General features: G+C 39.6%; 1 protein-coding gene across 1 annotated transcript; it reads right to left on the bottom strand.

Moving 5' to 3' along the window:
- Positions 1-12,562: 12,562 nt before the first annotated feature.
- Positions 12,563-50,103, bottom strand: BEST3 (bestrophin 3). Its single transcript, XM_037845718.1, has 9 exons — positions 49,952-50,103; positions 46,638-46,732; positions 45,948-46,181; positions 34,171-34,325; positions 32,896-32,973; positions 32,634-32,786; positions 29,424-29,504; positions 27,966-28,117; positions 12,563-13,496 (listed from the first exon to the last, which is right to left on the bottom strand). The coding sequence occupies exons 1-9, from the start codon at positions 50,101-50,103 to the stop codon at positions 12,563-12,565; spliced, it is 2,034 nt and encodes a 677-aa protein (XP_037701646.1).
- Positions 50,104-53,052: the final 2,949 nt, after the last annotated feature.

Genomic DNA, 53,052 nt, shown 5'->3' with positions numbered 1-53,052 from the left:
GGCACTTCCAAGCACATCCAAGCACCTCTAGTAGCAGGCAGGGATGAACACTGCACTGACTGTTGGATTTTAGAGGGATTTAACCGGAGGATCTGATCTGGGCCTTTTCGAACCTCGATCTGCTAACATGCTGCCACCTGGAGGCAGGCTCGGGTAGCAGCTCTTGAGAAATTGTTCCCGTCTAGTCCTCAGCTTTGATCTTGCCTTTGCCAACTGACGTTTGCCAAATGCTGTTTTATCAAATCAGTGCAAGGCAGGATATTTAAGAAATTATGTACCTAGATCTTTGACTCAGCAAAATAGTCATTTTTATGCCTTCAGGAAAGAAACATAAGAATTCTCAAATCTTTTGCTCTAAAATCAGGCCCATTTCGTAAGCTAATAATAATAGCTAACAATCGTTAGTCCATAAATTTGCATCAAACCCATTTTTAATTCCTTTATATGCATGATTTCCATTTAATTTTTAAAACAACAAGATGAGGCAGGTTCTGGCACTATCCTCATTTTAGAGTTAATGAAATTGAGGCTAAGGAACACTAAGTAACTTGCCTTAAATCACAAGCTAGGAAGTGTCTGAGCCTGAATAGAACCCAGTACCCAGGTTCTTAATCACCATATGATTTGGCGATGTGATGATACAAGAATAGTAGCATGCGTTTATTAAATGCTTACTTAATGGCAGGCAGTGTACTATGAGTTTTGTATGTATTAATTCATTTAATCCTCACAACCACCCCAGAGAAAGGTATTATATCCATTTTATCTATGAGGAAACCAAGTCATATAAAGGTAAATAATTTGCTGAAGTCATAAACAAGTGGTAGATGCAGGATTTGAACCTTTGCAATCTGAGTTCAAAGCTCACATTCTTAACCATTTAAGCTCAAAGACATCTCTTCCTGATATAGGTTGATTAGGCCATGCTTGAATTTTGGTTTTATGCATGAAATGTAAAGTGCAAACAAGAGCTTTCTCTGCCTTCTGTGTCCCCTATATATTGTGAACTGCCAAAGACTGTTGAGTTTGCCCCAGTAATCTTCACCATTGACATCAGGAGAATACCCTGTCTGCTGAAATATACACCGTGAGGTGCACAGCTGGTACCCGGCCAGCAGTGCATTCATGGGTGCGGGATGGCAGTGATGCCCCAGTGTGCCCCACATCTGCTCCTTTTGATTCTAGGAAGCCCTGAGGGCTGGGATTGTGTGTATCAGCCGCTTTCTAGCTCTAGATGTTGCCACCAACCTGGCCTGCTCTGGCTGTTTGGAGACAGGCGTATGTCTGAATTTTACTGTGGTTTTGATCGGGGCCACAGCAGAGTGGGATTTGCAAAAGCCGTGCATGGGAGCGGCACCTCTCCGTTGACCTTGTGGTTGCTGAGTGCATCAGCTGCAGAGTACTGCCCTGGCGGCTGGGGGCCGCATCCCGCAAATGTTGACGAGTGGCTAAAGGAGAGGATCGTTTCTAATCTGATGTTGGACTTTCTCCTCCTCACTCTCAAACTCCTTAAGGCTCCTCCCACAGACTCTCTGAGTGTCGCTAGAAGTATATTCTGAGGAGAGTAACCCTTGACTCTTGTGCTGGCTAAACAGAAAGCCAGTATCCACCCCTGGAGACAACTCAGGAACTCAAGCTTGAATGAGTATTTCTTTTTTTTTTTTACCCCTCTATTTTTTTTAATTTGTAGTCATTCACACAAGAATTTATTTATATTTGTAGTGTTAATCATTGACATACATGACTTTAAACAACCACTTTCAAATCACCAACAATACAGCACTATTACTTATAAATCCAATAATGAGCTACCATCACGGAATGAGTATTTCTTGTCTCTTGTATTTGATGTTCCTACTGACATCCAGTCCTTTTTTTTTTTTTTTTTAAATCAATTTCTGGTCACTTAGGGCTTTTAGAAGTTTTATTTCCCAGACAGTGAGCAGGTTTGATCTTCTTCCCAGCCATCTTTTCCACACCCCAACAAACTTTACCAATTCTGACTTAGCCATTTCTTCTTCCTCCATTTACTCACTTGCCCGTTTCTTTAGGAGAATGAAGTTGGCTTTTAAAAAGTACATATCCTTTCACCTAGCCCTCTTGTGTTGTTCTGTTATTCAGTGCTCCCAAGCCAGTTGCTCTGGAGCTGATTTCAGAGCAACTGGTGGGTCCTAAGGCTGATGGATGGAAATAGCAGGAGGGCTCCTTGTGGTAAGAGTCAGCCAGCCCGCCGGGTACCAGTTTGGGTACCGTGAACAGCAGCTGCAACTATGCAAATGACCCGAGTGGAGAGGCTTAAGTTTCTCTGGCGGGATGACATAGCAAGACATGCTGTTCCAGGGTTGTCTGGGATCTGACATCTCTGCAAGGCCCGCTGCCAGTGGGGCCTGGTCAAGCTGGGCAGCGCCGGGAGTCCTTGAGTCTTTGGAGATTTGCACTAGACAGATTTAATTTGGTTTTATTTATTTATTTATTCCTTCTTTTTCTTTCAAGCACTGATAAAGCCAGGGAGAATATTAAGACTGCATACTTTACCCATAGAGACAAGTCAGAAAGAGAAAAGCATACGAGTTTAACATGTCTGAGTGGTAGCGTGGGATTGCTGGGGATTTATAGTAATAAGTAGATGATCTGAGACCTTTTAGCTTCTGTAATTTCTAATTCTTTCCCTCTTTGAGGACTTTATGGAACCCATAATGGTTGAGGTTTCCATAGAGCTAGCTCTGCTTTGGTAAAAAGTTGCAAACTTAAGATACTCACCAGGGTGAGGCAGGTAACAAACAAGTGAAGCAGGCCTAGTGTAGGACAACAGGGAGTGGTGGAGACTGTGGTAAATTGGAAAGGGCTGGCCAAGCAAAATTATCTGAGAATCGGATTTAGACTACCAGCTACTCACTTGTGATCTCTGTTTTACCCTGTGAAATATCAACCCCCATTCCACACCACTTGAGGCCAAAATTGTAGATCCAATTTTGCCTCAGAATACTAGGTAAAAGAACTCATTAGTAAATGTTTTCGTACTTCATATAAAAAAGTACAAAAAACCAGATTCAGTAAAATCATTTAAGTGCTTCTCCTGTTGTACTTTCTTTTCATGAAAATTGGTACTTCTGAGATGCCACAGTATGAATCCTTGAGTGGTGAACACATCACAGGGACTGTACACAGGGGTCAGGCCCTAAAGTCAGCACATAATGAGAAAATTGATAGAATTAAAACTGCTGTTGAAAATCTCTTAGGAAGTGCCATGTAGTGGACCAATACAGAATTTTTCTCAGGAATTTCACATGTCTGGATGCTAGAGAAAGGTGGGAGTTTTCCAGTTGAGTGGCAGATGAAGTTGTTGGCTTGTTTTTAGGAGCCACGTTGTTGAGAAATTCTGGTTTTGTATCTTTAAAACACCAGAATCCCCCTCAGCACTTCTGAATTGAGGCTGACAGTGAGATTTACATCTCCCACTCACTCAGTGTCCCAAGGTTGCTCCCAGACCTTGAAGGCTAGGCCAGGGGCTGTGATTGAATGATTATGGTGATTGATTACTAATCCATTGTGTTTTGCAGACAGAAATTTCTATCCTATTTTGGTTAATTTTGGGGGATGCAGCGTGGAATGGGAGAATCAGTAATGAGCCTAGAAACTTGGGTACAAATCCTAGGTTGAAATTTTAATTGTCATGCAACCTTCAGCAATTTATTTAACTTCTCTATGTCTTCCTATAAAATGGGTAATGACCCTTCTTTCATCAGTTAGTTGTGAGGGTTGATTGAAATGATATTTGTAACCCCCCTGGCACATCCTGAGTACCCAATAGGTGTTAATTCACCACCCCTTTTTGTTTCTTTCTGCCATTTGGGTCCATTTTTTCAATATTCTTCATAACTGTCTCTTTCTTCCTCCCCCATTTATAGAATCTCCAGAAATGTTATTGGCACAGCATTTGAGAGAGATTTTAACGATCACTTGGTCTAACCATTCATTTTAGAGATGAACAAAATGAAGTCCAGGGTTTTCACGTAACTTGCTTCAGACCACACAGTTCAGTTTGTGGTCATATTTGATTGAGATTTCCAGGTCTTCTAGCTTTAGATCTAGAACTAATTTGGTTCCCTTCTCTCTCTCTTTCTCTCTCTCTCACAAAACTTGATTCATCCACTACTTTATGAGACATGTCAGGCACTGTTATAAATGCCCACAGTGCACTGGTTAAACACCACAGTGAATGGAGCTTACATCCCAGTGAGAAGGGTGTGGCTGCCTCCTAGGACAGGTGAGGCTGTGCCTCATTTCCACTATATCCGCAGAATGACCTTATGCTACTTGGCCTCTCTCCAGGTAAAACTTGACCTTATTCCTTGGCAGAGTAGCAGAGGGGACATAGCTTCTGAACTGGGGCTAGGAGGAGCAAGCTTCTGCTGACTGGAGTGAATGCATCATCTAGTCTGTCATCGGACATTCAATAGTGATGAAAGTATCAAACCCCATTTTTATTGGGAAAAAGATAACTGATCCTTTGTTTGAAAATGACTTCTGACCTTGAAGTCCTTTTCCCTTTGGAGTTTGTAGGCCCAGTGACCATATGGGTTAATAATCGGCTACCGCCCATGTCAGAAACCGTTCCTTGAGGAATGAAGAGAAGAGGAGATTAGGTTTCTTTTGAAACAATCTGTAACCATCCCAAGCACAGCAGCTGATTTCTAAGGACAGGGCTGAGGGTGGCTGTAAACACTTAACATTTGTCCATCTTTGGGCACAGCCTGTCCGTGGGGACTGAAGGCCAAAACTGTGGGAAAGCCCTGAAGGCCCAGGCAGAGCTCAGCCAGCGCACGGCCCTCCTTGTATAAAGTCTCTGTCTTTGCTGATCCCAGAGTCTAAATATAGTTTGATGATGGGCTCCACCTCTCTGGATTTGATCCTGTCTTCTTTTGAGTGGTGAAGGTTTCTGAACTATCCCTGTAATTCCATTTCTGTTTCTCTTTTAGCAAGAGTTCTTATAGATCAGGGTTTTATTAGCAGTTTAGTCCCAGCCTGAAAAAAGAGATGGTCTATTTTTAATGGGCTTTTGGGTGGAGGAGTGTTAAAAGCAGCTACATTCTCCAGGCACTGAAGGGGAAAAAAATCACTAGTCAAAAGACTGCAGGAGAGAATGGGTTTTGGCGGAAGTTTGTATTTAGTAGAGAGGAGCTAGAGTTTTGTGACCTTTGAGGATCATCTTTCTTTTTTCTGTTCTTTCCACTCTGCTTTTCTCCTCTCTCAGATGCTATATTTGTTTCAAGCCAGTATTATGATTAGCAAGAAATATACAGAATTTATAAGTGGTCGTTTAATAGGCGGTATTGGGAAGAATTTGCTTACTCTATGGAGAAAAATAAGAAACTATCCCTACCTAATACTGTAGAGGTAACAGAAAAAAAATGTAGGAGAATATCCTGATGTAGGGGTAGGGAAGACTTTCTTATCCAAAATTTCAAAAGTATGAAACAAAAATTGATAAACATATCAAAATTAAGTGTTTCTATTCAACAAATCACACCATGGACACATCTAACAGACACACAAAGAATTGGGAAGAGATAATTGCAATGTTTAAAACCAGCAAGCGTCTAATGTTCAAAAATATTAAAGGAACACCTGAAAATCATCAAGAAAAATATAGAAACCCCATTGGATAAATGGGAAAGAATTTGAAAAGGCAATTTTCAGAGGAGGAATCCCAAGGAATTAAATGTTATTTAAACTATTAAGTGTCACTTTACACTTATTGGCCTGGAAAAATTAGAAGTTAGGTGATGCTAAGCACTGGGATGGTAGTGGGGTGGTGGTGGTACAGATACAAGGACATTTCTGAGCTGTTAGGGGAGGGCTGGTGGGAACTGTTACTATGGACAGTCATCTGGAAATACATAGTCAGATTAGATCTATGCAGACCCTGTACACCCCAAAGAAACTCTCCTACAGGTCCATAAAGGAACATGTTTGAGAATGCTTACTGTGGGGAAGGTGGTGGAGGGCAATTGGGAGAGTAGATAAGATAAAATAATAGAGGTACATTTTGGAGTCTGCAGCAGTTAGAAGCACTGGGTTAGATGAACATAAGGGGACTTGAGAGGATCTTAAAAACATAGTACTGAGTGAAAAAAGGAAAAACAGATGAGACCTATAATATAAAAACATTTACATAAATTAAAAACACTTGCGCACAAAACAGCAATACACATTTTGTAAGAATGTATACACACAAAGGGCTTCACATTAAACAAATAGTTGGGAGAGAGGATAGGAGTGGGGATGAAAGGGAACAAACAAACTGGCTGCCCACCCAGCTCTAGCTGAGTGCCAGACCCCCAGTATTTGCTTAATGTTACGTGAATAAATATGAATTAAAACCCAACTAGACTGGGACACCATCCAGGACTTTACTAATTCCCTAAAAGGTTTCTCCTGGAAATGCTGGGGAACTGATGGGGTGGGGGAAATCCATGAATTTGCTTGGCTCATGGGAAGGTGATTGACTGATCCTACCCATTGTAACTATTCTGTACTAAAAAATCCTTTGTACAAAAAATAAAATGCCAAATTGTCTGTCTAGAAGATACAGTTTGTTTGTTTGGTCCTAAATAAGACATCTATGAAAACTGAAGCTGGATCAGTTGTCTGGCATAATCTAGTGGTTTATTAACACAAGTTCTTAAATAATAATTGGGTATAATTTATTATTGTTATCCTGTATACAATCCCTACTCTCAGAAAATTACGATCAAGCTAGCAATGGCACTCAATGACTCTTACTGATAAAAGTCATCCAAGAAATTCTCCAAGGGTGAACCTCAGGGTTCAAATCCAGCTTTCTTCTTTTGCTTTTGAGATGCCAAATCCTTTAGCATCAAAATAGAAAGGATTATTTCACAGTGTGTACACAGACTAGGAATTTAGCCAGTTGTTTTAGTCATATGTTGTCTTCTAGTTCTATTTCTTTCTTTAGCTCATCTGTCTTCATTAATCTCCTTGATGGTTGCCTCATTTTTGCTGTCTTATTGGCCTAAACAAGGGTTTCTCAACCTTGGTATTTTGGGCCAGATTGTTCTTTGTGTGTGGTCCTGTCCTGTGCATTGTAGGATGTTTAGCAGCATCTTGGCCTGTACCCTCTAGATCCAGTACCAACCCCTAGTGTGACAACCAAAATGGCCCCAGATATTGCCAAGTGTGTCTTGGGCACAAAAATCCCCTCTGGCTGAGGACCTCTGATATAGACAAAAACCCAGGATGCACCAGCGTTTCTGTACAAAACCTACTTTTAGAAATGTTCTTCTTTGCTTGCAGGAGACAAGATACAACATTCCATCTGCTGCCTCTTTGGGCAAGAGTCTAAAACTAGCAGCTCAGAGAAGATGGTCCCAGGTAACTCAGACTGGCCAAATCTACCTGTGGCAAAAGGAAGATGTGGGCCCATTTTCTGAATTCATTCATAAACACAACACAACACAAAAACTTAATCTCTGGTCAAAGTTAATTGAGTAATTGGGACAAATGTGGCTTTCTTGCCCCCATTTTCCAGGGTAGTTGCTTCCGTTTTCTATGCGTTGCCACAGCAGTGGGCTGGCTGCGCACACAGAGGCCAGGCAGCGTTTGGAGGGCAGGTGAATGCTCACTTGAGAAGCCTGGCCGGTGGGTGGGGATCCTTCTGGGTTTTGTAAGATTTGAAATAAAAGAACAATCCTGGTATTTATAAATTGGTTCTTTTGTCTCAGTGGCCATTTCTGTAGAAAAGACTGCCCTATAAATCAGGGTTCATGGAACTGAGAAAAACAGAAAGAGTGCAAAAGGATTTAGAATCTGCCTGAGACAGTTCAGTATAAGACGAAATGTGGGAACTCATTGGTTATTACTATTAATATCACAGCACATCAGAAAGTGGTTGTTGTTGATCATGCAGAAGATGACTGTGATGAGGATGGGGCAGGTGGAATTAGACTCTAATTTGCCTCTTGCATAGGACTTTCTACAATTGAAGTTATTTCTAATTAACTGATTTAGAATCAGGTTTGGGGAGTTTAGATGCCCTAACAGGATCTTCTAAATTCAAGCCAGGCTTCTAGATCCTCTAGATTTACAATGGAAAGAACAAAAACATTATCCTCTAATTCCACATTTGGTTGAGGGAATTGATACACATGATGGGTCAGGGGAGGAATCCATCACCATGGTGATGAGGCCTGGGATACTGTGGGAAGTAAAAGGAATGATGACAAAATGCCAAGAGGAGGAAAATATGGAGAACTTGGGTAGTATATGACCGAAAAAATTGAAGCCCAAATAAGGTGGAAGCTTAATGCCATGAGGGTTAGAAGAAAAGCTTTGTGAATGAAAGAGAGTAGGGTCCTGGGGAATGAGAGAATTCTGACAAGCAAATGGCAAGAGGTGGAAAGGAAGAAGTCCCTTTACAGAAGATCTTGCTGAATCCAAGGGAGCATCAAGTCCCGAGCATGCCTATCATCCATATGGTGCTGTCTGGGCTCCCAGCCTTTTCACATAAGCTCTTTCAAGACTCCTCACATTGGCCCAGTGAAACAATCCAGAGAGGGGCCTATTTTAAGGCCAAGAGATTCAGAAGGACAGGAAATTGTTCAAGTTCCTAAAGCTAGTAAGAGGGACCACACAAGCTGGTTTTGTAGTACAAATTCCACTATACTATGTGGCCACCTGGTCTCAGCTGGCTCTCAAGAGAGTAGATTTTATGATAAGGTCTCAGAAAAATGATTGAGGATTGAATCAACTTCTTTGGAGAAGGAGGAAACTAGAGAGAAAAAACACTGAAAAGGAAGTGGTGTGTGTTTAAATTAAAATGAGTCTTTTCTTTAAATTAATGGCAAATTTTATATTTCTACATTCCATTTACAAAATATTTTCCAGAGATTAGGCTGAAAGTGGATGCTGAGAGCCTGGAGTGGTGGAGGTGATGAGCTAAGAAGTAGATGGGACAATAAAGGAGGAGGAGAGAGCAGCCTGCTTTATTTTTCACGGGCCAGTTATCCCTAAATTCTTGGACACCAGAGCTAAAGTTAGTGGGCCTTTACCCAGATGAGCTCTGGGCCCCAGCATCAGGGCAGAGTTATCCCAAAGAGGAGAGCAGAGAATGCAACAAAAGGGACTTGGCCTCTCTGGCTTATGGATTACCTTTAATGCAGAGCTGAGCAGGGCCTGTTTTTGGAATTGTCAAGCTAAAAAGACCAAGCCACCAGGCCATGTGACTACTGATCCTGAGCACAGGAGAAAATGGGCTGGACAGGCAATGAAATCAGGGAAATGAGAAGACATCATTTAATTTTTGCACTTTCCATGTATGTTGGGTAAAAACTCATTTTAGAATGAATAGAGAACTTTTTCATCTGCTCTGGGCAATTGCTAGCTCAAATTCATAGCTGAATTCAGTCACATGGACTCAGTGAGAGTCATTATTCAGCTTTCAGAGCAAGGAGAAAATGGGGGTCAGATTTCAGGTTTTGAAGAAATATTGAGGAAATTATGTCATTCTCTGGACAAAGCAGAAAAAGGGAGGGATGGATGCAGAGATAAATGAACACTTGCCTAGCCTTCCACAAAATGTGTGGTTTTATTTGTGTATAATTTATCACCTTGGACTTAGGAACAGAAATTAATTATCTTTCAAAAGTAGCTAAGTGCCTCCTCCCAAATGTCTCTTTGTTGCTCAGATGTAGCCCCCTCTCTCTAGCTAAGCCAACTTGACAGGTGAAATCACTGCCCTCCCCGCTATGTGGGATCAGACACCCAGGAGAATGAATCTCCCTGGCAACGTGGAATATGACTCCCGGGGAGGAATGTAGACCCAGCATCATGGGATGGAGAACATCTTCTTGACCAAAAGGGGGATGTGAAAGGAAATGAAATAAGCTTCAGTGGCAGAGAGATTCCAAAAGGAGCCGAGAGGTCACTCTGGTGGGCACTCTTACACACAAAATAGACAACCCTTTTTAGGTTCTAATGAATTGGAATAGCTAGCAGTAAATACCTGAAACTATCAAACTACAACCCAGAACCCATGAATCTTGAAGGCGACTGTATAAAAATGTAACTTATGAGGGGTGACAATGTGATTGGGAAAGCCATATGGAACACACTCCCCTTTGTCCAGTGTATGGATGAGTAAGTAGAAAAATGGGGGCAAAAAAAAAAAAAAAGGCACCCACTGTTCTTTTTCATTTTAATTGTTCCTTTTCACTTTAATTTTTATTCTTATTATTTTTGTGTTGTGGTAATGAAAATGTTCCAAAATTAATTTTGGAGATGAAAGCACAACTATATAATGGTACTGTGAACAATTGAATGTACACTTTGTATGACTGCATGGTATGTGAATACATCTCAATAAAAATGAATTTAAAAAAAAAAAAAAAAAAAAAAGTAGCTAAGTAGAAACTTGAATTTGAGCAGTATATAGAGCCAAAGAAAAGAGAATAGAGGGACTTAAGTGGAAACACCCAAGGAATTAGTACTAAGAGGCTAGTGACTGGGAGGTTAGGATTGTCATCTTTTAGAAATGTTACGTTAGAGCTTGATCCCATAGTCTGTATGTGTTGCTTTGGGAATGTCAGTGCCTTCCCAGGGGCCAAGACCATGGACCAACATAGAGAACTATCAATACATAGCACTTTAATAGTATTTCCTTTCAGTCCTTGAAAAAAACCAGTAAAAGTAAATGCCATTGCCATCGTGCAGTGGGGGTGGTCCAGTTGGGTGTCAAGTCTTGGGAAAATGTGCTAATTATAACATTGCATATCAGGAGGAATTGGGAGAGAAAGGGAACATCCCTCCAACTTTCTTCTGTCATGAAAAGTGAAGGGGCCAAAGTTGGAGCAAAGCCCTCTTCTAAGAATGCATAAAAGACACAGGTAGGTTTAAGCAGGGAGGACCCAGAGAGGCCGCCAAGGTTGGAGAGATTTAGCAGGAACCTGTGATTTGGGCATGCCTCCCCTGGGAGAACCTTTGGAGTTCTGGGTAAAATGCTGGCAGGTTCAGGGTTTTACCGAAAGCCGAGCCGGCTGAAGGAGCACAGTGGTTAGGAGTGTGGGCTTTTGAGTCTGATAACCCTGGGTTTGAACCCTAGGTCTAGCACATTTCCTGCCTATGTGATTTCAGGCCAGTCACTTTACTTTTCCAAAGCCTCTGTTTTCCTCATTTTAAAAATGGAGATAGGGTGGATTTCTGTGAGGATTAGTGAGATTATCTGTGAACTCTACTCGCTGCTGCCTGGAACATGGTGAGCACTCAATAAACAGTAGCGATTATTAATATTTTATTTGTTAAGCCATATGTATTCAGGCTTCATCATATGACAGAGATATTGAGAGCAGCATTCATAAGACATGACCTTCCAGACATTGGAAGCCTCAAACTAACTAGCTGCCCCAAAGCTCCTTGGAGGGAGGTAGACAATGTCCGATCTCCATCATGCAGTCCTGGACCCCCTTAACAATGTCCTACCTTGTCCCAAACAACCTGGTAGACATAGTAACTGGTCCCACATGGTAACATGATTGGGATTTTTGATTAAGAGTCCGAGTTAAACAGATTCAAGCCATGTTATCCTTTGGTTCCATAGCATTTGGTTAGGTAGGTACCGTGTCCTCTTGACTTGTTTTCTCCAATGTTTAAGACCAAAGCATGGAAACAGAAAGAAACGGCAATGGCTGCTGAGGGGATGGTGGGATTTCATCAACTCCCATGCCCCTTCCATGCAAAGCTGGAAGTGTGTCAAGTTGGATTTGTTGACATCTTTGATTTACTCTGTAGAAGGCTTTGCCAATGCTTCATATTTTGAAAACAATGGCAAGTAGTAAGCAACAGAGTTGGTAAGAGAAAATATTATAACCGGAACCTAACCTGAAGGAGGATAGACTAATCCCTAGAGAAGAACCAGGACTAGGGAAAGGGGAAAGGAAAAAGGATGAGAGAATAAAGGGGGAAGAAAGAAAAATGAGGACCTAAATGTAGAGAAGGAAACTGAAGAAAAATGGAGCTTTCTGATGCTGATGAAGCTTAAGAATTAGGAAATGGTAAATAGTAATAGTTATTGAAAGTGGGAGTGAGATAGTTAAAAAGCCTCAAAGGATCTTATTAGAGAGGAGCCTTTTATGCATTATCTAATCCATCTCTCTGTCTTATAGTTCAAGAAAAGAAGAAGTAAAAAGAAGTAGAGAATCCTTTGTGTGTGGGCCTCAAATTCCTTAATGGCAAAATGAGGGGATTGGACCATGATCTATAAAGTCCTTTCCAAAGCTAACAGTCTATGAATTTATGTTATATACATGTTTTAAAGATTCCTTATTTGCTTAAAGATATGGCATTGTGGTCTGTGTATCTTCCATGAAAGCCACTTTGTGATGGATGACGAAAACGTGTTTGATTTTCTCAGTTCTCATAAAGTCAGGATCATAATGCCCTTCAAAGTTCTAAGTAGCTTATACATTTTTAAATGCCATCTTCCTGAGCAGACCTCCAGGTATGTTCTGGGACTAAGGCTGAACTTTGGGGAAAGTAAGAAGCTAGTCTAGAACCAGGTCCTAGAACTTTCCGGCATTCCTTTAGGTGATTTCTCAGTTTGCTTGTTGTTAAACTCTATGATATCTGTTTCCTTGGTGTCCAAATTTTCCATTAAATACAGCATATCAGGAGAGACTTGAGAGCCAGCCACAATGTTGATTCCACTCGTCTCTGAGGATGTTTCTGTATCAAGTAAAAGAACAGGCTCAGAGATGATGGGATCTGGGTTTAGGCTTGTCAGGTTAGCGTGGCTGGACTCCAGGAACCCCGGGAGGCTCCACTTTTTTGAGGTGCTGCCATTATCATCACGGTCTTCCTCAAAAGCAAGCATGAGCGTGCTTCCCCCAGCTTTGGCTGAAAGACTCTGGGGACTGGGGCCCCTAGGAGGTGTTCCCTTTTCCAAGCCCGTGGTGTCCTCCTGCTGCTCAGTCCTGCTTGGCTGAACCCCGGTAAACTCATAGTTCAAGAGGGAGTCAAGAGAGTCGCGGTGGTGGTCAACCGAATTGGACCTTGGCACTTCAGCCGCCGTAACCAATACCTCGGGAACCTGTGGCATTTTGGTGGGAGAGGCCTTCACACTGGACTGTGGGGTCAGGCTCTGTAAAGTGCTTGTCCGGCTGGTTTCCCGGATTGTGGACAGGTCCCCCATGCTGGACTGCAGCTTGGGGCTCCCCTCCAGAGAGTAGGACTGTTTCCAGGTGGGTGAGGCACGGTGGGGGTTTCTTGGCACATCCAGCAGATCCCTAGCTGGGCTGAGGTCGCCTGGGGGGAAGAACGCGGAGCTGTCACTGGCCTGCCTCCCGTAGGTTCCCCTCCTGGGGCTGGATGGGTGTTCGTGGGCGCTCAAGAACCGCTTCATTCTTCTTATTACGGAATGTCGATGGCCTTGCTTCTCAAAATTCCACAGCCACTCCTCTCCAGGAAGGTTGGACCCAGATAGCCTGAAACACACAGTGACAAAATATAGGCAAAGCAGCTCTAGGAGACTGCCACTGAGGGCAGAATATCAAAGCTAAGAGACTAGTTTGGTATTTTCTCATTTAAGATTTTGAAATGGAGGGGCAACTTTAACTTGAGACCAAATATTTTTGGTTGTGGGACGCTTTTGCCCTCTTAAAAATTATTGAGGACCTCAAAGAGATTTGTTTATGTGGGTTATATCTATTGTTATTTACTGTAGTAGAAATTATAACTGAGACGTTTCAAAGACACAAGAATGTACAAGCACATTTTCCATTAGCTGTTAAGGGATAACATCATCGCACATCACGTAGCTTCTGGAATGCTCCACTGTAAACTCATGAAAGAATGAGCATGAAAAAGGCAAATAACGTCTTAGCATTGTTATGAAAATAGTTTGACCTTATGGATCCCGTGAAAGGGTCACTGGCATCTCTGGGAGTTCCCAGACCTTACTTTAAGAATCACTTATCTAGAGACTCTGACATTTAAATAAAAAAAGATATTGGATGTTTTTCTCCATTGTTATTGGTGAACTAAAGTCCTATTTCCCCAGGATCCACAAACTTCCCAAAGCAATGGATCATAGCTAGATTCAAAACAGTGTACAAGTAATGGCTAATATTTGTTGACTATGTAACATGGGCCACCTAATCACCTTACATGCATGAACTCATTTAATTATCACAACAATTCTCTGAGTTGGTATTATTATTATTCACACCTTATGGATGGGAAACTGAACCCCAGAGAGAGTCATTAAGCCCACACAGCTAGGGAGGGCCAAACCAGGAGGTCTGACTCAAAAGCCCTTGTTGGTAATCACTTTGATATAATATCCATCTACTACATAGATGCCAAATGATAAACCAGACCCCAGGGACAGAATAGTGAAGAAAAATATAATTCTTGCCCAGGGGAAATTTGGAAATACTGACAAGTAAACAGTTCTGGCCAATGCTTTGCATTCTTGTTTGCTCAATTACAAATAATGAAGAAGAAATGTGCACCTTGTGGAACGAACATATTCACTGAGGCAGTGTGGACCCGCATTGTGATTGGGATCTCCTTGTGATTAAGTTTGATGGATTTGCTGTTGTTAAGAATTTTCCTGTTGAATTTTTAACATTTAAAGACCAAAGAATTTAATCCTGCCATTTTTAATCTCCTCATTAAGACTGAAATAACATGGATGATTGAGGCGATGATAAGACTATTTGGTAGTAAGCTCTACTCCTACCTCAGGTTACCGGTTGTCTCACATATCTGTGGACTTACAGTCTTAATGAGGTTTGAAGAACTACTTAAGCCTTGTGTTTAAACTATAAGTCCTTCTCAAGCTGTTCTGGATGCACAGCGATCAGGTGGTCACAGCCCAATGTTGATATTGGCATCTGTGGTGAGAAGATGCTCTAACTATGCCAAGTTCATTTTATGTGAAATACAGAAAAAGTTGGGACAGTATAATGTTGGTGTAACCTAAAAGGGCAAAATGAGTAGCTCAATAAAATGTTCTTCCATGTTTATGAATAAAAGATGGATGATGGAAAGGATTAACTGGCTATATGTCATGGGGACAGAGTTCGATTACAGCCGCGTGCTCGTATTCTAAAGCCCAGCAGTGCCCTTGGCCACCAGATAACCTTCGGGCCTGCCCTCCGCTGCACAGGGCTCAGATTCTGTTACACTGACCTGAGAAAAGCAGACTCATGCTTCAGCAGTCTCAGTGACCGTGCTCATTGGATTTCATTAGGTCAGATCTCCAGCCACACTTCTCAGGAATCCATTTAGCTACGGAGGACTCCAGAGGAGGGACAAGCCCAGTTGTTTACTAAGATTGCCAGGCTGGCTGTGCTCTGGGAATCTGAGGTTGAGCTGGCAATCTCTCTTTACAGGACAGGCATCTGTCCTCCATCTGGGACCTTGAATATTTATTTGGCATTTGTTTACCTTTACTACTTCTTCTAAATCATACAACTTTGTAAGAAAGACAAACTACTCAAAGTCTTCTAGGAAAAAAAATGTATTATTATTATTATCATGCCAAAACTTTGTGAATCCTAAGGAAAAACTTTTGAACTATGCACCAGTTTGGTGGATATATACATTCAATTGGGGCAAAAGGAAAAGGCCCTGGATTACAGGTTGGAGAAAAACCTGCCTAAGTTGGAAAAAGCAGACTGCAGAAAGGCTAGTGTTCTGCTAATTCATTCCCTGAAATTTGGCAGGTCTGCTAACAAGACCCTGTTGCATCTTCCTGCCTTGTGAGTCTGTGGTGTGGACACATGAGATTTATCCATTTATTCGCCCAACTAAATTTATTGAATATCTTCTGTGAACATTAAGTACTGTAAAACTCCTAAAGGAATTTATCATTCATAAGAAAAGATAAGGCATGTACATAAATTTCTACATATGGGGAAAATAAAGTTCTGGAGCTGGGCTCCAGTGCTGAGTAGGAGTCAAATAAGCAGAGAAAGGACTGAGAATTCCAAGTGGAAGAAGTTACTTGAGCAAATGAGGCAGTGGGAAAGTTTAGGGAGTTCATTATGAAAGGCAAATACATGAATTTGTGTAGCACACACAGACAATAGTGTCAGGCATAGGCTGGAAAGGTAGCTCTAAATTGTGTTATGGACCAGGTGAGGTGTTTGGACTTTATCGTAGAAGCAGTGGGCAGCTATAGATTGTCTTTGAGAAGGGTGGGCACAACTACAGTTGTATCTTTCTGGTAGTCGTGTCCAAGCTGAAGTGGAGGTGGGGGCTTCTACGAGACCTACCACCCACACATAGGAGCCTACATCAACGCAGACCCATCAGAAATGAGGGCTGGCATCCAGATGCTCTCTTGGTGGGCAAGGCAGCTTGATGAAAGCTGGCACTCTGCCAAATTTGGGGAAGGTGATGTTCATCATAATCATCAGTGGAGGGAGAGAGATCAGACAAGACCTGACTCCACTACTTAGTAGCTGCAGGTTCTTGAGCAGGTCACTTACCCATTCTATAAAATCAATCCCTTCATCTGCAAATTGGGGATACCATCTGTCTTTAAGGGTGGTTTACAGGATTGAATGAGAGAAGACACAGAGATGGAATCTTTCTGGTTGTTACCAGGCATGGAAGGAACATGTGGTATCATTCATGAATTCCCTTTTCCTTGATCCTTGGGCAGTTGAAAGATGCTAGAAAAGAAAATGCTCACTCTTTTTCAATAAATAACTGTGAATAAATAGGAAAAGTGGTGTTTGCTTTGCCTGTTTGGGAACCTCAAGCTACATGAAAAGCAACATTGATGAATTTTGTCACTCAGAGATGGTTTGGATAAGAAATGTGACTTGGGAACGTTCCACATTTTTCATCAGAAACTGAGTCTTTGGAAGAACACTGTGAGGGCTGTGACCTGGGGCAGTTTTATGTATCTCATGCTGAAGTGACAGACTTTGCCTTCTAGGTCTTTGTAGCTATGAGAGAGCAGTAGTAAAACTTCCCAGCATGATGGAAGTAATGACCTTTCTTCTAAATGTTTTGGTGATGGATGGTTTCATTGCCAATACACAATGCCCACTCCTCCTTTCTCTGGTTGTCATGGTTCCCAATATATCAGCAGAAACTGTGCTTTAAGAACAAAATGGCTTAAAGCTTAGACGACAGAGAATAGAATACCTAAAAAGATTATTTCCCAAATGGGAGGCTTGGATGTCCCTTATTTCTCTTCTTTACTTGATTTTTAAAATGTACTCTTAGTAAAGGGGTAGCAAAATCCTGAGGCCCAAATATAATGTCAAATAAAATGTCCAGACCCAATTGCATCAGGAACATGGTATGTTAGGACTTAAGTGCCCTCCTTATATTGTCATCTATTAGGGAAGGTCAGCTTAAAAAGCTAGGCCTTATGTTCTGGAACTCATTTGGACTGAGATAAGCAGATAATTAGAGATAGGAGGACATTAGGAGGACATTCATGGAAAGTGCCATACAGCTAGCAATTTCTAGAATATGTAATTTGAGAATTGCCTCTGTGGTGATGAAAATGGTTTATTTTGAGAACCTGTAGAGCCAGGAGAGCTGCTCCCCAGACTGACACGAACTAGCTGTGTGACCTTGGGAGACTCACTTAACCTCTCTGTGATTTAGCATCATACTTTGCGAACTGGTGATCACAATACTTACTACTTCTTTACAGGCTGTTTGGCAGTTCAAGTGGGGTAATATATGTGGTAAAGCTTTGAAGAGCAGAAAACACCAAAAGGATGCTGTCACTGACTGGCAAATTTTCAGAGGCAGTTTTCCAAATCTTTGAGATTCAGGAGTGTCCTTTAAAAAAATGTTAATACATCTCCAAGTCACCACTTGACAATTAACATCTTGGAAGGGATGACAGCCATTTAAAGGTAAGTCTGGGGCACTGGGTTGAATAGAGTGGAAATAGGATGGGAAGAAGCTGGGCTGTTAGAGGGAAGGAAGATATGGCTGATCAGTCTCAGGAGTTTCCAAGACAGGACCGCATTGACCTTGTGGCTCAATATTGTTTTTGGTGCCATTTGCCAGAGATTACCAAACCCTGCAATGTACGTTTACTGCAGAGCATAAATCATCAGTACAGAAACACAGAAAGAATGAAAGTGAGAAAGGTTGTGCCACATATTGAACTATTTTGGAAAGGGAGGAGAAGGATAGGTTGGAGAAAGTAAAAAGGGTATGTCAGGCTAATCCGGCTAGTTGGTTCTCACTGAGTCTAGAAGGAGCCAGAGTAGGTATTCTTTCTACATATCAGACTGATGTCTGGATTGTGATGAGTTCTTTTAATCTCAAGTGTTAAGAAAACAACACCCAAGTTTTCAAATAGCTACTGAGCACCTATAAAACCCCCAACCTCACAGTGTCCCTTCCCGATAATAAATACCTGAGGACATGAGCAGCAGTGATTTTACTAAGGGCTCTTTAAAAGATGTTGGGCTGGTGGGGGTGCAGAGGAGCACCCGTCACCTCCTGTTGCCATAACAAAGAAGAGGCAGGAGAGGAAGATGTCAGCAGGCTTGCAGATTTCCTCGGAGCCTGTCTCAAAGGGAAAGGTCAAAAGAGCCCTGAGAACATGAAAGATTTAATGCATTGTTTTACAAAGTGAACTCTTGGCAAAGCAACCCCCCTTCTTGCCAATGTGATTAGGAAAATACAGAACTTTGGAAGACGGAGGGATAAAATTGGACGATGCTTGCCTTTCTCTTTTCCACTTAAAGTCGTCTTTGACAATTTAAATACAAATCATAAAAGGTCATTTTCACTGACCGAAATGAAGAATTTAGGAAAACTATACTTAATAGGTTGATTTCTACTTTTCATGTCAGATTTATTGTTTTCAAATTGCTGGTGTACTCAAAGTCAGCAACTACCCCAGAGGGAGCCAATGATTTGCCTGAGAATCTATTGGGCCGAGGTGCATGTGGAAAGGTAGATTATTCATGGGCAAAACAAAATGTACTCTTCAAACTGGTCAGAGTTGAAGGCTGTTATTTGTAACCTTTTGCACTGCAGAATCACCTTCAAAGCTGTAGCCAAGGATTAGTAAAACAGGCAACGCAATCCTTACGCTGAGATGCAGGGCTAAGGGTTAAGAGGAAAAATGTATCCACATCCCCCCCAACCCCCTTTCTGGTGCACAGTTTCAAGCTAGCAGAACATCATGGGAGGAACCCTTAGCTCAGAAAGCTGCACCCAGACCTGATCACCCTCCCACCACCTCTGTTGCCTGCTCTGATGGCACGGACCAAGGATTCTGGCTTAAGAATTGTCCTGGTGCACCTTTTATGAGGCAAACTCAGCCTCCTGCTACCACCCTAGTTATGCCCACCCAGGCCCTGCTGGTTGACACAATAAGAAATTGTGGCCAAAAGTGGGGGTTCACTTAATGTCCCCCTCATTCATTTTAAAAATAATGTATTTTATCAGAGTTTTGCTAGAAAAGGAGATTGAACCATGTGTATCTCTGATACAGTTTAAAAGGTGAAAATGGAATGCAAATGGTGACCCCACACTGACATTTAAAAGAATCCCTGAGTAAGTTCTAAAATTATGAACTTAATGCACATTCTTCTCCTTGGAAATTTCCGTCCCTCCTTCCTTTCTGGCATGGTAAATGAAAATCAGTGTTCCAAGAATACACTTTTGTTGAAGTTAGTGATTCAGAATTTAAAATATTTTTGGTTGCTTTTAACACAAGCATGCAATGGTATACATCATGACATATATTTTCTTATAAAGCTAAAATGCTTGAATATAGTTGGCTAAGAAAGTATTACCGAATAAAACAACAATCTAGGAGTATATTTACTCACACTTTAATAAAGTCTTTCTTAAATACGTACTTGGCTATATTTGAACAAATAGCACTAAGAATATGTCTGACCTACTGTACAGTCCTAAATGCTCTGTGCACACTAAATACATGTATGCATAGTTGCAAAAAAGCAATTGTGTTATTGCTATATGTTCTTAGAACTTTTGGAATAAAGATAGGTAAGTAAAAGTCATTGTTTCTGGCTATGTGGTTATAGTTTCACAGTACCAAATAAATCTTAAAATAAATTCAACTCCTAACCAAAAAGAACTCTTATAAAATGTGACTATTTCTCCTCTTTACTAAATGGATTCTTAATTGACTTCATAGCCACAATCCTTAATCCCAAGTATTTAACAAATAATAAGAATTTGGGGATGACTTGTGATGGGATAATGTGAAGACAAGCATTCTACCTCAAGCCAGTGGTGGCAGGCTAGGCCTGCACCTTGGCTTTTCATTCATTTGTTTGCTTTTAGATCATTTTTATTTTCAGCAACATTGACTTGAATTTAAGCATTCTAGATTTGTTTTGATAAAGTTATGTTTATCAAGCATACGTTTTTACTATTGCCCCAAGAAGACCCATTTTCATTTTAGGGCTTAGGTATATTTTCTTGCCATGCCTCTTATGGACAACTCTTCTTGGGCTGCTTGTAGGCGTTTCCCTAATCTTGGTTAATAGTTATCTCCATGGTTAAATGAACGAAAAGTTGCCTTAATTAAAACAGCAGATCAGAAAGCATTCCATATTATGACAAAAGAACAAACTGAACAGATTCACCTGAAGGATCTCAGGCCTGATAATGGGAAAAGAGTTCAAATGGGAAAGAATGTTTTCATTGCTCAGTTAATTCATAGGATGGCTTTTTAAGTGGCAAGTATTTGGCTGTACAATAGTATCACTATTAAATGCTCAAGACTGATGTTTTTATGGAAGCACTGGTTTTTTGGATGCTTGGTTCAGATTTTTAACTGGTCTTTTTTCATTCCAAGTGTGGATTTAAAGTTGATTTTTAACATGCACCATACAAAGATTGGGAGATAGAACTTCAGCACTGGCTTGGTGTTAGAACTTATAGCATGTAGTTTTAAAATAGGAGATTTTTTTTTTTTTAATCTGTTTGGACAGAGAAAGACAAGCCTTGTCAAAGCTTCCTTTGAATTAAGACATGATTATGATGGGACGTGGTGAGGACACTGCCTCCCGCTTTACGAGCTCTCTCCCCATGCTACAGGTTTGTTGCATTCACCCCCATCTTTAACTCTTCCATCTAGCTCAGGCACTGAGACCTTCCACCTAGTGACAGCCCCAGTCCCTTGCCCCGCCAATCCCCCTCCCTCGCCCTCGTGCCTTCCCTTCTCCTTCTCCAGTAGGCTCCTTTCTCTTAGCCTGCCTTTCCCCCCCTTTCTTTTGCAGAGCAAGATGAGTTATCAGTTTCTTTATTACATGGTGCCTCATCCTATAAAGGATTTGAGGTGACTTACAAAAATATGTACAATGCAATGATACAGTATAAAATTAGGCTAATATAGTAGGGCTAAAATAAGGAACAACTATAAGATGAGATCGGAAGACACAATACCTAGAAATACATGCCCAAATCCCAGGGAATTTGTAATTTTGGTTTTCGGTTTCACAGCAGGCAAAATTATAAAATTCACAGTCCGTAAGATAAACAGTGTAAGAGTTGCCTAGAAGAGGCAACACTTTCTTCTCCCTCCCCCACTGATGTCGAGATAAATTTTTCCCGTGGGGCCTCTGATAATAAAAGGACACTAAGTCATACAGGGGACAGTACAGCAGTAAATACCACAGGGAGTCGTAATGGATCTGTCCATACTGGGGCATAACAACAAAGTGAAAGTCAGTATAAATGGTTAAAATAATTCTAAGGAATGGTGGCAGGGTGGAGGAGGGAAGATTCCCCTTTGCCTTCAAACATGCTCAAGGTCCTCCCATCCTTTTAAAACAAATATCCCAACATTGTAAAAGAAAGCAAATAAAAAAAAAATATGCCATCACTCTCACCCAAAACAAAAAACAAAAGCCTTCCCTTGTCTCCCTGTCCCTTATTGGGTACTGTCTGGCCTGCCTCCTTCCCCCAAATCTGGACTTCTCAAAGAAGTAGTCCACGGAGAGGAGATTAAGTCCGCCAGTGTAAACTTTTTGTTTTTAAATGCTTTTAATTATGGAAAAGTTCAAACACACAAAAATAGAGAGAAAACTACTATAAACTTCCATATATCCATCACCCATGGATAGTTGATGACTTAAGGAATTTTTGCATTCTCTTGGTTTTGTTTTTGCTTTCTAGGCATAAATAGTATTGTGGTTATATATGCTTCACGATTGTCCAGTGGGGGGGAGGTTAAAACAGGGTGGGGTATGGATGAAATGAGAATGGCCATGACTTGATAATGGAAGATGGGTGATGGGTGTATGCAGGTTTTCTGTAATTTTCTCTCTATTTCTGCATGTGTTTGAATTTTTCCATAATAAAAAGTATTTCTAAAAAAGTTTACACTGGCAGTCTTGTTCATCTCTTCTTACCTCCCACTTTTCAACTTACTGCAATTTAGCTTCTGCCTCTACCTCTCTCACTTAATTCTCCAATGACCTTCAAAATGCAAATTCTTATGGATAATTTTCGGACTCTACCTTGAAACTGTATACCCCTTTGCCCCTAAGACAGAGGATTCTTCGGATTTTCTTCTGCAACTGTATTCACCATTTCTATTCTATTTCATGGCCTCCTTTTCCTCTGACTGCCCTTTAAGTGTATTCTACTCTTCTGTGTTCTGCTCTACTCACTTGATACTGTTCCTGAGGGCTCTCACCTACTATTAAGGTTCTAACTACACTTCTATACTGATAACAGTCGAGTGCATTCTCTTGCCTAGACTTTGTCTTGTGTACTCACTACCTGCTGGCCAACTCCATGGGAACTGCCCACAGATGTCTCAAATTCAAGCTGACAAAACGGAGCTCATTTTCTTTCTCCTATAGCAGCTCACATGCTTATGCTCTCTATCATCCTTGGTTCATTTTCATTCACCCAGTCATTCTTAACTCCTTCTCCTTCCTGGACACTGACCTTCTGTCCCCTCCACTGTCTACACCCCTAGTACCGCCATCCAAGTTCAAGCCCTTAGCCTCACCCCTGTCTAAACCACACCAATAGACTGCTAACTGGCCTCTATGGCTCTAGTCTTATCCCCAGAAATCCATTTTCAGTTGGCTGTCAGGGTAATCTATCTAAAACACAAATGTTACCATGTTATTCAATAGCTTTGGATAAAGACTGAAGGCCTTTACCCAGCCTATGAAACCTTCCGTAATCTGCCCTTGCCTCTCCCTCCAGACTCTTGCTTGGCACTTCTGCTTTGCATACCACATTGTTCCCTTGAATACCCTATTTGTCAATCTTTGCTCAAGTTGGTCTAGAATGTACCCTTGCTGAATACCCCCACCCCTAGCCATGGGTACGCTCCTAACTCATTATTATTTTTTTAAAATTATTTTAAATAAAATGGAATTTTATTTTTTTCCTATTTATGTCTTTTGATATCCTAGGGTCCTCTTCTTTTTCTTTTTTTTTTTTAATTAGAGCAGATGTAGGTTTACAGAAAAATCATGCTGAAAGTAGAGTTCTCATATATGCCTCCCACTCACACATAGTTTTACCTATTATTAACATTTTGCATTAGCTAACTCATTCTTAAAAACGCATACTAGACTCCAACTCCAAGAAGCCAGGTGGGGCTGAATGTGTCTTGTCTTCACTGTGTTCCCAGAAGACTCTGAGCAGTTCTCTATCACTGTCCTTACCACATTATATTACTACTTGCCTTCCTCATCACGTCTCTGAGCTGCAGAGGCTTTTTGTTTTGTTTTGCTTGTCTTTCGCAACTGGCATAGAACCTACCACACAGTAGGCCTTGAAGAAAATTTTAGCTAAATAAATGATTGAGTATATTCCATATGAAAAGGTACAAGAGAAAACATGATATTTTAAATTTGGACTTAAGATCAACAAGGGGGAAAATTTTACTTTCTTTCAGTAATAAGTATTTGGTAAATGAGCTGAAAATGGGCCAATGTATTGAATATGTTCCTAAATATAGAGAACAAAGGCATTGTCTGTAAGGAATTTCCTTTTTACGTAGAAATGAACAGTGTGCTGAATGTGAAAGGGAATATGAGGCAGAGCAATTTCTTGGGTTGCCCTTGGATAATACTTTTGCTAAGTTATTGAAGGGAATTGCCTTGACTTTAGAATTTCTGGGTCATACGAATTGTGATTATGAAACTGAAACGTTGATATGAAAAGATAAGGGAAATTTGATTTCTGAATTAAATATGCTGGGAACATACACCTTAAGTAGAATATGATAGAAAAACTTACTCATCCAGGAAAGGATTTTATATGCGAATCAAGCAGGAAGCACTTTTCAGAAATGCTTACTTCCATAGTACCTTGACATCTAGTTTTCACCCAATACAAAGAGCTCACTCCTTGGATCAGTCATCACCAACAAAACCGCCTGTGATAAAGCAATCCTTACTTTCCCCTTGCAGAGAGCCTCAGTCAGATGGCTCACTTCACACTGACCTTGTATTTGGATAGTGAACAATTCAATGCTTGGGGAATCATCTTTTATCTTTTTAGATTTTAGATTTCTTGTTTTTTGCCAGCCCAACAAAACCAGTCACCCTTCTCTTGTAATAGCACCTGGTAATAGATGTTTCTTAAGAAATCCACCCTGGTTGGTTGGGGCTGACCACACTTCTTGGTCCAAAGATGGAAATGGGAACCAGTCTTGACCAAGGGAAGTATTGCATCTTCCCATTGATAGTGACTGGTTCAGGAGTGTGCATGTTAGCCAAGCCCGGCCAATCATAGCAAATTAAACTCAAATCCAGTACTTTTGTTTTAAGGTTTGGAAGAGAGAGGTGTTTTTTTCCGCAAGAGTTGCTGAGAAGGTGCGTTGTAAGCCTGGAGCTTCTGGCCGCCATCCTGCCATTTTGCCTTTGGGAGGGAAGTGCCTGCCTGAAAACTGAGCCAGTGCAGAGACAAGCACAACTGTGAGACGGAGAGAGCAATGGTGAGTCTTGCTGATGTTCTTGGAGCCCCTAGATCCAGCTATGCCCCAGTTAGGCTAGTCTCTGACTGTGACCTGATAAACCCCTTTTTGCTTAAGTTAGTTTGAGTTTGGTTTTCTGTCACAGGCAGACAGAAACATCTGGTCTAATATCATAATCTTGAAAAGAATTGATACTAATGGACCTAAGATGAATTCCTGTGAATGCTTCGCTAACACATGCCTATATTCCTGTAGTGATTTTTCTTGGATTGTGCAGTTCCCTTTTAGTGCTCTGCATTCACACAGAAAATCAAGATCAAGTGAGCTTTTATCTACTTGTTTCTCTGATTGATTTGTTCTAGCAGAGTCCGGTTAATATCTTACAAAAATCTCCCAAAATGGACTCTTGCCTTGGCCTGTGTCTTTCCCATTAAGATAGTAAATAGGCCATTTTAATTAGAGGAGATCTCTCTGACAACTGATAATTTTTTCTTTTTTCTTTTTTTTTTTGCTGCATTGTTAAATACTACATAGCTTGGTTTTCTCTCAGGTGTTTTACTTTCTGTCCCAAATTTCTGCTGTTAGTTTAATGCAAAAAACAGCTTAGATTTATTTAATCTTTCTGTACCTTTGACACCCAAAATAAGAGACCTGTACTAATTAATAATAATGCTTTATACTTATATAATACATTATAATCTCCAGAGTGTTTTTGTGTTTACAAACTCATTTAATCTTCCCAATAATCTTTTTGGGGTAGGTATTCTTTCCATCACTAATTCTATATTTTTATATTTAGAAATAGGAGAAATACATTTTAATATTTTCTAAAGAATATGAACAATTATTTAGAATGCACAATTATGATAATAGGATGAAAAAATATAGATCACAATAAAACTCTTGAGGCAAAAAAAAGTCATTTTCACCGTCATGGAAAAACAACTAAATGGACATTAGAAATGGAACATACATAGCATTTGCAGGCTACACAGAGTTATCACAATGACTCCCTGACCCTATATGGTGCTCATGTCTTTTCTTTTACAAGTTGGATCTTCAAATACTTTGCCTTAATTGGTGGTGTGAATGGGGGAAGGATAAAGCATATTTAATTATCTAAAAATAAATTCTCAGACCATTTATTACTTTTCAAAATTGAGAAGGTTGCCAGATGTATGTGAAGCCCTGCCTCTGCAGAATGCATTACAAAAACTGAGACACGCAAGCAAAAGGAAATTACAATTCATGGAGTCATAGGCAGGGGTAGGGATGAACACTTTGGCCTGGAAGAGGTCCTGGACAGGAGTGTCTGGTCTTAGAAGGATACCTAGAAGAAGTGTAGCCTGCAGTAGGCAACCTCCTCTAAACTATGATTTGAGGGCTACAAGGAAAATCTCTTGGCTCCTACATCTTGCTCATCATTAGCCACAACTCCTGAAAATCCACTTTCCGTCATTCTTTCCTTTGGGTCTTGAAGGACTTTCAGCCTCCAGGGTGCCTTTGTTTAAGAGTGCCACATGCCATTATTTATGGGGATTTGGAGACATCTGGCTACGAGTAAAGCCTTGTAGGAATGGGTTTCACGCTAGGTGTCCTGAGAACAGGGAAAGAGGGCAGAACACTTTAGGAGGAAAGAAAGGTCACACCGGGAGGCAACTGTAAGACACCAATCCACTTCACACATTCGTGTAGAGACGGCCTGGGGAGCAAGGAGGCCTGGTTTTATCAAAAGTTATAAGAAAAATCCCACAAAAGTTTTCACTTTTTCTACAAATAATTTTTTTGGTTCTTCTCATTTTTCTAAATTTGTCCACACTCTCCTCTTTAAGTTACTTGGAAACTGTGGCTTCTGCCTTCGGATAATGTACTTGAGCTTCCCCCTCATTCACACATTTCTCCAAAATAAAAAAAAGTATCATATTGAATAGAATTATTCAAAAACTTGTGCATGATTTACTTCAGGTCTCAGCCCATTTATTTAAGGCTCATAGTACACAGGGACAGACTGTTATGGTAAAACTACCCAACAGAGACTGATATATACTAAGTGTAGTGTTCTAGTTTGCTAATGCTGTGGAATGCAAAACACCAGAGATGGATTGGCTTTTATAAAAAGGGGGTTTATTTGGCTATACAGTTACAGTCTTAAGGCTATAAAGTGTCCAAAGTAATGCATTGATGACCGGGTACCTTCACTGGAGGATGGCCAATGGCATCTGGAAAACCTCTGTTAGCTGGGAAGGCACATGGCTGGCATCTGCTCCAAAGTTCTGGTTTCAAAATGGCTTCTCCCAGGACATTCCTCTCTAGCAAGCTTGCTCCTCTTCAAATAACATCACTCACAGCTGCACTGCCTTTTCTCCCCCTAAGTTAGCTCATTTATATAGCTCCACCGATCAAGGCCCACCCCAAATGGGCGGGGCCACGCCTCCATGGGAACATCTCATCAGAATCATCTCCCACAGCTGGGTGGGGCACATTCCAAGCAAATCTAACCAGCACCAAAAACGTCTGCCCCACACAAGACCACAAAGGTAATGGCATTTGGGGGACACAATACACTCAAACCGGCACATGTAGTTAGATTGAATTATCATCTTAGAGGAAACTTTTGATAAATCTTAGCTTAGTCCTCAAGATTAGCTTGCCTCCAAATACTGACACAATGCCTGCACATGGTGTGTGCTCAGTAATACATTTAATTATGGTCATTAATTAACCCATGCTTCAAACTGGTGGAAAAAAGGATCATTTCACAACTCTTCGAAAAGTTTGCCATATGTATGAAAGCAAGGTGAAATGCAAATTATACTCAAAACACAAAAACAAAAGAAGCATACCTTGCCTAAACTAGAAACTACAGTCTCTCGGCCTATTAATTACACCTGAAAGTTTGAAAAGCCTACCATTTTAAGATGATAATGGAGAGCTATCATGACAGTACCTTCAAGAGTAGGGCATAAAAAGATCAGAACAGTGATCAACTTATTTTCTAAACACTGAAGATTTAAAAAGATGTACTTACCCCATTTGAACTGTTGACCCCAGAAATGAGGGTATGCAATAGTCAGCAGCTGCCAGTGTGTAGGGTGGTCGAGCAGCAGAATCGTCCCAGTAAATATCCTTCTTCATCTTGGGTAAGCTCATGTGCATTTCATCCACAGCTAAAAGAGAGACCTAAAATCATTGTTATATTGTTAGAATAATTCAGATGTCAATTGCATAAAGAGGAAGAATACGTACCAGTGGGTGGATGGGACTTGGAATGGGATAGGACCCAGTCTAAATGAGTGAATACACAAATGTCTGTAGTTCATATCTGCTGCAACCACAGCTACTGCAGGGAGTTGTACAAGTTGTTTACTGCAGAAAGGCTCTTGGCCATGTGGGTAAGTGGCTGTAAAACTGCCCACACTGGGTTCATCAAGCCACGTGCCCCCAAGCAGAGCTGTGTCTTATCTGGAGGGAAGAGGCACCTTTTCTTTCTTTGCTCAAAGTTTTCTTACTGAGCAGTGGCCCCCCTGGCAGCAACCACACAACCCCAGATGTTACAGGAAGGTATAGATTCTCAATATTCCCTTCTGTTAACCCCAGGAACACATTTATACTTCATATCGTTTCTTACATACCCTGATACTTTGTTTGTTTGTTTTGTTTGGAAAATCACAACAAGCATATACCACGTAGAGCTACACCTGTCTCTCCTCTTGGCCTGACAAACTGATGAGGGAATTCTCTGGGAATCCAACTTTTACAAAAAGTGAGTGGCCTAGGCATTCCTCTTGCTCTGTAAAGGAACTGACAGTGTGGTCTATGGTGAAATGTTTGAACCACTTTAGGAGCTGAGTAAGGGCTTGAAACAAATGAAAAGGTGAAGGCGTGGTGGTTCTCAGAGAGGAGAATGATCCGAAGGGAGTCTTGCTCAAAAGGGAAGTGCCCTCGCACTGGTTCTTCATGAAACGCCTCTCTGGCATAGTGCTTCAGGGTAAGGGTCTGGGGTCCATTTGGTACGATTCAGGCAGATTTGAGACATAGGCGGGCTTGGCCCAGGTTCCCAGTGTCCAGTTGCTGGACTTCTGACTGCAGGGATTGATATGACATGAGTTGAGAACTCACATCAGATTGTGTCTGGTTGCCATTTTATGTCATTAACCTCTCTGTGTGGCAAGAGAGAACAGATTAGAGAATGAATTAAAATATTGCTCTGTACTGAGATGGAAGACTCTGGATTAAGGCAGCAAAGAAACTTATGAAGAAAATTGGCTCGACATTCTACTTAGAAGAGACTAAAATTTAATGAAATTGGGATCTAAGACCTGAAGTGCCACAAAAAGATCCGAAACAACATACTGAACAGTCCGATCTCTTTCAATTATTGCTAAAGCTCTGAAGTTCAGGGGCCTCAATTCAGAGTCTGTTTAGAATTGAAATATCACAAGTGATTTTTTTTAATGCTTGCAAAGGAAAGAAAAGGTCCTCTAACCTGCAAATTTCTATCAATGCACCAGTTAGTTTCAAAATCATCATCATCTTCTCCAAAAGGGTTGATAAGCTGCTCAGCTACCTGCAGTTGAGAACATAGAATAAAGATGCCATGAAACTTATGAAGACTAAAAGGGAGATTGAAAATGAGTCCTGTTTCACTCTCTGTTTCCTTGTGTCACTTTCAGAACATGAAGCCTAGAAGAGAGTCCATTTTTCTACAGAAACAGATATTTATCAACAACTGGGAATCAACTCTCAAACCACAACACACCCTCTGTGGGCATGCTCTCTGTATTTTTAACATGTGAAAATGTAGACCATATCCAGGAGAAACCATGCACTGTTTAGGAGCCAAATTGTTGATTTTCCAGTATAAATCAAGCCAATGATTATCGAAGGAACACAAATTACATGCAGGAACTTTGAGAGGGTACCTAGTATCTACTATCAGAGAATTTACAAGGATTCAGATGATGAGACAAAATGTAAACATGGGGAAGGTTAAGCAGCAAACAGAGACTTAAATCATTATTAAAGAAGATTATAGAAAGAGTTTTCAGAATTATTGGACATACCTGCTAAATGAACGAGTCAGAGAGCTGGTAAGTCTTAAAGCTGGAATTTGACTCTTGCTTAGTCTTACCCTAAAGCCTTTACTGTTTATGAGTAAGTTAGTTCTTCTGCTGGGAAAAGTTGAAGTAGCTCCTTACCACATATCTTCTAATATTTGGTCAATATAAAATGTTCTTACCATGTTCCTAAATTGAATAGCCTTCTTGATAAAAGCTTTACATGCCAAATATGACTCACCTGTCATTCTCATTTTAGAATAATTCTCTTTGATTTTTATTATCTAGACCTGTGTGTGAGTGTGTGTGTGTGTATTTATATTGGGCCAGATGCAAAAACTTTAAAGTATATGAAATAAAGACACTATTTAATTAGTTGAGTTTCTAGAGAGTCTTAGATCACTCAGTAGAAGACCACCCTTTAAAACAGAGCTTATTTGGGGATTTAAGTCAAACCACTTAGAGCAATGGTCCTTGATCAAGATTTCACATTAAAATCACATTGGTGGGAAAGCCATAAGGACCATACTCCACTTTGTCTAGTTTATGGATGGATGAGTAGAAAAATAGGGGAAGGAAACAAACAGACAAAGGTACCCAGTGTTCTTTTTTACTTCAACTGCTCTTTTTCACTCTAATTATTATTCTTGTTATTTTTGTGTGTGTGCTAATGAAGGTGTCAGGGATTGATTTAGGTGATGAATGTACAACTATGTAATGGTACTGTAAACAATCGAAAGTACGATTTGTTTTGTATGACTGCATGGTATGTGAATATATCTCAATAAAATGAAGATAAAAAAAAAATCATAAGAAAAATGGCTAGGCCCCACCTCCTGAGAGATTCTGATTTTATTGTTGTGGGGTTGAACCCAGGCATCAGTTTAAGGCTCTCAGGAGATTTTAATGAGCAGCCAGAGTTGAGAACCTAAGAAGTGTATTTCCCTTATTCCAAGGCAGGGCCTTGTGCCCCAAGTCAGCTAGCCTCACAGTGATACCGGATATCTGGATATCCGTGTCAAAGTCCATTATGTGAGTTTCAAGGGGCTAGCTACCTTTTCTTGTCTGGGAATTGCTAAAATTTTGGGACCACTGGCTGGGTCCTGAAAATATTTTTTTTATATCCAGATTTTTACTTTTATGGGATCAGTCCCATAAGGTTAAGATGTTTTTTCTTTTTTTCACTTCAACAGGTTTATAAATATCAGAATGGACAAAATCAAACTACTGTTTAGAAATTAGACATAACGTGTTGGTGTTGGAAAACTCATATTAGGGTTGCCTATCTCTTAGTGGAGCTAAATGGTTTCTTCTCATATTTTTTCTTTTAAAAATGATTTATAAACATAAAGAATATTGATATTTTAAAAAGCATTTCATAAGGAAGGTGCCACTAACTGTTCCTTATAGGCTGACCAAGCACCTTACATAGAGCAAAGAATAAAAGCTCAGTACAACTCAGGGGAAAGGACAATAAAAGACCAGAATGTCTGAGCATTTGAGCCAATTTTGGAGACTTTATGTTTATAAAGGCAGTGTCTTCTTTTTCTTCTAATGGGAAATGAGAGCTATTAGTCTCTCTTGTTTTTTCTCTCAAATGGGTAAAATAATTAAGAATCATTGTCATCTGCTTAAAAATGTTTTGCAATTTGTAAAGGACATGCCTTTATTCTTTGGAGTATAATTTGAAATGCCAACATATTTATTTTTCCTGGCGAAGATTCAAACCAATGAAAGTAAAGGCATCGGCAAGGAAAATGCTGACCCAACCTGGCCAGTTAGAAGGTTTTATCAAACTGTCATTAAATTTCAACTAATTTGAAATTTAATCAAGCCATTGCCTGATTTGTTTTTCCTTCACATAGTTCTCTTTTAGAAGTTCACAGACGAGAAATAACACAATGGAAGAATCAGGCCTCTGATATTTATACACGACAAATTGGTGTGTGTATGTGGTTGAAATAGGAAGGCAGGAAGGTGGCAGTGGTGCTGGGAACAAATAAAATTCTACACTGATAATTGGACAGGCCATTCTCACTGCTCTGACCTATTTTTAATTTCCTGACAAACTAAATGTCATCATTAATCCTGGTGTTTCTGGTTTTGATTCCAATTAATTCTTTTCTCAGTCTCAGCTCTGGTTTAGAAAAATGGGATGCATTTAATATTGTGCAACAGCTAGCAGGATTTCAGGGGGCTGCAAATAACTCTTTACGCGGTTGAACAGGAACAAGGTATAATATTAATGCTTAAGTCTGATATTTGTGTTTACTTTTACTCTACCTAGTTGCTTATTGTGGTATTAAATATCAGTGCAGGTACAGTGTAGTGCTTTAATTACATTGTTCTAAACCTAATGGGAGCACACAAATGCTTTAAAAAATTGATAAGCCACAGAAGAGTATCCTTGTAATCTCTTTGCATAAAAGAGCTGCTCAGATCCTTGCAATACATACTTGCAACATCCTGGTCACTTAATCCCTGTCTACAAAGTGGTAACATCTCTGAGCTATTACACATTATATCTACCTTTGACTCACTTCTGAATAATTTGCTAGAGACTCAGAAAGGATCAGCGTGGGAGATACGGAACATGACAGATTACAGAACGGGTCTTAGGCACTGAGACTGCTGGCTACCTTGAGCCATCCTGCATAGAAGAAGAACTGTAGGAGAGTAAAGATTGGAATGTAAAGATCTAAATCATGCCCTGCGTAGCCCTTGGTGGGGTCCAAAAACTGGCGTCCAATCAGGCACGCAAAGAAGAAGGTGTAGACAGCAAGGGTGACCACCTGGAAGAGGAGAAACTGGAGTGAGAACACAATGCTGGCTGCCCACATCAAGCCAGAGAGTCAAGGTGGGCAAGTGGAAACCAAAATTCATGTGCAAAGTATTTGATACCTGGGTATAAACCAGCGGAATCCCAACCCAGTCATAACCGAATAAGAGGCTGCACCAAGAACGATACCGATTCATTTCCTAATCCAGAAACAGATAAAACACGATTTAATAAAATGATGGGTGGGGTAATAGATATTTACTATGATTTAGAATGTGGGCCTGTCTTTTATGGATATGTCTGTAAAATGGTTGTACTGACTTTGTAAGGTGGGTATATTGGTTCTGAAGACTATTCCAAAATGAACAATCTGAATATGACAAGCAATTAACATTATTGAACAATGTGCAAAATGGATGAATACATTTGTACATGTTTTAAAAATATTAAAATAAGTCAGGACTTTATAGAACTATGTCCTGCTATCTGCATGGTTTCCGACATGTATATTGGTCCAAAGAGGTGATGGAAAGGCAGTGGTTACTATTTTAAATAAGTCATTTCCAGGCATTTTGGTAAATAATGTGGAGAGCAAACTGTTTTTTGTTTCTGTCTTTTTAAAACATGGTTAAATGATCTTAGAAAAAAAATTAAATTTATCCTAAACTTCTTCCCCCACATATTTGACCTTAGAATGCTCATGTTGACAGAAAATCTATCTCTGTTTGAAGGAGGAAGTAATGGGGTCCATTGACTTTTCCCCTTATTGCACTCAAGTTATTATCTAAGACTAAGGAGAACATAATTCATTTACTCCTTTTAGCCTAATCCAGGAAGGGGACAGTGATGGCAGAAATATATTACATAACTATATCTGGCCCTCACATAAATACTTGAAGGCCAATTTGGTTCTCAAATGAGTCCAGGGTTATTTTGTTAAGGGAAAACAGTCTTTCACTTACTGGAGCACCCGAAAAGCCAGATTGACCTCGAGATATTCTCGATTTTGGGTAAATGACTGGGGAAGCTTATTTCTACTCTAGCTTTTACTAGGATCCTGGAGCTAGGGATGGTAACTATACAGCAGGCAAGCCATATCCATCTTAGTCTTTGGCAGATATTGTTAGTCAATCAAGGAACACTTTGCTGCAGAGCCTGTTACAAAGCACAATTCTGTTTAAAACAGTTTCCCAGCAACCACTACCAATCAATCTGATAATCAATCAATCTGTGAACTCTCTCTCTCCTGCATTTGGGGGTTTTGATAGCAGCTCAATCTTTCAGTTTCATTTGGAACCAGGACTGAACAAAGCAGACTCTTCTGTCTGATCTGTTATATGCAGGTCTCTCTTGGTCTCTAACTAGTATCTTTTACTGATGGTTTATGAGGCACTTACAGTCATCAGTGATTGCAGATCAACACTGTCTCTGATTCTACCTTCATTCCGGGCTTTAGCTGCAAGATTTCCGAACCATATGAACGGAACCCAGTATTTCAGATGAGGAGATTTGAGGCGGTCGAATAATTTTCTTTCATCTGCTGTCATAAAACCTTTGCATAAAAGAAAAATAGCTGAATTATACTGACTTAGTTTAGCACTAATGTATGACTAATACATTTAGTATCTACCATATGAACAAATAATGGGGGATACTGAAGAAATATAAAATAAAGGTTCTGTCTGGGGTCGTTTATACTTGTCTTAGAGACAAGTTGTCTGTCAATACATAAGGCAATGCACAGGCCTAACAGAGAAAACCAGTAACAGGTTAAGGAGACATTAAAAGTGGACTAGAAAAATTGGGGAAGGTTTTTTCTTTAGGTTTTGGATTACTTATCTAAACTTGGGAACAATAATAATACTCTAAATTGTTAAGATTAAAAGAATAAAATATAATGTTTATAAAGCACTCTCCAGAAAGCTGAACACCTGATTCACATGACTTTTCCTACTGACTTCTCTCTTCGATGCCCTACATAAGCAGGTCCTCTTCTCTGAAGCCTTCCTTGATTCTTTCCTTCTCTTTCCCCTGAGATTTCTCCCCTTTAAACCCCCTTCATGGTATTCTCTCTTGTCTTAGATTATAGTAATATTGTTTATAAATGTTTTTCCCATTAAAACCCTTTTAGGGGCAAGGAACATATTAGTTTTCATAGTCCCCTGGAATTTTGCATATATTTTAAAAGTGATTCTTTAATTTAATACATATATTAAATATTCAGTATTTAATATATTTAATATATTAAATATTTCAGTGTTTGTGCTTGTAACTACCTCTCTGAGCCTTGGTTTTCTCATCAGTAAAAGAGAGGTGAAAAGATCTACTTCACGGGGATGTGGTGGAATTACCTGAGATGATGAACATATGTCAACAGGTTAGCTAAATGCTCAGCAAAAACTTAGCATTCGATAAGTGCTAAGGCATAATATAGTATGTGAAACTTGGCCCATTGCCCCATGCACACACCAAGGAAAGAGGAGATTTGTGTAATAGGAGAAAAGGAATAAGGTAACAGGTCTATTTAATAAACATTTATTGAATGTCTATTATGTACCAGGGTTTGTCCATAAAAAGAAGCGTTTTTAAAAACGGTTTACACTTAAACTTTTCCTTTTTAAAAATTTGAATGAGTAATTCAAATAGTATAAAAATCCAAAAGGGTCAAAGGAATAGTAACAGGCAAAGTACGGCTCATTTCCCCAACCACATAGTTTCCCACCCTGGAGGAAATTACTATGATCAATTTATTGTGTACCTTACCAGGTAAATCCCATAAATTTCCATATGGACATATTTTTAAGAAAATGTAAGTGGCTTTATACTACACATTATCTTCTATTTGCATATTTTTTCAGTTACATCATGGGGATCTTTTTCTATTAATATATAGAGAGGAGCCACATTCTTTTTATGGCTGCATAATAGTTAATTATATACCATGTTTTATTTAACTAGGCCTCCTTTGATAGATATTTAAGTTGTTTTTAAGTTTTTGCAAAGAAAAATAATGCTGCCATGACCATCTTTGTACTTACCTCCTTGGCCTTTTAAGTGGGCTTTTAAATGATTTAATATTAATCATGTTTTCTGAATCAAAAGCTTATTTCTAAAACCAATTTTTGTTCGATATTAATTTGGAGTTACTTCTGCCTCAGAAATGTAACTATTTACTCATGAAATTCTCATGACATTCAGATGAAAATCAACTTTTGACCTAATATAACACATTTTATGTCTTTATCTGAAATTAGTTATGAATATGAGTATCCTGTGTAAAGTAATCCTCTCTCCTTGCTATGTAGACTGAATGTGGTAGGTTGCATTACCCCAACAAAAGACATGTTCTTAATTTGCTTTCCTGTGGATGTGAGCTTCTTTGTTAAAGGGACATTTTGAAGATGTTATTATTAGTTAAGGTGTGGTCAACCAAATCAGGTTGGGCCTTAATCCATCCTATTTGAGGCCTGTACATGCTTTATGTCTTACTTGAGGCCTTGTAAAGAGAAGAAGCCGGAAGCCAGAAATCAGAGAAGGCCATACAGGCATAAGTCAGAAGTCAGTGGAAGCCATAAGAGCAACAAAAGGAGAGAGAGATTGCCGTGGGACAGGAGGCAGAGATGGAAGCCAAGGAACCCCAAGGATTGTGGCAAGACAGCACCGGAAAGTTACAGACATTGAGGAAGAAGCAAGCCCTTCCAATACCTGGATTTTGGACTTCTAGCCTCCCAGACAGTGAGCAAATGAATTCCTGTTGCTAAGCCAACCTGTTTTGTGGTATTTGTCATAGTAGCCTATCAGATTAAGATACCAAGTTTTATTTAAGAGTGTTGCTGTAACAGAAAGGACTCCTAAATGAGGACAAGTGAGATGTACCTATCTTGAAAGTCATGGACTGTCAAGACCTACGTTTGAAGGGACCTACGTTTCAAGACCTAGGCCAGTGTTTTTGAGAAAAAGGTCCATGGACCACGGGTATCGGATTCACCTGTCACACCTGTTAAACATGGAGAGTGCTGTGTCCCACCCTGACCAACTAAATTAGACTCAATAGGGCAGGAGTTCTCAGTCCAGGTCTTTAAAATCTCCTGTGGGTACCTTTAGAAAACACCAATGCCTGGGCCTTATCGCCAGAGATTGAGTCAATTGGTCTAGGGTGAGGTCTAGGCATAGGGATCCTTTTTAAACATTCCTGGGTGATTTAGTGGGATTAGGTCCAGGCAGTTTCATATTTACAACTGTAGGAAATTCTGGCATTCAGCAATGTTTGAAAATTGCTGCCCCACTGAATGAAGACCATTTATTCAAGACTTGAAATAGAGTTATAAATACTAAGCCAATATTTATCAACGGAAGACTGATTTGAGATAATACTTTATTTGTACTATCTTAGAAGGGTTCTGCCCATGCCTGGAGGATTGACCTTTTCTTGAGGTCAAAAATAAAAACAAGTCTAGTATTTCTCTTCCTGTTTCTTAGTGCAGTCTCAAAGTTGTTCCATGATCCAGATAATCTGCTTTTTTTTAAGACTTACAGAGTATGATTAAATCTTATTACAGTAAGTTAGTAAACTTGACCTGTCTGGGTTTTACATTTAAAGGTTTGCTGCAGCTGCCATTCCTTTAACTGGAAGCCTGTTCTCAGATATTTAATATCAAAATTTCTGTTATATATTGGGAATTATAGTACAATTTTCAAAAATGACCCCACTTATTTACTGGTTGCAATCTCTGTCATTTGACCAAAGAGCAACTTTGTCTTTGGTTATTTTTTATTCAAGAATATGGATCAAATTGTGCTAACAAGTCCTTTCTTGGCTTCTAAGCAGAAAGCAAACATGCAGAGTGATGGTTCAATTAATGCAAACACTACTGCAAGAATTAGGCCCTCCTCTTCTCCAGGTGGCATGCCCACTGGTTTTAAGGGGACATGTAGAGTGAGGAAAGCTGGTGACTTTTAGTTTCCAGCCCAAATTTATTGACTACTTTGCTGGGTGCTGTGAAAGATGATGATGTATCAGACATTAATGCATTCTCAAAGAGTATACAGTCAGGGATAATTTTGTTATTTCCTATAGGGTCACACATCTTATCCAAAGTAACCATGTATTTGAAAATCAAGAATAGTCAATTGAAATTGAATTTCTAGATTTGTTGGTCAAATAACTAAAAAAGCATTTGTTATTAAATGGAATTTTATCTTTTTGAGTACTTCAGGCCATTTTAACTAGAGTCTGATGTTCTTTCTCAGAATGTGGTCATTATCCTCATTTCTAAGACTATGTTAACCTCAGGTATTGCTTTGTTACAGTTTGGCAGCACCATCAGTTGGCCGACCCTCCCACCAGTCTGTCTCCTTCACATGTCTGTCTCTATGCTGTGCTCCTTCAGGCCCTATCCACACACCTGGCATTGCCGTCTTATCCTGCTATTGCATCTGCTTAGAGTTTCTTTTGCTATCTATTTTCCTGCTGGTTTGCTCAGCTCTGTTGAGTAATTTTTATAGTGCTTATCCCAAAGCCCCTCCCTAATTCTTCTAATAGAGTAAAGAATATGCATGTATATTTATGTGTGTATGTGTATATATATATTTGTTTGCATCTACTTGCCACTTAGATTGTGTTTTCATGGAGTAGGATCTGCTACATTAAGGCAAAATTTTATTGCACTCAAACCTGTTGATCAAGTCAAATGGCTATTTAAGTCCACTGATAAGCAATATTCTTGAAATCACAGATTTTGCCAACTATATAGTTGATATATTTTTCCTAAGGTGCAGCTGAAACAGATGTCTTTTGCCTTTAAAGCAGAGTGTGCAAGTGGGGGATCTATTGGCAGAAGAACTAAAAGCTCTGCATCTCAAACTTGAAGGCAAAATGGGTTCATTGCCAGTTCTTTCTGAAAGAGAAAGTGGTGCATTGAGATTCTGAACCATTTTCAGAGGGTTTACTTTTTCAGGAAGATTGCAATATGCCTGACTCATTTTCATCTGTGTATGTTCCAAATGAATGGATTAAAGTCACCAGCTTCAACTATGGCTGTCCTTTAAATTCAGTAGGAGAGACTTAGAAATTCTTGTTAACTGGGAAAATCCAGGAAAGGCAAAATGAGATTGAGAGAGAGATGGTAACACATTATGAAATCATCTCATAGGGCAGTATGTCAAACATTTTTTACCATGAACCACAGTAAGAAATATACTGGACATTGCAATCTACTTCACACACACACACACACACACACACACACACACTCACATATACCCTCAACTAAAACAAAAATTTCACAAAACGTGATGTGCTCTCTGATATGTTCTGTTTTATTCTATTCTATTCCGTTCTAAAAAATTCTGGTTGCAAGCCATTAAAATAATTTAAGAACCCAATAATGAGTAACAACCTACATTTTGAAAAGCCTAGAATAGGATACTGTTGGGTAAAATCAGTGTCTGGGGTAGCAATGCTGAATAGCAACAAAGGAACTCCTTTATTTTCCTGAGTTGAGAAAAACATCTCTGGTCACTCATAATCTCATTCCTAAATTAGTACTCCATTTGGTAGTTCACTGCTTTCTACACAATGACACATCAGATATGACATACACAAAATCAGTCCTCTTACCTCTTCGCCTGCCTGAGTGGCCCAAAGCTTCACCTGCCCTGGGTGAATAGGTCTCAGGCAATTTGCAGATGAAGTTGGAGGAGTCAATGATTGAGCCCTAGTGCAGCAGTTCCCACACTTCGCTGCATATTAGAATCATCTGGGGAGATTTTAAAACTCCCAGTTCTGGAGTTGCCCCCGATACCTATTGAATCCTGGTATCCGGGAGTGGGAGCCAGATATTAGTATTTTTAAGAGAGTCCCTGTGATTCCTAGGGCACAGAATCACACAGCTGTCTGCCCATTTCAGCATTCTTGGTCTGTGTCAAACATCCAGCTTTGTTCTGGGGAGCTTGTTTAAAATGTGGATTCTGGGGTCTATACCCCAGAGTTTTTTTTTTTTTTTAATTCATTTTATTGAGATATATTCACATACCATGCAGTCATACAAAACAAAGCGTACATTCGATTGTTCACAGTACCATTACATAGTTGTTATGCCCCAGAGTTTCTGAATCGGCTGGTTGCCTGGAAACCTGCAATTTAAATAAGCACTCTTGATAATTCAGAGAATGTGGTCCACAACTGTACTTTGAGTACCATTGACTGGACAGCCTTGATTTAACTCCTAAAACAGACCTGTGGGAAGCCTTCAAGCATTGTGCTACTGAGATGGCCATTTGTGTCATTAATTTAAAGCAGGTGAGTTCCGATGTGCATTTTATTTCCTGTGTAGAGCAAGCATACAAAGGTGAGTCAAGTTTCACTCACAGGATGAAATTCTGTCTGTTCTGGGCTCATCATGTGAGACTATGGGGGCAACTGACTCAGCCTCTGAAAGTTCAGCCAGCAGAGAAAATACTGGCACAGCCGTGAATACCACCATTCCCTTGATCATTTCTTTTGGATCAAGAACCCCAGAGCCATGGAATGAGTCAGAGAAAACTTCAATAAAAGATCACAGGGCAGAAAGGCAATGCTGTATGAAGGTCATTTGATTTTGCTTAGTAAGAGAAGACCACAGATTAAATTATATGTGAGGAAACTTGAGTGGGATATGCCTTCCAGCCTGTGCATCTGAAGTTAGAAATTTTATATCAACTACCACTTAACAATTGGAGATTTTCTCAGTTGTATCAATGCCTATTAATCAAAAGTGCCACTAATAATTCTGATGGGGTCTCATCAGGCTTTCTCTAGTCATAGAAGAAGCTCAAGGACACTCATGTTAAGATTCCAGGCTTTGAGAAAAGTAAACAGTGCACTTTCCTCAAATTTTGCCATCTTTTAGCCATTCATGGGCTGCCAAGCACAGAAGGAAAATATCTATTTTAAAGAGGAAAAAAAAATACAATATAGAAATCGGAAGTTGAGCTGTAAATGTACTTTTGTTTGCCTCTGAAAAAGATTAATGGAAGAAAAGATTTGTAATAATTTTTACTGAGCCTTGAGGATGGGGAACATATCCATTCTTGCTTACAGCTAGCTGTATTTCCAGTGCTCAGCCCCTTGCCTGGTATATATACAAACTCAGCAAATCTTTGTTGAATGAGTGAGTACGTGACAGACTTAGCATCAGCTTTGGTAATGTTTCTTCTAGAGGAAAGTATGTAATCTCTTGTCACCTATTCTTTGTGCCTTTGGTGAGTGATTTTGAAGAGAAGTATTTTCTTCACCTGGTCACTGTGGAACACTGGTGTCTTAGTTTTCTACAGTAGCAGCAACAAAATGTCAAAAACTGGATGGCTTAAAACAACAGGAATTTATTGTCTCATGGTTCTGGAAGCTAGAAGTCCAAAGTCAAGGTGTTGACAGGGCCTGCTCCCTCTGAAACCTGTAGGGGAGGATCCTTCCTTGCCTCTTTTACCTTCTGATGTTTGCGGGCAATCTTTGGCATTCCCTGGCTTGTAGATGCACCACACTGCCTCCTCCATCTTCACGTGGCCTCCTCCAGATGTTTGTCTGCTGTCTCTCCTTTTTAGAAGGATACCAGTCATCTTGGGTTAGAGCCTGCCCTAATCCAGTTTGGCCTCATTTTAACTCATCACATCTTCAAAGACCCTATTTCCATATAAGGTCCTATTCATGGGACTGGGCATTAAGATTGGAACAAATCCTTTGGGGAGACACAATTCAACACATAATAACTAGTCAAAATGTTTTGGTTCCGTCAGACATCATAATATAAGTGCAAAAGTGAGGCTGTTACTTGAATTGGTAAAGATCTGGAATTGTGCACCTGGCTTGGCTTAGCATGACTGACATCTTCCAGGGAAGGTGATTGGAATGGCTGGGATTTTCCTGGGCAGGTTTGCAGCCAACAGGCAAAACAACAGTGACTATTTTGCTGCTTCTTGGGTAAACAACTGTTTGATAACAGAACAGTTCAGGAAATTTTCAGCCTAACAGGTATTACTTCGAATTCAATGGACTGCTGTATTTCCATGGTCATGTGAGCAGAAATACAAAGCTTTTTTTTTTTTTTTTTTTTTTGCAATTTGAGAAATTTAAGGTTGACATAAAACCCGTAACATCAAAGGCTATGTATATATATTTCCCCCACAGCATGCATTTCGATCTTTTCATTTCCCAGAATAATGAAACTTGACCTTTTCCCAGAATAATGAAACTTGACCGTTCAATTTAAAAGCAAGGACGGTCTAGGAACTAGCAGGTAATTGACCTGGGTCATCCAGTTCTAACTAAGCATCTGCCCTATATTTCTGAAGGAGATGCTGGTCTTTGTTCTCTTCAACCCCTCAATCATTTCTTTCTGGAGGGAAGCTCCCATTACCCTTACTCCCATAGTTTCCTCAGGGTCTCCAGGAGCTTGTTAAACATACTGATTCCCGGACCCCATCCCAGACCTACCCAAAAGAATCTCTGGAGGTGAAACCCTGGCATCTGCATTTTTAGCAATGTTGAATTCAACAACATCTAATGCCCCCAGAAGTTTAAGAACATGTACTTGTCAACTGACAAGAAGTTTTATTATGTCTTCAGCACTCCCCCTTTCCTTTGTTTCCACCCCTTGGGGACCCCTGCACTTTACTTAGCAGCTCTCCCTGCCTCAGGCAGAGCAGGTGCTCTGGCTCTGGGATCAGGGGATCTGCCAAACAGTTTCTGTCCTCCCTGAACTTCCTGTTCTTCCCAGAAACCTTGGCACAGGCATGGGACAGACAGGGAGTGGCGGAGTATGTGCTTAGTGGGAGAGCTTGGAAACTGACCCCACGTGCAGGTTCTCTGGGGCAGACAGCCCTCTGCTGGGAAAAGCAGCAGGAAGTTCCCTGAGTCAGCGCCCCACTCCCATCGACAGAGGGGTGTCCACCTGTGGGGCAGCCCGGAAGGCCCTGGCCTCTGAAGCCTCTCTCCCAGCCTAGAGGGTAGGGGCTTATACCTTTTGCCCTGAGCCTGACACACAAATCTTATATTCCTGCAGGCACAAGCTGTTCTATCCCTTTTATTGCCTTTCTAGAAAACACAATGGAATGAAAGAGTAAAAGGGAACTTTTTACTGTGATAAGCAGTGGTGGCCCCAAAGGGTGGCTTTAGTTCTTTATGACTCCATCTTCTTCCCTTCCTTCAGCCACTCCAAAGAAACAAACAATATAAGTCAAAATAATGCTTGTTATGTCCAGGCTATAGTTTGTATGCCCTAGACAGTTTCCTCGCTCAGATTGCTGTCCCAAAGTCCTTCTTTATAATTCTAGTTTCTAACATGGCTGTAACTTCAAATCCTCTTCCTTATCTTAACTGTTGCTGTTTTTCTAATGAATTACTTAGTGGTTGCCAAAGCCTCTTGCCCTAGAAGTGGAAAAAGGGGTTTGAAAAGTAGGCATCCCATAAGAGTCCTAATAGTACATCTCAAACTTCAAACAAACAAAACCACAAAACCCCAACAACAACATGGGAGTGTGTTTAAATGAAGGTTCTGAATCAGTCATCTGATGTGGGGCCCAGGAATCTGCATTTAAAATAAACAACTCAAGTTATTCAAGATGTAGCTGGCCCATGGGTTTACGGATCACACCGTGAGACAGAAGTTTAAATGCACACCAAGGAGTGAATGACTGATTCTGAGATTCCCTTAAAATGGTGGAAAGAGAAGAAGGCTGGATGCAAGTAGATGAGATACATTTGCTCAAGTTTCACAAGGAGTAGGCCTTGGTATCATGAAAAACACACCTAAAGGGAACAAAATCACATCATTCTCCTAATTGCCTTGCCATAGCTATTTGCCTTGTAGATCTGAGCACAACTCAGCCCTCTCTGAGCTCATGCCTGACCAGAGGGCCTGAAGCTTCTCCATTGCCAGCCAACCTGGCTTCCTCATGATGGGCTTTTAATATGAAGGTGACGCTCAGAGGCTGAGATTTGCTTTGCGAATCTGGCCTGGTGTCTGATCCCTGTCATTCCAAGGATGCGTCAAGACTAGAGAAATAGCACCTTTCTTCATCCAAGTAAATTTTAGCTCTCATCCATTTGGAATGGGTCAAACCTTTCTTGTTCATTTGTAGGTCTTTTCTTCAAATGATAATAGCTCGCAGAGATGGTAATTCTTATTGTATTTGAGTTTTTAGACATATGGATAAGAAAATTATGAAGTAGCATTTTCACCTTGGTTATTCTGAAGCAATATTCAACTTTTAAATTTGGAAGGGAGCTGGCAGTTGATTTTTAAAGACTCCTACTGGTTTGTATCATAAATAATTGCCAGGCCATTCATACCTTCCACCTGAATCTTTAACCAGCACCTCATTACTTTCTCACATCATGCTTTAGGTTGAATTGTGGGTTGAATTATGTCCCCTAAAAAGATATGTTGAAGTCCTAATCCCCAGCACGTCAGAATGTGACCTTATTTGGAAATAGGGTCATTACAAATGAAATTAGACAAACTAAAATGAGGTCATCCTGGAATAGTGTGTACCTTAACCCAAAAAGACTGGTGTCCTTAGAAGAAGGGGAGAAGAGGTGCAGAGAAACAGAAAGACAAGATGACCATGTAATGGTGGAGGCAGACACTAGGATGCCAGGGATTGTCAACGACCGACAGAAGCCAAGAGTGAGGCATGCAACAGATGCTTCTCTTCAGGCTTGAGGGAACATGGCTCTAATGACACTTTGATTTCAGACTTCCAGCATCCAGAACTGTGAGACAATAAACTGCTGTTGTTTTAAGCCACCCACTAAGACAACCCTTAACTATATCACCGACACCCCTCCTTCCTGATTTCCACCTTCACCTCCACAACCTCCGGGTCAAAGTAGATTGAGAAGACCCCTGGGTAGTCATTTCAACAACAAGTCTCATAAAATGTCCAAAGAGCTATGTTACACTGTCATAATAGTTATAGCAAGAACTCATGTAGCACATAACATGTGTCAGACTTTGCTGTAAACATTTTGCAACATTAATTCATTCACAACCAGCCTATGAGCTAGATAAACTATGATAAGCCCATGCTATGGATGAGAAAACTGAGGCATGGAAAGGTCATGTGACCAGCAAGTGACATAACAAGGATTCTAACCTTACTCTGTGTTTTTGGTTGCTAAGCTATGTTGTCTACCTCAGAAAGCAAAACAAAACAAGCAAAGAGAAAAGCCAACCAAAAAATCTCCAAAAACAGCAAAACAAAACAAAACAAAAATCCCTATACTTAAAAAAAAATGGTCTCTATTTTCAAGGACATTTCAGAAAAGAAGATTGGATACAGCACCCTAATTTGAGACTGTACTCAATATCAATCAGAATCATCTCATGGCTTTTATGTGGTATTTACATTCATTAATACATTCCCCCAAATTATCAGACCTCTTAACAGCAACTCAGTCACAACAAGTTAAGATTTGTTTGGTGCATGCCAAGCATTACTTCGTTTAATCCTCACCTACTGAAGCCTTCTACTGAACAGCTTCTTAGCTAAATAGTAACACACCAAAGTGAACCACCCTCTGCACATAATTTGTTCTTAGCATTTGTATACAGCAGCCCAGATAAAATGACTACATTTACTTTGAGAAATAGGAAAGACAATAGATCCACACAGTTGCAGCCTTTTAAAGTGAAAACTACATGGCTGGCTCCTACCAGAATCAACTTAGGTAGTGGAACAAGCATGAATTTAGGAGTTTCAAGCATGAATTTAAGTCTGGTTCTTCTACTTAGCCGTGTGACCCAGGGCAGGTCATAACCTCTCTGAATCTGTTTCCTACATTTTTCGTTTTCTCGAGTTCCAAATGAAATAATGTCTATGAAAGTGGATAAACTACCAAGTGCTAGAAAAATGTACAGCAATATGACAGATTATTTTAAATAAATATGATTATTACTATATTTACCGAAAGTTAGTGTGACTGTCACTGGCTTCTTCTCCCCTATCCCCCAAGTCAACTTCTTGAGGGCAGGAACCATGTCTTATCTTTGCCTCTTAAGACTGTTTCTGGCACATCATAGGTAATCAATAAATGTTTTTTGAATGAGTGAATAAATAGAAGGAATTTTCAAAGGAATTTTGAAGGTCCCCATCTTGGTTGAGAAGAGCCTATGGAAGGAAATGTCATTCACAATACCTGCTTCAACCACATGGTCCATTGTTGGAAACCTTTTGTACACAGCTGTGCTCACCGAGCGGAAGATGAGCAGGGACATGAGATTTACATAGCGCATCAGTGTCCTTCTGAGCAGGCGCCCATACTCGTCGCTTCCGTGAACACTGCTGGAAATGAGGAACATCAGCCTGTCTGGCCAGGGCAGATTCACAAACTGGTTCCACCATCGGTTCACTACCAGCGTAACATAAAACCCTGCGGAATAACAGGGAGTTATAAATCAGTTGCTTACAGCATACATGTTGTTGACACGGACGCTTTTAGCAGAGTTTTAGCCTTAGCCCTTTTTTTGGGTAAAAAGACGTTGTTATCTATACCTTATGATTTTCCCCTCCAGAAAAAATGTAATTTGTGCCCTCCAATGCCATGACCCTCAGTGAGTGGGTATTAGAACTCAAATATTGACGGCAAAAATGGAGTTAGTGAAGAGAAAGCTTAATTGCCGAATAGCAGATTATTGCCTCAAACTTGTTTGGTGTTAATTTAGCGAAAGCAGCCCTGAAGGCAAACCTTATGGAAGATTCTCGTTCTATGGCAAGCGGTGGCTTCTCAGGCATGCCTCTCAGCTTGAAACACCCCCATGCAGAATCATCGGTGCCATCCTAACAGAGGCAGCTGTGTGGCTGCATTCTGCGTGTGACCTATACTTACCAAGCACAAAGGTTACTGGAATTTGTTCAGCATATCTGTCACAGTAAATTGATAATTTTTCAAAGTAATGTTTTTGGGTTCCTGTAAGTAACAATCTGGAGCAAAAATAAAATGCACAGCCCTTTATGATATTATACTTCTGCACCTGCTTTGCAAGTGACATTAAGTGCAAGCAATTAAGCACAAAGAATCTTAATTTTGCTTTTTTAATGAGCAATATTTTTTTTCCTTTTTACTTGAGCTGATGTACCTCAAAAGCTTCTTAAGTATTTAATGTATCAAGTACTAAACTTATTAGCACATAAATGTTTTTGGCTATTAAATAGTGGGGTTTATTAACCATTTTAGCTTTTTAAATTATATATTTAAAAACTTTTATACGATTGATGCAATGGATTTGGAGCACAATATGTTATAAAAGAGTCCATTTTTCAGTTTGTCAGAAATACTTTTTAAAAATAAGTGTCCTGATTAAATAGATTGGAATTATTGTTAAGTAATTGTTAAATAATAATCCTGAATTCAGCACATCTTGATCTTACTTTCTCCTGCATATGCTACTAGCACATTCTTGATTATATGTGTTGTACTTCAAGGAATATTGTAAATGTTTAATTTAAAGCCCCAAATTATTTTAAATATAAAATGAAGCATATTTAACAATTAGAAATGAAAGCTGTTTATTATTAAATTTCATGGCTGTCTCAACATTTATCGTATAGGTCTGACTTAACCAGCCCAAGCCCATTTTCTGGAATGGTGAAACATGGGCATTTAATTGGACTGTTACTGACATCTATGCTGTAGGAAGGAGATTCAGAGTCAGAAGAAATGTCTCAGGACAGATTAATAATAATGACCAAAATACAGAAATAGAACCCAGATTTATGAATTTGCCTAAATCAATGGAAGCAGCTGTTCCAAGAGAGGAAGGAATCCTTCAGAGGGATCCAACATAACATGCGTCAAAGGTCATTTGGGGCTAGAATTTTGATAAAAGAAGCAGAGGGATAAGGAGGTAACTGAGCAACCAGTCACATTGCAGATAAAGAACTTTGGGGAGCTGGTACGAAAAAGAAGGTATGTGGGGGTGGGGGTGCTCTTGGAGTTCCTGCCGCAGCTCTGAGGAGGTGTCAACATTACTGAACACGGGAAAAGCTGATGAGAGAGCTACAAAGTATTTGCACAGGCCTCTCAGGGTCAGGCCAATGACAAGTTACAGCCAGAATGGGTTCTGATGCTCTAAAAGATCTGGTCAAAGAGGACTTACTGTGGAAAGCATGGACCTTAGGGTCAGAGAAACTCAGGTTTGAATCCCAGACCTGCCACTTAGAGATCTGAACCTGGAGCATATTTGTAACTCTCTAAGATTCAGTCTTCTCATTTGTAAATAGGGATAATAATAATATTTACGTCTCAGGGATGTTATAAGGATTAAAATATATAATAATACATATAAAACCACTTAAAATATTGCCCCATACCTAGTCAATAATAGAATGGTTGTTACTACTAATTAGTCAAAGAAAATATTCAGCTAATAGACACAGACATTTTAAAAGCTAGAAAATACTGCAGAGATTATTTTGTCACATATATTAAAAAACGGCAAGACATACAATCATATTAGTGAATTCTAGTTCTGCCTTATTTTTGCTGAGTATAATTATTTGCCTATAACGTCTTTTTTTAAAAATTTAGGGACATTAGTAAAGATGAGAATCAAACTACGTCTATATTTTTTCACAGGTAGGTTTGACATTCTTGACAAATTCAGCCAAATTCTTGGTGATATACTTTTCGTCAAGATATAAGAATCAAAGACCTAGTTTAACAAGGTTTTATAGTTGAACTTTAAAAGAATGAAAGGTAATCTAATGATTACTGTTATAAATGTTTTGACTTTAGAAAAAATATGTGCTACAATTTTTGGGGGTATAAGTATGATACTGGGGGCAAAGTTTGAGGTCCCATGGAGCATTTCTGGCTACACTGCAACTATTTTAAGGGCTATGCTATTCTAAGTAGCAGTAGCAGCAGTAAATTCTCATTAATAAAAATAAACTAATGAGACAATTATCCTGAAACATCCTGTGTCTCCCACCATTTCCTATTCTGAAGGCTTAGGTGATGCATAAATAAATTGTCAAAATAGTATTGTATTACATAAGACATCTGAAAAAAATAATTAGAGGTTTTTAATAAGAATTTCCCTTTAAAAATATTTTGCCAAAATATATACCAATATATACATTTGCTTGGTGTGGTAGTTTTGATCTGTTGCAAAATAACTCTTCCTAGTTTCCTCTTGATAAAGTAATATTCAGCCAGATAAATTAATATCCCTTTTTCTCCAAATGAGTTCTGTTGCTGCAAGGAATAATGCAAGTAAAAGCAATGATATGTAAATTTGTTAATCTGTAGGCTGAAGAAAAATAACACACTGATGTACATAAGAAAGGTGGAAATACAGCCTCAAAAACCTTTAGCTTTCCTCTTTCAAGTTTTAGCTTTCTCCAGAGAAGGAATATATACAAACAATTTTAATTAAAAAAACTCATAAAGCTTCTCTTTTGTAATACTGATACAATTTCATTTTCTTTAGTCATTAAAGTATTTCTCAGACATGATTTTGCTCCAATTTTCTGTCAATCTAACAGGCATAGATTGTGATGTTATAAAGAATAAGCATCCGCTTTTTTGAACATAACATGTCTCTAACTTGGGAGATATAAAGAAAATAAATTAGTCTTCAGGGCTTTTTTTTAAGTTGAAGTATTGATACACTTAATGGGCACCATCCTGAGTAAGATCTTGTCATTCCAAGACAAAGAAAGGAGTGCTGCCTAAGACACACAATTCACAAGCATGTTAATTACACAACGTAGTTCCTACAAGCTGTCAAGTCACACTTTTAATCTATGAGCGACATAGTTGAGAGAGGCACAATTATTTAACCATGGACTTTGTCATTCAAAATCATCAGGTAGTCAGCATCTAAGGATAAATCTTCCATTTTGTGTCTGTAGCAACATTCTTAAAACACAGCTACTACCTAACAGTGATCAATTAATGTGGCGCTGGAATTCTAATCACTTGAAAGAGATGGTGAGCGTCTATTTAACATCCTATAAATGGCTAAGTGTGGATTAAAATACCCTGTCCCCAGGAGAAGACAGCACCAAAGAGGTTCATGCAAAAAGAGGAGGTAATATAATGCAAAAGTGAGTGGTAACTTAGGGGTTCAGATTTTTGAGACTGTATTCTTCCATGATATTTGATGGTCATTTGAGAAGACATGCAAAGGAAAGTACCTGTACACCACACTTATCGCTGTGTAAAGAACAGCAAAAACAATAAATTCCCTGTACAGTAGTTTGTAGATGCTGCCTCTCCACTTGAGGAGTAACCTATGAAATCCAAAAAAAGTCGCATTTGCTACTTTACTGGAGTAAGTGACAGTCATCTTGGATAGTTTTTTTCTAGAAGAGCAAGAAGACAAAACATGAGTAAAAAGTGTTGTTTAAGATAGAGCATATAAATTCGTATGTCAAAGGCAACTCAAGCCAAGAACTGGTTGGTCATATCCCCTTTGCCTTTCTTAGGGAAGAGAATCCCTCCGTTTGTACAATTTGGAACTTGGATATAACCACCATCTCAGTGCTAAATCTTTACACAGAAAAAGGGAGGAAAGGAGTCTCTGGGAGGAATAATATTAGAAATCCTAAACTTGCCTTAATTGCAAAATATTATTTTTAGATTTAGTATCATCATAGTTCAATAGGTATTTGAATGATTAAATGAGATACGTAAGCAATGTTGTAATATTGTCTCTTTTCTTAATCCTTGGGAAGATTTAGGGTACTTGATATGCTGTATTTGACAAAAGCAGCTGCCAAAATTATTGTTTGGGTTTCTATTTTCTAAAGTATTGTAAAGAGGTATTTCATTCTTCCACTTCCTAAGAGGGAAGTTGTGGTTTCTTTTAGAAATCAGGAGATATTGTTGGAAAGAATAAAGCCCTTCTTGAGAATTTACTTGATGAACTATCTTTGGTGGTTTTAGGTAGATGTGGGTGTCTCTCTAGAGGAACCCCAAGTGCACAGTCAGCAGTCTATGCACTTCGAAAGGTAGCCAAAATACTGGGTCATAGGGATATTAAGAAAGATGCACTTTCCTGATGAATAGTCTCACATAAAGTGTTTGGGGATGGTTCACTTTCAATTTGGAGCTGAATAAAGTGAGGTAACTATATAGGACTCTTTCTACTTGGGTCCATTCCATAGATGTAGGTAGGATGAAAAATGGACCCCAAAGCCTGATTTCAAGTAAGGGCTCCAGAACTCCATCACATTTCATTGAGACATTAGATTTTCAGGTTTGAGATAGACAATGCAAACTAACACTTGTTGAAAATCCTGTTCAACTACCCTCTAACATAGAGCATACTCAGATAAAATGAGATTTCTTTGAAATCTTGGTTCCCAAAAGGATCTATGAGGAGAGTCATATAGCACTTTCAGGTAGAATTCTACCTAACACAAGAAATAAAATTTATGGCAGGTTTCTTATATAAGATACCCTATACCATACATTTTATCACAAACAGGAAAGTTTTCTGTTCTTATTGAGAACTGGGTAACCAATCCAACTATAATGTGCCCATTGTCCCTAACAAATGAAACTTTGGAGCTACATTTGCAGTATTTTCTTGGAATCACAAAAATAGCCTTTGACATTACTGATTTTAATTAAGAAACCAGGGCCTTTTGGCATAAGTAAGAGGCATTATGAAATGATGGGACTCATGCCACAGAACCAGTTTCATCTTTCCATCTTTGCCTAGTCTATTTGTCTAATATGAATTCAGCCAAAATTAGAAGAGGAGCATAATAAATTAAGCCCATTTCATAATTTGTTCTCATGGGCATAGGTTTTTTTTTAAGTAACAGTCCTCAAATAACTTTCCTTTCATTTAATAGTTCACCCTTATACTTAAACTCTATAAGAAAACCAGAATCACCTAGAGAAGAGGTCAGAATTAAAATGCATAGTTTTACTCTTGTGCACTGACCTATTTATGTGGTTTGGAGTATCCAACAGGGAAGAAAATCTTCAAAATTCAGATTCCCCCTGAAAGAGGTGCCTTCAGGTCGGTGTTGCACTCTCGGTTTCACCCTTCGCTCATGTACAGTCAGATTTTCTTTCTGTTCTCTCTTCACTGAGTGGACCCAGAATGTGACAAGTACAGAGGTTAAATGTTTTTCTACTTGCAGAGGTCTGTTTATGCCAATTTGCCTAGTGATGACAGCTATAGCCAGGAACAAACAGAAGCAACAGCTGCTGATGTTGCCTTTTTCTAATCTATAATTATAACTCCACCTGCCACCCAATGTACCCCATTGAATGAGAAGTCGGGTGTGACGTGTGACGTGAGCGCTATTGGGCCATTTAAGCCTGTGATTTTCATTTCAACTCTACCATGCATCAAGAAAGAAAGGTTCATTTTCCCCTAAAGAATTCTGAGGAGTCTCCATCAGCTAAAAAGTGGAATTAGAACAGTCTTTTTGTGCTTAAAATGAAGAATAAAGTCTTGTGAAGTCATAAACAGGGGCAGACAAAAATATAAACAAGATTTGCGCTCATTCAAGAAGTACTAATGCCCTTTTACTGAAAACAACAAGCATGTGTGTTTGAGTGTGCATATGTGCATGTGCATTTTAGAAACGTGTAGAGAAGTGTGGCACCTGATGGCTTAGTGTAGTAGAAAATAACATACAGATACAGTACATTTATCATCCTTCCAGGGTTGGCTAGGAAACAATTTAAGTTATTCAAAATGTTTTCTCTGAGTTTGATTATGCCTACATATTTTCTTTCTTAAAAGAGTGAGTTGACCAGTGGTCTTTTAATAATGGAATAAGTCATTTCAGGGCCAAGTCCTGGGCCCTTTCCAACCTTCTTAGGTAGGTAACACGTGCACAAAGCATTGCGCCTTAAGCGTAAATACAATGACTTCAGAAGACGTGTATTTGTGTGTATGTGTGTGTGTAAAAGATATATTAAAAAATACTTATTCTAAAATTGAGAATTTATACATTTGAAAGTTTTTCTAAGGTACTCTTAAGTTTTATGTGCATTTGTCTGGTTTCTTCGTTAGACTATAAGTACCTTAGAGCAAAGACAGACTTGTAGACATCTTTGATTTCTTGCCCCCACCTCTGATCATAGTTCCAGCACAGAGCCCCGTGTGTAATGGAAGTTTAATATGTATTTGTTGTTTGATTATCATCTTACTGTCATTATTAACTTCTTTTAGTATATTTGGGGGGAAATATGAACATTAAATATATATATGTGTGTGTGTATATATATATATTTATACACACACACACACACACACACAATATCCCAC

Source organism: Choloepus didactylus, chromosome 8 (assembly GCF_015220235.1).
Source record: "Choloepus didactylus isolate mChoDid1 chromosome 8, mChoDid1.pri, whole genome shotgun sequence".
In the NCBI taxonomy this organism is placed as follows: Eukaryota; Metazoa; Chordata; class Mammalia; order Pilosa; family Megalonychidae; genus Choloepus; species Choloepus didactylus.
This window is presented reverse-complemented; position numbering and strand designations above follow the sequence as displayed.

What these genes read in the sequence shown, in the direction of transcription:
- BEST3 (XM_037845718.1), bottom strand. Translation starts at nt 50,103, where the DNA reads ATGACTGTCACTTACTCCAGTAAAGTAGCAAATGCGACTTTTTTTGGA. An exon ending in TCTATGCAGGATGGCTCAAG is followed by an intron (nt 29,505 to 32,633) that starts GTAGCCAGCAGT and finishes TCTCAACTGCAG; the next exon opens with GTAGCTGAGCAGCTTATCAA. An exon ending in GCATTGATAGAAATTTGCAG is followed by an intron (nt 28,118 to 29,423) that starts GTTAGAGGACCT and finishes CAATGATTTTAG; the next exon opens with GTCTCTCTTTTAGCTGTGGA.